This window comes from Phacochoerus africanus, chromosome 9 (assembly GCF_016906955.1).
Source record: "Phacochoerus africanus isolate WHEZ1 chromosome 9, ROS_Pafr_v1, whole genome shotgun sequence".
In the NCBI taxonomy this organism is placed as follows: Eukaryota; Metazoa; Chordata; class Mammalia; order Artiodactyla; family Suidae; genus Phacochoerus; species Phacochoerus africanus.
In genome coordinates this window covers 59521816-59591611 of record NC_062552.1, presented here as the reverse complement: position 1 = coordinate 59591611, position 69796 = coordinate 59521816, and the positions used below count along the sequence as shown (strand labels likewise).

The following is a 69796-nucleotide window of genomic DNA, read 5'->3' as shown; positions in this document are numbered from 1 at the left end:
GATGATCATATGATTTTTGACTTTTCTTTTGCTAATGTGGTGTATGACATTGATTGATTTGCGTATGTTGAACCATCCTTGTGAACCTGGGATGAACCCTACCTGGTCATGGTGTATGATTTTTTTTGATATGTTGTTGGATTCAGTTGGCTAAGATTTTGTTGAGAATTTTTGCATCTATATTCATCAAAGATATTGGCCGATAGTTTTCTTTTTTGGGTGTTATCTCTGTCTGGTTTTGGAATGAGGGTGATGGTGGCATCATAGAATGTCTTTGGGAGTATTCCTTCTTCTTCAACCTTTTGAAAGAGTTTAAGGAGGATGGGCAGCAGTTCCTCTTTGTATGTTTGATAGATTCGCCTGTGAAGCCATCTGGTCCTAGACTTTTATTTGTAGGGAGTGTTTTTATGACCTCCTCAATTTCATTTCTAGTGACTGGTCTGTTCAGTTGGTCTGTTTCTTCTTGATTCAGTTTTGGCAGGCTGTAAGATTCTAGAAAATTGTCCATTTCTTCCAGATTGTCAAATTTGTTGGCATATAGTTGTTCATAGTATTCTCTTATGGTTTTTTGTATTTCTGCTGTATCCATTGTGATTTCTCCTTTTTCATTTATAATTTTGGTTATTTGAGTTCTTTCTCTCCTCTTTTTAGTGAGTCTGGCCAGGGGTTTGTCAATTTTGTTTACCTTTTCAAAGAACCAGCTCTTAGTTTTATTAATTTTCTCTATTGTTTTTCGAATCTCTATTTTATTGATTTCTTCTTTGATCTTTATAATTTCCTTCCTTCTGCTGACTTTAGGTCTTTTTTGTTCTTCTTTTTCTAATCGGTTTAGGTGGAGGGTTAAGTTGTCAATTTGGGATCTTTCTTCTTTTTTTGAGAAAGGCCTGTATCTCTATAAATTTCCCTCTGAGCACTGCTTTTGCAGCATCCCATAGATTTTGAGAGGTTGTGTCTTCATTATCATTTGTTTCAAGGTATTTTTTAATTTATTTCTTGATTTCCTCATTGACCCATTGGTTTTTTAGTAGCATATTGTTTAGTCTCCATGTAGTAGGTTTTTTCTCATTTCTTTTCCCATGGTTGATTTCTAATTTCATGGTGTTGTGGTCAGAAAAGATACTTGAGATAATTTCTATGCTCCTAAATTTGTTGAGGTTAGCTTTGTGTCCCAATATGTGGTCAATTCTTGAGAATGTTCCATGTGCATTTGAGAAGAATGTGTATTCTGCTTTTTTTGGATGTAGTGTCCTGAAGATATCAATTAAGTCTAACTTTTCTATTGTTTCCTTCAAGATTTCTGTTGCTTTATTGGTTTTCTGTCTAGAGGATCTGTCCATTGGTGTGAGTGGGGTATTAAAGACTCCTACTATGATTGTATTCCCATCAATTTCTCCCTTTATGTCTGTTAATATTTGTTGTATGTATCTAGCTGCTCCTGTATTTGGGGCATATATGTTGATGATAGTAACATCCTCTCCTTGGATGGATCCCTTAATCATTAAATAGTGTCCTTCTTTGTCTTTCTTTATGTCTTTTGTTTAAAGTCTATTTTGTCTGATATGAGTATTGCAACTCCTGCTTTCCTGTCATGTCTATTGGTGTGAAATATTTTTTCCCACCCCTTCACTTTCAATCTATATGTATCCTTTGTCCTAAGGTGAGTTTCTTGTAGGCAGCATATTGCCTTTTTATCCACTCAGCCACTCTGGGTTTTTTGATTGGAGCATTCAGTCCATTGACATTTAAAGTGATAATTGATAGATGATTATTTATTGCCATTTTGAACCTCGTGTTCCAGTTGATTCTATGGTTCTCCATTCTTCCTTTCTTTTTTTGATTGGATGGTCTCTGGTTATTATCTGTTTGAGTGGGTTTTTTTTTTCAATTTTTTGCGACTGCAATGTTTGGTTTTGGCTTGTGGTTGCTTGTTTTTTAAGTATGCTAACCCTTTCCTATAATTGTGTGTTTTAGCCTGATGGTCCTGTAGGTTCAAACACTTCATTACTATATTAAAATTAAGAAGAGAAACAAACAAACAAAAAGGGTCTATTTATTTCCTAACATCCCTTGCCCACATTTTATGATTTTGATGACTCTTTTTTTTTCTTTTTAATTTTATTTTGTTTGAAACATGTTCATGATTAAATCTGTATGCTGGCTTATTTGAGTGACTGCTCTCTGATTGTTGTTTCCTCAATTCTAGTTCTTTCTCCTCTTTTTTTTCCCCTTTTTCCTCCCTTTCTTTCCTTCCTTTCTTTTTGGTTTAGAGAAGTCCTTTCAGTATTTCTTTTAGCCTGGATTTTGTATTGCTGTATTCTTTTAGCTTTTGTTTGTTGGAAAAAAATTTTATTTCTCCTTCTATTTTAAATGATATTCTTGCTGGATAGAGTATTCTAGGTTGCATGTTTTTTTCCTTTTAGTACTTTAAATATCTCTTGCCATTCCTTCCTGGCCTGTAGTGTTTCTGTAGAGAAATCAGCTGATAATCTTATGGGGGTCCCCTTGTAGGTAACATTCTGCTTTTCTCTTGCTGCCTTTAAGATCCTCTCTTTATCAGTAACTTTTGCATGGCAGTCTTAATCTGATCAAATTCTCTTTGTAAATTCCCTGTCCAATCTAGTGTTTTCATACCTGATCCATTTAAGGCCTCATGTAATAGTTTTGCCGTGGGAGTTCCCATCATGGCTCAGCAGAAATGAATCTGATTAGTGTCCACGAGGACACAGGTTCGATCCCTGGCCTCACTCAGTGGATTAAAGATCTGGCATTGCAGTGAGTTGTGTATGTCACAGACATGGCTTGGATCTTGTGTGGCTATGGCACAGGCCAGCAGCTGTAGCTCCAATTTGACCCCTAGCCTGGGAACCTCCATATGCCGCAGGTATGGCCTTAAAAAGACACACACACAATTTTTTTTTTTTTGCCATGAGACTAAACCCAAGGATCCAAAGCCTACAAAACCAAGCCATTCCTAAAAAGATTCTAGCTGTTTCTTTGTGTGTGGTGGTTGTAAATGGAGAATTGCTTTCTTATACTGGATCATAAGGGCAGTATTCCTTGGGTTTAGACCATGTCGCAGGTAAGTGACTCTATGGGAGGAAATTTGGGCTTTCTGTGGGGATGCTTTGTATCCTCAGAGCCCAGGAAATTGAGGACCTGTACAGTATTTTGATCTGAAGCTTCCTTTGAGGGGCTGCGGATAAGGAAGTTATCTACATATTGTAGTAATGCCTTGTCTCTAATTTTTGTTCCCTTAGTTCCTTGGCTAGGGCATTGCCAAACAGATATGGGCTGTCCCAGAATTGCTGAAGAAGGACAGTCTAAGTATATTGTTGGGTTTCGTTAGTGTATGACTCAGTCCATTCAAAAGCAAAAAGGTATTGGTGTCCCTGTTGTCTTAGCTTACAAACCCAACAAGCATCCATGAGGATATGGGTTCAATCCCTGGCCTCCCTCATTGGGCTAAGGATTCCACATTGCTCTTGCTGTGGTTGTGGCATAGGCCAGCAGCTGCAGCACCGATTCAACCTTTAGCCTGGGAACTAAGCACCGATTCAACCCTTAGCCTGGAAATTGAGAATCAGGGTAAACAGGTATACAGAAGAAGGCATCTTTAAGACCAAGGACTGTAAACCAGCCTGTGTCCTCAGGGTTCTGAGTAAGAATTGTGTATGTGTTGGGAACAATTGGATGAAGGGGAATTACAGTTTCTTTTACGATTCAGAGATCTTGTACCATTCTGTATTCTCCATTTGGTTTGAAGACAGGTAGGACTGAAGTATTACAGGGAGCCTGGCATGGCACCAAAAGCCCATATTTAATGAATTTTAAATTAGGGGTTGGAGGCCTCACCGAGTCTCTGGTTTTATGGGGTATTGCAACCTGGAAGGAAAGTTATTTAAAGTCTCCTTTAGGGTGGTTTTTATGGGAGTGACAAATTTGCCTTCCCTGGATTTTCCTGATCCCATGTGGATCTATACATTTTTCAGTTTTGAGGGGAATATTTTTGAGCTTGACTGTCCATGTCTTGTATGATACACAGTCCAGCCAAAAACATTCCTTGGCTTTGGTTTTCAAGGAGAGGAAGCATCACCCCCAAGGCTGAGAGAAAAGCCCTTCCCAATAATGGGTTAGGGCATTCAGATGTGACAAGAGACTTGTGAGTTTATGAGTCTTTCCTCAGGTGCAAGTTAGAGGGGTTGTAAAATGTTTTGTCTTTGGCCTTCCTTCTACCCCAATAATAGAGCAGGTTTCAGGGACAAGGGGCCGGGTGTGAGAAGTCTGGATGAGTAAGTGTCTCCTGTATCCACTAGCAACTGGACAAGCTTACCTGCCACATCAGTGGTCACCCATGGTTCTTCCCATGTGATGATGACTCTCTTCTTGGGAGCCTTGGGAGGTCCTGGGCTCTGTCAATCAACCACTGCCTGACTGGCATGGGGAATTGCCTTGTTCCCTTTGGAGCTGGGGGCATTCTCTCTTCCAAGGCCCATCTTCTTGGAGAGTGGGCATGGCATTTTGGGTGTAAGCTAGGACCTGTTTCCTGGGTACTCCTTGCTCAAGTGTTGGAGATTCCCACAGTTATAACAAGCTCCCTTTTCTGGTGGCAGTCCCCTGGGAGTTCTTTCGGAGTGACCAGGAGGTGGGTTAGGGCTTGTCATGATGGCTTCCATGATGGCTGGCTTGCTGTGGTTCCTTCCTTAAGTTACACTGTTCCTTTTTTCCTTCACACTGTTCCTTTTTTTCCTCCTCTGCCTTTTTTACCTCCTTTAGTCCCTGTTGTTAAAGACACTGAAGACGCCATCAATAAGAAGGTTGAGAGGAGTCTGGGGCCCCATGGAAGCTTTTGAGGCTTCCAACACATGTCAGAGACTGATTGGCTAATGAAGTGTTTTGAAAATACAATGTGTTCTTTGAAAGTGGGTCTACATTCATACGCTTTCTGAAGACATCTACCAGTCGGGCCTGAAACAGGGCTGGATTTTCATCTTGGCTTTGGGTGATCTCTTTAACCTTATAGTTAGCAGGTTTAATTATGTATCATTTCATTCCTCCAATAAGGCAAAGGACCATGTGATCCCTTCTAATGATGCCAGGCTGACCTGGCTGATAGTCCCAACTGGGATCCATTAGAGGCACTGCTGTAATGTTCCATGGGGTACTGATGAGATTGGGCCACATGTGATCCATCAGCGTATGTCTGAGCCTGCGCCCAAATACAGGTCTTTTCCTCAGTGGTGCGTGCAGTAGTGGGAAAGGAGAGTATTTAAGTCTTTCCAGGTAATATCAAAGGAGAGAGTCCCTGGAATTCTTCAGTAAACCTGCTAGGGTCCTCAGAGAATCTGCCTAAATGGGTGTGGTGCCTGTTTGAAGTTGGACAAAGAAAAAGGAGGGTGGAGTTCCTGACATGGCTCAGTGGAAACAAACCTAACTAGGATCCACGAGGAAGCAGGTTTGACCCCCAGCCTTGCTCAGTGGGTTAAGGATCCGGCGTTGCCAAGATTTGTGGTGTAGTTTGCAGAAGTGGCTCAGATCTGGTGTGGCTGTGGCTGTGGTGTAGGCCAGTGGCTACAGCTCTGATTAGACCCCTAGCCTGGGAACCTACATATGCCGCCCTAAAAAGCAAAAAATAAAAAAGGGGAGGTGGACTCTAGTAACTCCCTGAGGACTGCCAGCTGCTTCCTGAAGGGGACAAAGAAGGTCTGGTTGCACTTTTGGTAAGAAAGGGTAGAGGCTTATAAGGCGGCAGTGGGGGCAAGAAGCTGAATACGGTGAAGGGAGTGTCCGGATTGGGGTCTCTTGCCTAGGGCTCCTGTTCCTCCAGGGGTGCCACTATAGTGGGCTCTATAGCATGCTTTTGTGTAGCCTGAATGTGTCTCAGCCAGAAAGGTTCCCTAATATAGAGCTCGCATACTTCTGGGTTTTCCTTTAGGGCCATGAAAACTTGAACAAAAGGAATCTCTGTCTATTTTCCCTGCTTTTTGCAAAAGACATCTAACTTCAGGATGGTGTTATAGTGAGGTTTCCATTTTCTGGCCAGGCCTCATTGTCCTCGAGTTTGTACTGGGGCCAGGTTGTATTGCAAAAGGAAATGAGCTTTTTTCTTTTAAAGAATCTGCAGAAAGCTTGCACTCACCCTCAGAATGCACCAGAGGGTGAGTCCTTGGAGACAGAGGAGGTGTTTCCCATTGTTCTTTCAGGGAGAGGATGTTCCTTTTAACAGAGAGGAGCACCAGCATTAGGAGGTCCTGAGGGAGCTCCCTCAGACAGGACTGGTTCTAGGTGTCTCTGTCCATCTAGTCCCCTTGACCCTAGTCTCAAGGGGATTAGCTACTCCCTGATGTGGCAGCCCTGCTGGCCCCTGCATCCTGGGGCCTATGTCCTATCTTGGCATCAGCGATGCCCAGGATGAGTGACCTTCAAGATTTCTCTATAGATTCTATAGATTAATCCCTGTGTTCCGGGGGTATGTTCCCTGGGATGGAAATCCTCATAGACCTATTTCAGTCCCAGCTTTCTTTCTCTAAAGGGGTGGTAATCTCTGAAAAGAGGCACTGGCCAGGAGTTCCCGTAGTGGTTCACCGGAAACGAATCTGACTAGTATCCATGAGATGAGGGTTTGATCCCTGGCCTCGTTCAGTGGGTCAGGGATGTGGCATTGCTGTGAGCTGTGGTGTAGGTTGCAGACATGGCTCAGATCCTGAGTTGCTGTGGCTGTGGTGTAGGCCGGCAGCTGTAGCTCCAATTCAACCCCTAGCCTGGGAATTTCCATATGCCATAGCCGCCGCCCTAAAAAGCAAAAAAAAAAAAAAAAAAAAGAGAGAGAGAGAGAGAGGGAGGCAGAGGCCCTAGCCAGAAAGGGAGATGGCTAGTGGAAAAGCCTCTCCTTGCCCTTCTCTTTTGTGGATTCAGGGTCTCAGCGCCCTCCCCGCTACCCCTTCCCAGGCTCACTCTATCCAGCAGGACCAGGTGCAGGAGGGGTGTGATGGCCAAGGTGGAGGCACCCTGTGAGTACTTGGAGGGACAGAGAGCCCTGTGCCCCTGTGGAAACATTCCCTATTGCATGGGATCCAGAGGAGGCGAGCCCTGTGATGGGGGCGGAGGCACAGTGGTGGGTCCATTTCTTCTAGGTTGTCAAATTTGTTGGCATATAATTGTTCATAATGTTCTCTTATGGTCTTTTTGTATTTCTGCAGTATCTGTTGAGATTTCTCCATTTTTCATTTCTTATTTTGTTTGAGTTCTTTCTTTCCTCTTCTTGGTGAGTCTGGCCAGAGGTTTATCAATTTTGTTTACCCTTTCAAAGAACCAGCTCTTGGTTTTATTGATTTTTTTCATTTGCTTTTTGAATCTCTGTTTTATTGATTTCTTCTCTGACCTTTATGATTTCCTTCCTTCTGCTGGCTTTAGGTTTTGTTTGTTCTTCTTTTTCTAATTCTTTTAGGTGGTAGGTTAAGTTGTTGATTTGAGATTTTTCTTTTTTGAAGAAGGTCTGTGTTGCTATGAACTTCCCTCCAAGAACTGCTTTTGCAGCATCCCATAGATTTTGAATGGCTGTGTTTTCATTATCATTTGTCTCGAGATATTTTTTAATTTCCCTTTTGATTTCCTCATTGACCCATTGGTTTTTTAGTAGCATGTTGTTTAGCCTCCATGTAGTCATTTTTTTCCTCATTTCTTTTCCTGTGGTTGATTTCTAGTTTCATGCCATTGTGGTCAGAAATGATACTTGAAATAATTGCTATACTCTTAATTAAATTTGTTGAGGTTAGATGTGCACCCCAGTATGCAGTCAATCCTTGAGAATGTTCCATGTTTACTTGAAAAGAATATATATTCTGATTTTTTTTGGATGTAATTCCTGAAAATATCAATTAAATCTAATTGTTCTACTGTTTCACTTAGGATCTCTGTTGCCTTATTGATTTTCTATCTAGAGGATCTGTCCATTTATGTGAGTGGGGTCTTGAAGTCTCCTATTTTTGCATTCCCAACAATTTCTCCTTTTATGTCTGTTAGTATTTGTTGTACGTATTTGGGTGTTCCTATATTAGGGGCATATATATTGGTGAGTGTAAAATCCTTTTCTTGATTTGATCCTTTTATCATTAAATATTGTCCTTCTTTGTCTTTCTTTATGACTTTCATTTTAAAGTCTGTTGTTTGATATGAGTATTGCAACTCCTACTTTCCCGTCTTTTCTACTGGCATGAAATATCTGTTTCCATCCCTCACTTTCCATTTATATGTGTCTTTTGCCCTAAGGTGAGTCTCTTGTAGGCAGCATATTGTAGGCTCTTGTTTTTTTTATCCAGTCTGCCACTCTGTCTTTTGATTGGAGCTTTCAGTTCATTGGCATTTAAGGTAATTATTATTATTACTATTTTTGTCTTTTTAGGACATGTGGAGGTTCCTAGGCTAGGGGTCCAATTGGAGCTGTAGCTGCTGGCCTACACCACAGCACAGCAACACCAGATCCAAGCCCCATCTGCAACCTACACCACAGCTCATGGCAACACCGGATCCTTAACCCACTGAGCAAGGCCAGGGATCGAACCTGTATCCTCAGATTGATTTCCACTGAGCCATGACAGGGGAACTTCCATTTAAGATAATTATTGATAACATATTTGTTTTCCAGTTGATTCTGTTTCTCCTTGTTCCTTTCTTTTTTTTTTTTTTTTTTTGGCTGGATATTTTATTTTATGCTTGTGTCCTCTTTTTGGTTTTGGTAAATGTATTGTTTGGTTTTGATTTGTGGTTGCCCTTTTTTTCAAGTATGTTAACCCCTTCCTATATCTGCTTGATTAGCCTGATAGTTATATAGGCTCAAACACATTCTTTAAAAAAAAAAAAAAGTCTAGGAGTTCCCATCATGACTCAGTGGAAAGCAATCTGACTAGGAACCATGAGGTTGTAGGTTCGATCCCTGGCCTTGCTCAGTGGGTTAAGGATCCAGCGTTGCCGTGAGCTGTGGTGAAGGTCACAGACGTGGCTCAGATCTGGCATTGCTGTGGCTCTGGCATAGGCCAGCAGTACGGCTCCGATTGGACCCCTGGCCTGGGAATCTCCATATGCCGCTGGTATGGCTCTTAAAAAAGCAAAAAAAAAAAGTCTAGATTTTCTTACTTTTCTTCCCTACATGTTATGATTTTGATGTACTCTTTTTAACATCTTCACATTTATCCTTTTGCTGTTCCTTGTGTTTATTGTTGCTTTTACAATCTTTTTTCCCCTTTTGGATCCGTATACTGGCTTAAGTTATTATTCTCCAGCTCTGATTTCCTCCATTGTATTTCTTCTTACTTTTTTTTTTTTAGAGGATCTCTTTAAGCATTTTTTGTAAAATGGGTTTTTTTTTAATTACTCAATGAATTTATTACATTTAGAGTTGTACAATGATCATCACAATCCAATTTTATAGGATTTCCATCCCACAACCCCAGCGCATTCCCCCACCCCCTGAACTGTCTCCTTTGGAAACCATAAGTTTTTCAAAGTCTGTGAGTCAGTAGCTCTTCCGCAAAGAAGTTCATTCTGTCCTTTTCTGAGATTTCACATGTCAGTGAAAGCATTTGATGTTGGTGTCTCATTGTATGGCTGACTTCACTTAGCATGATAATTTCTAGGTCCATCCATGTTGTTAAAAATGCTGGTATCTTGTTCCTTTTAATGGCTGAGTAATATTCCATTGTGTATATGTACCACAACTTCTTGATCCACTCCTCTGTCAATGGACATTTAAGTTGTTTCCATGTATTGGCTATTGGACATAGTGCTGCAGTGAACATCGGAGTACATGTGTCTTTGCAAGTCATGGTTTTCTCTGGATAGATGCCCAGGAGTGAGATTGCTGTATCAAATGGTAGTTCTATTTTTAGCTTTCTGAGGCATCTGCATACTGTTTTCCACAGTGGTTGCACCAATTTACAATCCCACCAACAGTGTGATAGGGTTCCTTTTTCTCCACACCCTCTCCAGCACTTATTGTTTGTAAACTTTTTGATGATGGCCAGTCTGGTTGGTGTAAGGTGGTACTTCATGGCGGTTTTGTAAAATGGGTTTAGTTTTGATGTACTCTTTTAGTTTTTGCTTGTTGGAGAAATTCTTTGTTTCTCCTTCTATTTTAAATGATATTCTTGCTGGGTAGAGTATTCTAGGCTGCAAATTTTCCCCTTTTATTTATTTTCTATTGCTTTTTATTTTTTTTTAATTTTTTCGGCCATACTCAAGGCATAAATTTTTCTCTTTTAGAACTTTGACTATATCTTGCCACTCTCTCCTGAACTCTAGCGTTTCTGTAGAGAAATCCGCTGATAGCCTTATGGGGGTTCCCTTATAATTAACTCTTTGTTTTTCTCTTGCTGCTTTTAGAATCCTCTACTTATCTTTGGTTTTTGCCATTTTTATTATGTCTTGGTGTGGGTCTATTAGGGCTCAACTTGTTTGGGGCTCTCTGTGCTTCCTGTATCTGGATATCTGTTTACTTCTTTAGATTTGGAAAGTTTTCATCCATAATTTCTTTTTTTTCTTTTTTCTTTTTTTTTGGCAAGAAATAGATTTATTAGGATAGGATGCTTGTGAAAGATGCAAGCAGGCAGGCATGGAAGTTCTGCTCATAATTTCTTCAAACATATTTTCAATTCCCTTTTCTTTTTCTTCCCTTTCTGGAATCCCTATTATGCATAAATTGGCATGCTTTATATTATCCCATAGATATCTTACATATATATATATTTTGTCTTTTTGTCCTTTTAGGGCCACACCCACAGAATATGGAGGTTTCCAGGCTAGGGGTCTAATCGGAGCTACAGCTGCCAGCCTACACCACAGCCACAGCAATGCCAGACCTGAGCTACATCTGCGACTTACACCACAGCTCACAGCAATGCCAGATCCTTAACCCCTGAGCAATGCCACGGATTGAACCTGCAACCTCATGGTTCCTAGTCGGATTCGTTTCTGCTGCACCACAATGGGAATTCTCCTTATATATATTGCTTTCGGTTTTTTTTCATTTGGTTTTCTGTCTGCTGTCCTGACCGGGTGATCTCCATTATTCTATCTTCTAAGTCACCAATTTATTCCTCTGCATTATTCATTCTTCTCTTCAGTGGCTTTACTTCAGCTTTTGTATCTGCAAATGAATTTTCTATTTTTTCTTGGCTCCTCCTTATAGTTTCTAGTTCCTTTCTAAAGTAATCTGCATTACTGTTCATATCCACTCAATTCCTTCATATTTGCTCTTCATTCCTTCAGTGTTTTCACTATCTCCTTTTTGAGCTCAGTGTCTATTAGATTGCAGAGATCTGTTTCATTGCTCCTTCAGGTGACTTCTCCTATTCCTTTAAGTGGGAATTATTCCTGAGCTGCTTCATTTTGCTTATATGTTTCTTATTCTGTGAGTTTAGGGAAAACAACTACTGTAGTCTTGGAGGGCTACAATGGGTACTTTATGAGGGCTATTTATTTTTGGCATGAGGGCAGCTTTTTTGGGTGCTTGCTGTCTCTTTCTCAGCATGTGTGGGCTGTTATCCCCTTGATAGGGTGCTGTGAGTGTTTCCAGGAAGATGGAGGCAATGGGTAGGGCTAATAGCCAGTGCCTGCTTGCTGGACCCTTGGCAATGGCATGGACCTGCAGGAAGATAGTGCAGGCTGCTCCTAGTTCCAGGGCCCCGGGAAGTGGCAGTGACCCTCAGGCAGTTGTAGATGGTGCCTAGAACATTTGGCAGTGGTAGTGGCAGGGCATGTGCATTGCCAAGGGAGTGAGAACAACAATGGGTGGTGCTTGGTTGCAGCCCCTCCTCTGTGCCAATCTCTGAGGTAACTGGGGTCATGGGTGGTGCCCATTCACAGATCCCTAGTGGTGGCGGGCCATGCCCACCTCTGAAGTCTGAGATGACTGAGTCTGCCCCTGCCACCTGTAGACCATACAAGAGATGCTTAGTCCATGCAGGAGGCACGTCCACCCAAAGCTCGTGCAAGAGTCACTTCGCTGCCTGTAGCCCCACCCTCCAAAAGTCTAAGCATGTGCCCCTCCTCCTCCTTCCCTGCCCAACAATGGTCCTTTGCTTCTCCTATGGGCCCAGACCTCCTTCTGGGTTCCCTTGGCTGTGGCCATTCTGATTCGGCTCCAGTTCATGGTCCCTTTGGTTTCTTTTGGGCATGATTAGGTGCCTGCATTTGGCCACCAGTGCCTCTCCTACCACATTTGCTACTTCAGGCCCATGTGAGGCACCTGTGGTTCCACTCAGAAGCCCATGTACAGAGCCAGGCCCTGCAGATGGTCTCCAGCTGTTAATAGCCTTGGTCAACTTCCCATGGACCTGAGCCCTCTCACTTTGGCTGGTGACACCCCTCCCCCAGGCTTTTGTCCCTCCAGGGACCAGGACTGGACCCAGCTGAACTTTGTCTGCTTCTGCCCACCCCCCATGCCTGCCAGGCTCTCACTGAACATGACTGTCTTGCCCATCTTCTCAACTGTCCTTAACAGGAAGTTTATAGAACCATCCAGGGACTTTGCATCTATTGTCTACCAGACTCTCACTGGAGACATGGCCACCCTTGGTAGGTCTGGGCTGGCTCTTGAAGTAGCCAGGGGGTTGTGCTTTCCTTCTAGGATACAGCCCCAGTGGCTCCCACAGGCTCTTCTCCATCTGAGCAGTGGCCTAGGGGGCAAATGCCCCTTCTCCCCTGCAGGCACCTTGGGGCAGGGGGAAAAGGCAGGGAAGAGATCTGTTCCTATCTCACCCATGTGAGGTTGCTTTGGGGCAGAGTGCCACCTCCAACTCCTGCAGGTGCAGCAGGAGCTGAGCCCCTGCCCTTCCCTCTGGCAGGTGCTGATTGAAGGTTCCCTGTGAGTGTCATGGGAGGCAGGGCTCACAGTTCTCCCTGGCCTCCAGGCCCTAGGAACCACTGGCCCAACGGGCTGGCTTGTTTCCTGAACTGCCACCCTCCCAAACCTGAGGCTGCATGCCCTGTTTCCTGGGTGGGCAGAAGAAAGCAGAAGAGTTCCCACCTTTGGGTGCAGATGCTAGCACGGCCCCTGCCATGGGGCTGGGGTGGTCAAGAATGCAGGCTCTGGGAGTTCCCAATGTAGCTCAGCAGAAACGAATCTGACTAGCATCCATGAGGACGCAGGTTCAATCTCTGGCTTCGCTCAGTGGGTTAAGGATCCAGTGTTGCATGAGCTGTAGTGTAGGTCGCAGACGCAGCTCGGATCTGGCTGTGGTGTAGGCTGGTGGCTATAGCTCTGATTAGACACCTAGCCTGGGAACTTCCATATGCCACCAGTGCAGCCCTAAAAAGACAACCAAAACAAAACAAAAGGAATGCAGGTTCTGGAGTCAGGTGGCTGGGGTTTGAGCTCAGCCCTGTGACCCTAGGCAGATATTTAGCTTCTCTGCCTCCCTTTCCTCAGCTGTGCCATGGGGATAATAGCACCTGTTTCACAGGTCATCGAGTGCTGTGTTGTTAGAATGAACTGGTGCTGGAGGAGGTGGCAGGCAGAGTGATCAAGGCAGTGTTGCCTGTTTATCTCTGAGCCTCTGTTTATTCATCTGGAAAGTGGGCTCCAGAGTTGCTGAGAATTGAACAAGTCTGCATAATGATGGGAAGCGTCCTGCAGGAAAGACTCACTTGTCCTTGTGAGGGAGCTAGTTTGTCAGGCCCCTCAGTCATCCTGCAGTCCCTGATGGTGCCCGTCCAGCCTGATGGCCAACTGGCTGGTGCACCTTGCCAGGGAGACCCTTTTCTTACACTTTGCAGCTATAGTCACATCACCTTCAGAGAGACCGTGCTTGGACTGCAGGTTTCCGTCCCTGTCCCCTCTCCTTTAAACCCACAGGGTTCCCTGGGTGTGTCTAAGACTGTTTTGTTTTGTTTTGTTTTTTGCTGCACCTGCAGTATGTGGAAGTTCCCAGGCCAGGGATTGAATGTGCACCACAGTTGCGGCAACACCAGATCCTTAACCCTCCGCACCACAAGGGAACTTCCTGTCTGAACTGTATCTTCATGCAAGGCCTCCCATGATGATGCTCACCCAGCTTGGTTTGTGGAGGGCCGGGATACCACGGCCTGAAGAGCAGAGGGTCTCCGCCTTCACTGGCCAGCCTCAGCCCTCAGGCTTTTCCTGCTTATCCAACCCCCTTCTCTCCTGTATCACCTACAGAAAGTGGCAGCAGCTCAGGAGAACGTGGTAAGTATAACCCTCCTCCCCAAGAAAAGCCCTAGCAGGGATGGTTTTAGGCATCCTGACAGTCTGGGGAATACCTTCCAGGGTCCCCTCTGGCCCTTGAGCCAGAAGTTGTGGAGAGTGAGGTCTGACCTAAGTTAGGTGCAGATATCAGGCTGGTCTTTGCAGTGTGGGGGCTACAGCCTTGGGGGGCAGGGTCCCATCATGGGTATGAATGAAAGGGGGCATATTCCATAAGTACAAAGGAAGAGGCCACCAGCTATCATCAGCCTCGTCATGGTGACCTTCCTGTTGACCCCGTATGGCATCTTGGTGCTGGCTGCTGTCTTTGGTCCGGTAAGGCTATGGTCTGGCACTGGGTCTGCCCTCCGGGCCTGCCAGCTCTTCTATAGTGGAGGGAGCCTTTAGGGTAGACCATACTTGAGTCCTTTCTAGGTCATGGCTTCAAAGACCACTCCCTCATGCTCCCACATCTCTCAGGTGCTGGTGGGCCTAGATGTTGGAGTTTTGAGGATCAAGGCCATCACCTACCTGGGTGTCCTCTAGGAAAGCTGCCTCCCCCTCCAAGCCCCACCCTCAGGCTGCTTGGCCTCCATCTTCGACCTCCCCAGCCCAGCAGCCTGTTCCCTGAAACTGGCTTGTCCAGCACTCCGGCCGTCCCTGGCACATACTCAGGGCTCTGCTTTGCTGTGCAGCAGCCAGGCCTCACCTCGGCCACCAGCACCTTAAGCCCTTTGGTCTTAGAGTGACTGGCCCTAAGATGGGGGTGGGGCTGGGACCAGGCCTTCACCCCACAGAGCTCCCATCCCCACCCCTGACCTTCAGTCCACTGCCTGTACCTCCTCCTCCCGTGGGCTCCACTCTGAACCTCCCCTATGTCCTCATGTTGGATGACCACCTAGAAACAAATGCAAAAGCAAACTCTCTCTCTTTTTTTTTTGTCTTTTGTCTTTTTAGGGCCACACCCATGGCATATGGAGGTTCCTAGGCTAGGGGTCCAATCGGAGCTGTAGCCATCAGCCTACACCACAGCCACAGCAATGCCAGATCTGAGCCGCATCTGCGACCTACACCACAGCTCACAGCAACGCCAGATCTTTAACCCACTGAGCAAGGCCAGGGATCGAACCCGCAACCTCATGGTTCCTAGTCAGATTCCTTTCTGCTGTGCCACGATGGGAACTCCCAAATCAACCTCTTACACCAACTTCTGATAGCTCCTTGTCATTTAATTTTCCATACCCCAAAGGACAGGAGTTTGTCTTGAGACCCATATACCTCGAGCCCGACCACGAAGCCAGGCCAGGCAGGAGGGAGCCAGCTTTGTTCCCCTTCCTGCATCTTCCACAGGCCATCATCTTGCCACGTTTGTCTCTTCAGGGCCTGACCTGAGTGAACATGACAATGGTAATGTGTGTTTTCTGAGACTTGTGGCGGGGAGATTGTGGGCGTAGGTAAAGCTCAGCTGCTCTCCTTGGTGCGGGGGCAAAGGCACTGCTCCCCACCCTCCATCTGCCCCAGCCCGGGGAATCCAGTCCTTGGGCAACCCGGGAGAGAAGCACCCGCTGCCCCCCAGCCCTTGCTGGCATCTTGCTGCTCTGGCTCTACTTCTCAGGGTTGAGGCCCTGACTATGGGATGCTGGGGGCAAGGCTGGGGGAGAAGGAGACTTTTGGAATTTGGTTTCAGTGGAGGGAGCGGCAGCTGAAGGGGCACTTGGTGGGGGGAGACAGATGCTCAGAGCCGGGAATAACGATGTACCCCAGAAAGGTGCTACCTGCCCCCATCCACGTGACCTTGGGATCAGAGAGGAAACTGAGCTGGGACACATGCATCCCTATGTTCAGAGCCTGGAGGCACCACTGCCTGGAGCTCCAGTGCTAGAGGCAACTCCCCTCCCCAATTCTCGTGGCCACATGGGGCCTTGGGTCCTGTTTCTGTCCACTCCCCTTCTGCATCATTTCTGGGGGCTTGTGGAGGATGGCTGGGATAAGTGGAGCCTGTTTAGAGGATTTTGCTTGACCACCCCTGGGTCACCCCCATGAAAGGGGATGCGCTATTGGGGCGCAGTGACTGTACCACCGGCTCTGTCAACACCCACTGGGAAATGTCTGCATGAGACCTTGGCACTGGGGGAGCAGACCCCACCCAGAAAAAACCCCCAGGGGGAGCAGGGAGGACTGACCTCTGTACCTCACTGTGTATGGCTGAACTGTCGGAAGCAGGTCTTCCTCTTCAGCACCTGGGGTGGGAAGGAGGGGCTCAGGCCCAGCTCCCTGGCTGGCAGCCCCTCAGCTCAGCTTTATTCAGGGGGTCAAGGGCCCAGCCTGCCTCCCAAGAAGGAGCCCCAGGCCCAGTCAGCTACTCACCAGGACAAGGGCGAGTGCGGTGAGCAGGAAGCCCAGAACGAGGAGAACCACAGCATAGCTGGGGAGGGTGATGCCAGGCTGACCTGAGGTTCAGAACAAAACAGGGAGTTGATGGCTGGGGTGGCTCCCCACCCCTCTAGACCACAAACCCCTGAGAAGGCAAAGTCAGGCCTGCAGAACTGTCTTGGGCGAGGGATCCTGGCCCACAATCTACTGTAGGAGCAGAGCTCTGGAGCTGGGGCCACCTTGGGGGGCTTCCTGGAAGAGGCAGCATTGTCAGAGGACAGAGATGGAGGGAAGCAGGGAGAGGGGCACTGACCAAGGTCTGGGTTGATCACCTCCAGCAAGAGGCCCTCAGCTTCCTGCAGGGCGGGCAGAGCCTGGAGCACGCAGTCCTGCACGAGGGCTCGGACCGGCGCGGCCCTGAAGAAGGTGGCACCCACCCAGGCAGTCAGGGTGTTGGGCCTGGCAGGAGGATCACAATGGATGTCAGGGGGGCTAACCGGCCAGGGGGGCTCTCAGAAGGTCATTTCTCTGAGCCTCTGGCCTCACCCCAGAGTCCATCCCTGAGCTACCCCGGACTTACTGGAATTTCACCACCACTTGGCCAAAGTTCTGCAGTGGTCTGAGGACAGCAGTCAGCTAGGGGTCAGGAGAGGACAAAGAGGGTCACAGCTCCACTGAAGCCTCATCGGGTCCCCTCCACGACTCCTTCTGCTCCTCCCTTCCCTTCCTCCCCAACCCTCACTTCACCCATCTCGTCAGGTTCCCCTGAAGGTTCCAGAACTTAGGGCTGGTTTTGTCCTTCCAGGCCTTGTTGAAGGGCTGGTCCACAATCTGCAGCCACACCTCATACAGCACCAGCTCTGCCTTCTCCCCTAGAGTGATGGGGAGGGGCCATCAGCCTAAGCCTCCCTCCTGGGACCCTTGGGATAAGGCTGAGCCCCGACCCAGGGCTGCACGCCCCAAGCTTGAATGCTCTTGGCCAGCAGTCAGCCAAATCCAGTCTGAGGTTCAATCCAGCCCCAGCGCCTGTTTATGGACAGCCCAGGAGGTAAGAATAGATTTCTTTCTTTCTTTTTTTTTTAATTATAGGGCCGCACCCGCGGCATATGGAAGTTCCCAGGCGAGGGGTTGAATCAGAGCTATAGCTGCCAGCCTACACCACAGCCACAGCAATGCAGGATCTGAGCCGTGTCTGTGACCTACACCACAGTTCATGGCAACACTGGATCCTTAACCCACTGAGTGAGGCCAGGGATCAAACCTGCATCCTCATGGATGTTAGTTGGGTTCTTAACCCACTGAGCCATGCTGGGAACTCCAGATTTCACATTTTTAAATAGTTGAAAAACATCAAAGGGATGCGATTTTGTGGCACATCAAAGCTATGTGATACAAATCTCTATATCTACCAAGTTGTACTGGCACACAGCCATGCCCGCCTATCTAAGGCTGTGTGCAGCTGCCTTCTCGCTATAAGGGAGCAATGGAGTAACTATGACAGAGAGCTGATGGCCCCGAGAGCTTAAAATACACAGAAAGCTTGCAGTCTCTGCTTCAATCTAACTATGCTGCTCACTCCCAGAATCGATGTGAGTGAAGCAGGAAGTCCTGCTGGTACTTGAGCTGATGCTGAAGTAGTTTCTATTAACCTTGCTCTGTTCTGCTGAGAGAAGTGGAAGAAAGCCACTCCTGATGGAAAGGGCTCATGGACATAAACAGTGCCGCCCTCCTCCAGAGAGTGGGGGGAGCTCTAGTGTCTGCCCTCTGTGCTTGGAGGGTTGAAGAGGGAACAGGCCCCATCGCTGGCAACTGGCTCCCTGAGGAGGGGGAGGGATGGTGCTTCCAGCCTGCAGAGTGTGGATGCCAAACCACCAATCCTGCTGCACCCCAGGCTGCGGGCACCTGGGGACAGCTGTGGATGGGGTGTGAGGCAAAGCCTAAAAGAAGGCAGCACCGGGCCTCCTCAGGAGGCTGCGGGGATAGGGCGGGGCTGGGAGCCAGCCAGGTAGGTGGGTCAGCCCCTTCTGTGGCCAAAAAGGTTCCTCAGAGCAGCCCTAGGCTGTGCAGCTGGAGTGACTAACCAGACCTAGAAATCCCCTACCGTGGGTGTTGAACTGATGGCCTGTGAGGGGTTGCACTGCTCTGCAGATCTGGCACTGGGGGGAGAGCTGGGTACTTTATCAGTGGGACAAATCTTTATGTGAGGGCTCCCTGAGGGCCCCGACCGTAAGAGAGGTAACTGGACCATCCTGTCTCTCTGATCCCGACTTCTCATCTCCGTCCCGCTCTCTCTCCAAGGCTCTACATCCAGTTCCTCTCTGTAGCCCCAGCACACAAGAATTTGTGGTTGATATGAAATTCTGTCCATTCTCCAGAGGAGGAACACTGAGACCCAGAGAGTGTAAGAGGCTGCAGGCCAAAGACACACAGGGATCCCGGCCCTGACTCACCATTGGCCGTGATGCTGGATTTCTGGACTGCAGGATCCATTATGTTCTGGGCCAGGTGATTGGCCAAGCCTTGGAGGTGGGTACTGATGGGGGCCTGGAACTTGTATTCAATGTAAACACCCACCCATTGGTCCACATTGCTAGGGTGAGGACAAGGGGAGAGGGAAGGGGTTACAGGCTCCAGCAGCACATGTTCTGGAAGCAGGTGTCCAGCCTCTCCCCCCCAGCACACCTGGAGGCATGGGGCTCCCTAGCTCCTAAGGCAGAGCTTTACAGGACTAGCCGGAGCTACTTGAAACAAAGCCCTCCCCTGGGTGGCCCCCATGGACTGGCTAGGAGTCATGAGATGGAACTGCCCCTTGGCCCCCAAGAGAGGAGCAGGGCAGGCTGGGTGGCAGGGGGAGAGCCCACCTGAAGAGGAGCAGGGGGCCTTGCTGAGGATGCACCGGGAAGAATCCTGACGCCACGGGCGTGACCTGTGGGGAATCCTGGAGGTCAGGGCGAGCCAGGGGTGTCTCTCCTGAGATCCGGTGTGCAGTGGAGCAGGACCAGGGTGAGGTGAGTGAGGATCTCAATTTTTTTTTTTTTAGGGCCACCCCCACAGCATATGGAGGTTCCAAGGCTAGGGGCTGAATTGGAGCTACTGCTGCCAGTCTACACCACAGCCACAGCAACACCAGACCCGAGCTGTGTCTGCAACCTACACCACAGCTCACGGCAACGCCAGATCCTTAACCCACTGAGTGAGGCCCCGGATCAAACCTGCAACCTCATGGTTCCTAGTCAGATTCATCTGCACTGCACCATGACGGGAACTCTGAGGATCTCTTTAAACATGGTGTCCTGGGTGCCTCACTCACGTACCCTTGTGCTGGCCCTGGGTAGGGGTGTCTGGTTACAGGGTCTAGCCCCTGGGACAGAGCTGTCACCTCCCTCAGACAAACTTTCACCCCTGGGGAAGGGCATAACCCCTCAAACGGGGGCCTCTGGGGCAGGGCTGTGTGCCCTCTACATGTGCCTCCCCTACCCCTCATTGCTGAGTCCCAGAGGCCTGCAGTCAAGGCAAGCAAAGCCAGTGTCCCAGGCCTTGGAGGGAGGGCGAGAGGCCACCTCACCTGTCTGAGGATCTTCTCTTCCAGAAGGACAAAGGGGGCAGAGCCGGGCAGGAGGAGCAGGGGCTGGAAGGGCCTCATGGCAGTGAATTGGATGGTGATGGTCTCCAGGGCCAGGTCACTCAGGTTGGATCCTGTGGAACCACAGGTGGGCGTTCAGGAGGGCTCGGGAGCCTCCTCACCCACCACACCCCGTCTCATGGTGGGGCCGGAGCTGGGCCCCTCTAGGAGAACCCCCAGCCTTCCCCGGGGGTGGGGGAAGAGGCACTGAGGTGGGTGTGGGGGCAGGCGGGGCAGAGACTCACCGTCAGAGGCCAGGCTGCTCCCATCCAGGGACAGGTTCCCCAACATCTGCCCTGCGGCCTTGACCTTGCGGTATAGAGTCCATAGGACGTCACGGGCTGAGGGCCCCGGGGCCTGGCCCCCAAACACAAGGGAGGCATTCACGGCCACAGTTCCAGGCCTATGGACAGACACACATCCTCACCGTGGCACGCCCTGGGGGCTGGAAGGGGACCTGGCTGCTACACAAGTTGGCCAGTGTCCCGAGGGGAGTCCACCGGGGAAGCCACCGACTGATTCCCCGTGTGATGTCACCCCTGAGCCTCAGCTGCCCCCTCGATAAAATGGGGATAACGACTGTCTTGTTGTAGGGGTGGCATGAGGACTAATGGTGCAGCCAGCAGAACAGGAGCCAGGTGCTCGGGGAAAGCAAAGTCCCTCGGTCACCCCTGCAAACTGGCATTAATGTGAACACAGGGAATGCCAGCCAGGAAGACCATAGCTGTGAGCAATCACGAAGTTGCCTGAGCCACACTGAGAAAAACCTCTTTGGTGGCATCACAAGAAGCAGGGGGTCTGGCAAGAGGGAGGTGACAGGCCTAAGGAGTTTCTGAACGCCTGGGGGAGGGAGACCGATGGGCCATGTCCTGTGGCGGCAGCCTGGCCTGAGCACAGGGTTGAAGGAGTTTGCGGGGAGAAACCTGAAAACAAGCAGGCTTAGGATCCAGAATCACTTTCCTGTATCCTTTCCCAGAGTACCTGTTCTGTGCTATGCCATCCTGGGGCTGGGGAGCCAAAGCTTCTGTTCAGACTCAGGGCAGGGAATTCAGAGAGGGAGATTTCAGTTCCTTATAAGGGGAAACTTCCTGGGAGTTTCCTGGTAAAACGGTGGGTTAAGGATCAGGCGTTCTCATGGCTGTGGCTCAGGTCATTGCTATGAAAAAGGCTGGGTTGGGGCAGGGAGGCCTTTCTAACAAGCTGGGATCAAGGCCTGGAAAGATCGTGGTGGTGAACTTCCCATCACTAGGCATAATCAAGCTTCTAAATTTCTGCACTGGGAGGGATCTGCCGATAGGACTCAAAGTCTACACTGAGTTCAACTCAAGCGGGGCTGTGATGATTTGGGCCTTTTGACCTTTTATCTGAGACTGCAGGGCTAGCAGTGCCAGCACATCTGGCTTTAGGTCCCCACCCCCCAACATCCCCAGAGGCTCAGAACCAGAAAGGGCCCCACCCCCAGCAGATTTGCATCAGTTTACATGTCATTTCTGGGCTCCTGGCCCAGGGAAGTGTCCCCTTCTTTCCCCATCACACCCAGACAATGCCTAGCATCCCTGCTCAAATTCTGCAGCTGGAATTGGAGCTCAGAGCAGGCAAGAGGTCACCTGAGGTCACACAGCCAGGGGCAGAAGCAGAAGTGGGCCTCCTGCCTGCCCATGCAGGGATCTTCCTGACTCCCACAGAGTTTCTGGCCATGGTGGGGCTGGGCAGGGCTGGGTGACTGGTCTTGTGGCCTGAGAAGGCACAGAACGGCTGGCAGGCAGGGGCTGGACCCTGAGAGATGCACTCACTCACCTTAAGAGCAGGACGCTGACGCCCTCAAAACTGGAGAAGGCCTCGTGATAGATGGATTGGAGCTGAGGACAGACAGACGTACTTGAGAGTCAGCAGGTGCCGCCCCTCACTTCTCAGTATCAGCTCACTCTCGTCATCATCTCTCCTCTGGCCCCTGCTTTGGTTTTCTCAGTGACACCGTGGGCTTCCCAGGGCCACCCACACCTTCCCAGCATGGCTGCCGGAAACTACCTGCCAGTCGCCCTCTACTGAAAACCGCAGGGCAGCTCCAACTGTCCAGGAAACAGCCTTCCTAGGCCTTTCCTTCTCTGCAGTTTTACTGCTAATTGCTCTCCAGTCCAGTTGTCCTGCTGACTGCCATCTCCCCTGGACGACAGCCCCTCCTCTTGTCTCTCTGCAGTCCCCCTCCTACCCTGCGCCTCAGCCTCTGCCCACCTTTTCCTCGCACGTGCTGTTCCCACTGTCTAGAAAGCCCTTCCCTGTTTCATCGACTACCTTCTCTCCATCCCCGTTAAAATTCCCCTATCTCAGAAAGGCGTGCTCTGGGGAGTTCCTGCTGTGGCTCAGCAGTAATTAACCCAACTAGTATCCATGAGGATGTGTGTTCGATCCCAGCTTTGCTCAGTGGATTAAAGATCTGGCATTGCCGTGAGCTGTGGTGTAGGTCACAGACATGGCTTGGATCCTGCATTGCAGTGGCTGTGGTGTGCACCAGCAGCTGCAGCTCCCATTTGATCCCTAGCCTGGGAACTTCCACATGCCATGGGTGCAGCGCTAAAGACAAAAAAAAAAAAAAAAAAAAAAAGGTGTTCTCTGGGCACCCGCTAGCCCCCAGGATCTTAGTCACCCTGTCTGTCACAGCTCTTTTACAGAGCTTACTTTATGATTAGAGTTACAACCAGATTTGCTTGAACATTCACTTGATGTCTGTCCGCCCTGGAAGCAGGGGCCGTGCTTGGTTTTGCTGTTGTTCCCCGCAGCCCTTAGCATTGTAGCTGGTGCAGCAGGCCCTCTGTGAGGTGTACGAATAAACGAACGAGTGAACATATGGAAGAGAATCAGAGTGGCCCCCTGGAATGACAGATGACAGGCAGGAGGCCAGTGCACATTCTCTCCCTGGTGCTGAGGGCGGAGGTGGGTTGGGTTTGGGCCGTGGGAACTCTGCCTCACTCTGCCGGGGGGTGGGTGGCAGTTGAGGGCCTGTTGCTTCCTGATGGTGCTTTACACAGAGAAGTGCCACACGCTGCATCCTCTGTTTCCCCAGATTCCAAGGCTCCACCCCTGGGGAGTCCTCCCTGCATGCTCACTCTGGAACAGTCCCTGCCTGGCTCCCCTTCCTGCTGGAGCCACTCAAGGGACAGGGGTGGTTTTCTACTTGCTGGGCTGCCACCTTGCTCCCCACGTGCTCCTCCCCACCCTACGGAGAGGCACAGGGTAGAGTTCACTCATTCCACACTCCAAGGCCTCTGTGGGTGCCCAGCCCTGGGCCTGGCCACCCTCAGGGGGCTGTGGTCTGCAAGGAGCAGCAGGCTGGGGTAGGACAGTGTGGGAAGGGCAGGCCACAGAGGGCGGGCTGGAGACTCTGCGGGGCAGGGGGTTTGAGTCACCAGGTGAGGGCCCTCCAACGAGACAGCCATCTCCAGGCGGCAAGGGCAGTGGAGGGTGCGAGGTGGTCCCAGATGGAGAATAGTACGTGCCAACGCACAGAGGTAAGGGGGCGGGGGCCACACTCCTGAGTGGAAGAAGGAAGAAGCCCATACCTGGTGGCGGATGTTTTTGCTCAGCAGCTGGTACGCTGGGGAGGCAGGGTTCCCAAGCGCTGCTGAGAAGTCTTCACTGGTGATCCTGAAAGTCACCGAACGGGTCACACGACTGCGTCCTGGGGAGGAGAATCCCGAGTCCTGCAAGGAGACAGCCTGCCCGGGATGAGGCGAGGATGATGACTTGGGGGAGGCAGCGTCTTCAGGGACACTTGCACAGCCAGAAGGAAGGCCAGGGGCACATCTGAGGGAGAGGGTGGCCCAGGGGGCTGGGCCAGCTGCGACCGGCCCAGGCTGGACTGTCCACTGAAGCGCAGCCTCTGTATCCACCAGGGGCGGCAGGGCAGCTGGGACACTAGAAACCTTGAAGAGAAGGCCTGTGGCCATGGGTGGGCGTGCAGACACAGGAGTGTCTGGAGAGATCCTGGCTCTGGTGGTGAAGGCGGAAACAGGGGCCAGGACTGGTGACAGTGATGTTGACAGAGGCAGAAGTGCAGGGGCTGGGGATGACAGGGGCAGTGACGGTGATGATGACCGTGAAGAAGGTGCCGGCAACACCGAAGGACCCCTGGGTCCTGGGCCCAGACGGGATGCCAGACCACTTCCGGGTGACCTTGAGCCCACTGTGAGGGCTGCGGCGGCCGTGTCCAGCTTTGACCACACAGCTGCTCCAGGGAGACGAGGCTTTGTGGCAGCTGACGTGTTACTGATGGATGTAAACGAGGCAAGTGAGCCATGGGATGCGGAGGACACAGCCTTCTCTGGGGTCCCTGGAGCCAGTGTTGGAGGTGGGGAGGGCCCTGGCCTGGAGTTGCTGGCCTCTGTTGCCGACAGTCCCTGGGCACTGGGGCTGGAGGTGGGCCTGTCCACGGGCCAGGCCAGCCACTGTGGAGATCCAGATGTGGATACAGGAGTGGTGGGGGGAGGCAGTGTTCCAGCCGGCTGCTTGGTTGATCCAGAGGTGATGAAGATCCTCAGAGCAGGAGCATGGACTGGATCAGACAACCCGGAGAGCTCACTGGACTTTGGCTCACCGGCAAGATGCCTTGGGCCAGGAGAAGCATGCAGTGGTGCAGTGGAGGCTGTCCCTGGAGACCCAGGGGCCAAGATCTCCTCTGCAGATCCAGTCACATAGGATGCTGGCTGGGACTTGGGAACCCCATGCGCTGTGGGCGCAGCTACTGCTGATGGAGCTGAGGTGGGTGTGGCCCTGCCTGAGGCCTCAGCAGCTCCCAAAGGATCAGCCTGCTCTGAGAGGACATACAAGCCCAGGGGCAAGCCTAGAAGAGCTTGCTGCTTCATAGATGCCTCTGGAAATAGGGCTCTTGCCCGCCTACCTGAAGCTTCCTCTGCCCTCTTGGCTGAGGGAGAGACTCCAGCAAGGACCGTCACCAAGGAGTTTAACGATGGGGGTGTCTTCTTGCTGCCACCTTGCAAAGCAGATGTGCTAGAGGCCACAGGAAACCAGCCCAGGACTTTGTGAGCAGGAAGAAGGGGAAGAGCAGAAGCTGAAACCACCAGGACTGCTGCAAAACAAAAGAGCAGTTCTGCCCACCATGCAATGGGGTGCAATTGGCCCAGAGCCCCTCAGAGGCTCTGCCTTCCCTGCTGCTGCCGCCTCCCTCTAGGGGTTCTAAGGAGACCTGACCCCTGACGCCGGCTGTGCCCCAAACCACTCGGCTATCTGGGGAGAAACCTCCCCTCTCTGATCCTAGCCCACGAGAGACCCGGGAACCCTGCCCTGCCGCCAGAAAGGGGGACCTTGAGGGAAAAGGGCCTGCTCCCATCCCAGCAGGATCCCTCCCCAAGGGAAGCCTTCTCTGCCGAGACCCAGACTGCTGGATGCTGGGAAGGGCTGTGCAACCCTCCACCAAGGGAAAAAGACGGCTACCTTATCACAGTCCCAGAACTCAGGATGGTTGAGCGCTGAAGGGGCAGGAGGTAGGGGATGGGGAGGGGTCCATTTCTGAAAACCGTAATACCACACTTGGCTACAAGTGTGCACCGAGCCCCATGGGGGGGGGCAACCCCGTGCCAGGTTCCCCCAAGTGGGTGATTCCTAGTGCCCTCAGGGAGCCCAAGCCTGGGGGATGAAGGAAGGGCTCCTGACCCTGTCTTAGGATCCTCTGAGGAGTTCCTGTCGTGGCTCAGTGGTTAACGAACCCGACTAGCATTCATGAGGATGCGGGATTGGTCCCTGGCCTCACTCAGTAGGTTAAGGATCCAGTGTTGCTGTGAGCTGTGGTATAGGTCGCAGGCTGGGCTCGAATCCCTCATTGCTGTGGCTGTGGTGTAGGCCGGCAGCTGTAGCTCCGATTCAACCCTTAGCCTGGGAACTTCCATATGCCGCGGGTGCAGCCCTAAAAGGACAAAAAAAAAAAAAAAATCCTCTGAGCTGACCAAACCCAGGCTGACATGAAGACAGGGTAGGTCAGCCCTGATGTGGGAGTCCCAGGTGAGCAGGTGGGGTCTGGGATGGGCCCCCCACCCCCAAGTCAGCCTGCCCTAGCTCTACTCACCAGCCAGGAGAATTCCAGGGGCTGAAAGCCATTGCCTGCCCATGCCGAAGGCTCCTGCTCAGGCTTCTATGCCTCCAGAACCAGATGGAAGACGTCCACTCAGATCCCCCTTCAGGAAAGGAATGTTGCCCAGCTGTGAGCTCTGGTTAGTTGATGTCTCCAGCTACCCCCTGAGCGGCATCGCTGCCCTGTAGCTCAGGGTCAAATACTGCTGCCTGAGCCTCCAGCACAGCTCTTCTCCACGGGGCTGCAGACCCTGTTGAATGGGGACCTTATGTGCCAGCCTCACAGCCCAAGAGGTTATAGACCTGAAAACCTATTGAAGAAGAGTGAAGGAGTTCCCGATGTGGTGCAGCAGGAATGAACCCAACTACTATCCCTGAGGATGAGGGTTCGATCCCTGGCCTTGCAGTGGGTCGGGGGTCCAGTATTGCCATGAGCTGTGGTGCAGGTCATCCATGGTTTGGATCCCGCATGGCTATGGCTGTGGCTGTGGCGTAAGCCAGCAGGTGCAGCTCCAATTTAACCCCTAGTCTGGGAACTTCCATATGCCACAGGTGCAGCCCTAAAAAGAAAAAAGAAAAAAAGGAAGAAGAGTGGGAAGTTCTGTCCAATCTTTAAATGTGAGGTGGGGTGCTCTTCCTAGAGGTGGGGAGGGTCTCAATGGTATACTCTGGGTGGAGTGGGGGGTGTTAGTGGTGCTGATGCCTGTGGCCATGGTGGCAGTCCTGGTAGAGTTGTGACAATGGCAGAGATGCTAAATACACTGGGACCTCTGCTTGTGTCCTGGGGGGCAGGGCTTAACAGAGGGCAGTGACACTAACAGAGACCCTCTATATCCTGCCCCAACTCCCAGCCCATCAGGCGGGGGGAGACGGGGCATCTGGAGGAGAGCACACCAGTCCCTGACTGGGCCCACGTGGAATCCCGGTCAGAGACCTGAAATGGGGACACTGGGGTGGAGGTGAATGGGCTTTATAGGTCTAGGGGTCCTTCCCGGGTCCCCCTGCAGACCTAGCATTTGAGGCAGACCCAGAATGGTGTGGGGTCTCAAGCAAGGCTTCCTCTGGTCTTTGCTGCAGCCATTCTCTCCACGCCCCTGCAGACACAGGAGAAGGGCCTGGGCGCCCTAAGGAGCTTTACGCAGGGAGGGTGGGGGTCTGGTGCCTTCAAGGGAGCAGACTCAACTGGGGCTCAGACCGTGCTCCATCGCCCCTCCCCCTTCCCCGCCACCACCACAGCCGCTATAGGAGATTTTCAGCTCTTTCAAAGCCTCTCCCACCAGGCTCCTGGCCTGTGTGTGACCTCCGAGAAGCGCAGTGACTCGTCCCAGATCCCTCAGGACAAGAAACCCTGCTTAAAGGGACATAATCCCCAGAACCCTTCACAGCAGGGGATCAGACAGGAGACTCCTGCCCTTCTCACTTGCCCTTTGCCACCACCCAGCAACTCCTACCTGGATGCAGCCTTTCCAGGACCTAATCCCCTAAGGGAAAAAGTTCCTCCATGATCCAACTCCATCCAAACACATGTACCATCCCAGGTTCAGACAAACCCCTCAGGCCAGCCTGTTCCCACCCTCCAATCACAGCTCTACTGCTCTGTAAACCTGCACAGCTCTGTGTGCACAGCTGGAGGCTGCCATCTGCACCCAGCCCCTTCTGGTCTAGGCCTGGCCAGCTTGGGTGGATGCCTCCCCAGAGCAGGGAGGAGGTTTTGGTTTTTGACAACCTCTACCAACAGTCCTGGTTTCACTGCCCCCACTCGCCCACCTGCCCTTCCACAAGCCCCCTCCCCTGGCCCGTGACTCCATCCACCAGGCCAGCCCATTCACTCTGCACCCCCACACCATCTCCTTCACTGTGCCCCCAGGACACCCGAGTCTTACCTGGTGATGTTGGGAAGCCTGCCTCTGGAGGTGTCAGTGCTCCACAGAGGAGGTGGTAAACTCAGGACCAGCGCCCTCTACCTAATGCCCGCCCTGCCTGGCAGGGCCACCCCCTTCCCAGGCACCCTTGGGGTGAGGAAGATTTGGTTGCTGATGGCTCCAGTCCAAGAGCAAAGGCCACTCACATCCCAGGACACTGAGTCCTCATCTCCTGGCCCCTTCAGGCCAGACCAGGCGGGGGCCAAAGCTGGGGGCAGGGCTGAACATTCTCTCAGCACGGAGGCCAGCCTGGCAGCGACGCTCAAAGCAGGAGCTGCCAGGGACAGGAAGAGGGATGGATAAGGGACAGAAACACGTCTGAAGGCCACCCACACAACCAGGCAAAGGCTTTGAGTCCAGGCTCCAGGGGTGGGAGCTGGGCACACGCTCGCACTCCCCACCAAGCCCTGATTCTACAGAGAAAGCTCAGTCCAGAACTAGAGAGCAGTGGAGTCCCTGCTGTGGTGCAGAGGGATCAGTGGCGTCTTGGGAGCACTGGGGCATACATTTTATCCCCATTCCAGCACAGTGGGTTAAGGATCTGGTGCTGCCACACTTGTGGCTTAGGTCGCAGCTTTGGCTGGGATCTGATCCTTGGCCTGGCAACTCCATATGCTGAGGGGCGACCAAAAAACAAACAAACAAACAAAAAAAAAACAAAAAACTAGACATTAGGGCTCAGCCTATGTCTAAGGTCAGGACTCAGGTTATGCACAGGGGTGGAGCTCAGTCTACTACAGCGTTGCCGCTAGAATTTGCATTTGAGCCAGGCTAGACCTGGGCTCTCTGCTCCATCCCAACACCTGAAATAACCTGCCCTCATACCTGAAATGAGTTGAATGGGAATTCTAGCCTCAGGTCAAGGATCTCAATAAAGGCACTTTTAGAAGATTGACACCCCCTGGGGCAGGATGGGGATCTGGCACAGAGGGTTGGGTACTATTCCTCCTCTCCCAGACCAGCTCAGGTCCCTCAACCAGGACCTTCCCTGGCACTGCAGCCTGGGGCAGGCAGTGCCTCACTCCTCCCCTGAGTTCTGATGCCTGAAAGGACCACAGTCTAGCCCAGTAATACAGCCCCTCCACGCCCTACTCCCTAACCCAGCTGAGTGCAGGGGACCCCCACACTCTGTGATAATCTTTCCTCGTGCTCAGCTCCCTGGGGCAGGAGGAGGGGCAGCACAGGAGGTCATCCTATGTCCTTAGTCCCACACCCAAAGAGTCCTGGAGGGCTCGACAGCAGCGGACAAGGTGGGACCCCAAAGGAAGGAACAGGACAGGTCGTCCCAGGGTTGACCAGCAGACATTTGCCTAGATACACGGGCAGCGGGACAGGCAGATGCTTGGCTTTGCCTAGGTACCTTCCAGAGGAAAGGTTCCTCCAGCTTCAAAGATGAGTACAGGGCTGGGCCTCCCCTTCCTGGCTCTCTCTTCCAGGCTCCCAACCCTCTGTTGAAGGAGTGGGGGTAGGGGGCCAGCTTACAGTCCCCACGTGTCCCTTGGCAAGTGCCTGCCGCATCCAGACCTCGACCCCCCGTCGGTTACCTTCTCCTCAGAGAAAGGTGACTATGATGGTTGGAGGGCTCCGGCCACTTGACTGGCACAGAATGGGGGGCTCACAGGAGGAACAGAGAGAAGACTGTGGGGAAGCCTCTCCACCCTCTGCCGAATTCTCAATTCTACCCCCGCACTGGAAGCCTCCTCCTCTGGCTTCAGCCTGCTTGGCGGACCTTAGTCCCGGCCCCTCCCACCTTCTGCCATGATCGCGGAGGTGGCCATGTGCCACCTCTGAGGAGGGACAGAAGAGGCAACAGCACCTTCCCAGCTAGCTGTGCTTCCAGGGAGGGTGTTCTGGCGGAGACAACAGACTTAGCTGAGTCAGCTCATGCACCAGAAGGAGGACAGAACCCTCCCGCACTGTCCAGCCACCCCCATCGTCCAGCCACATCCTAGAGCCTCCAGTTCCCTCACTCGGGGACACAGCCAGGGTCTGGGAAGGGTCTCAGTTTACAGCCCTGCCGGCTGCCACATCACCCAGAGATCTGGGACATCCCCCCACCGCTTTCAAGCAGGTTGGCAGGGTCAGAATCATTCTGTGAGCCCCTGTGAGGGCAAGCACAAGCAGGTGTCCCTGCTGACTCAGACTGGCCACCTCCCTGCCTCTGCCTGCGTCTCTCCCACCCACTTTTGTCCCATCTGCTGTCTGTCCCTCCTACCTGGGGATATTGGTGCCCACGTAGGATACCTGGCCCCAGACCTGCCCTTTTATCTACCGAGGCGTGTTTTTCCAGGTCAGGGATCTGACACCCAATGCCACATTTTCTCAGATTTTTCTGTCGGGTTTGACATCTATCCTGTGGGAACCTCTGGCTGGATTCCCCTTGGTCACCAAGTCAAGCAGTGTTTGCTGCTGAAAAATGAAAAAAACAAAACAAAACAACAACAAAAAAGGAAAATCATGGCTCTCATACCGATGAAAAATGAACACACAGTAAAGACTATTTAACTCAGTATTAAGGAGGCACCCAGGCAGATGTTAACAACCAGTTCAAAGGTGAATTCAGTGAAGCCTTACATTATATGGAATACAGGAACATTGAAATACATTTACAGATAGATGTAAAATTAGCTTTTTCCAGTAGTTGGGGGAGAGTCAATCAAATCTTCAGGGGACAATCAATTTGCATGATTATAAACAAGAATTATTTTGCATTGCTATCCATCATCCACAATGTACAAACTGAAAAAAAAAGGTGTTTGTTTTTAAAAAGTGTACAGAGCACCAGAAGAGTGTGTCTAATCAAAACATCGCATAGTTTACCCTTTGAAAATATCCAGACATTTTTTTTTTCCTATTCAAAATGTCCTTGCAGTGGTCAGACTCTCTGAGTTGTGGCGCCGAGGAAGTGGGACTTGGTACTGAGATGTCGGGGAAGGGTCCTGGGAGGAGAGGAGGACAGGATAGGAAAGAGGAGGGCACGAGCAGAGACCACTAGTTGTCACTGAGTTGTCACTTCATACGCCTCCCATTCTTTATTACTACTATTATCCCTTATTATTAGCTGGCCATGGGGTGGTCCAGAATTAAGACTATTTCCTTTGTAGAGGGGTGTGACCATGTGACTCAGGTCTGGCCAATCAGATAAGAGTGCCATGAGGCATGTAGGGGAAGTGGCCCCAAAAGGAAAAGGTGCTACTCTTTGCCCTTCTCTTTCTTGCTAAAATGTGGAACTCAAGCTCTAGGATCACAAAGTACAGGCTATAAGTGGATAATAGAGCAAAGTGGAAGGTCCTGGACATCCTTCTTAAGTCACCTGACCAACTGTGGACTGCTCACCGCCAATTTGCTTGGTATGAGGGAAAAAAAGTTTATCTTATTGAAACCACTGTTTTTGGGGGGTTTTCTGTTTTTATTGCCCTAGACCTGACTTTACGCCTGTGTTGGGTGGCGTCTCTGCTTGACCTCCTCTCTCTGACTTGGCAGCGCCCAGTTCAGCGGATATGTGCGGGACTCACTCAGTAAAGGCGGTGGGAGGTGACAGGCGCATGCATCGCTTTCAGGGAACCCGCATTTTCAGGCGCATTAGCCTTTCACAGTTTTCTGTTCTTCACCCCTCTCCGTGCCTCCCCAACACACACCCTCCACTAGAGTTACATGGAACCTTCATTTTTTCCACACTCATCCCCACCTTTATGCTTCTGCTCCTGACTTGAGAAGGAGTGGGTGGTATGACTTGCCCATTAACCAAGGAAGAAATTGGAAAAGCTGCACAATTATCACCTTTAATAAAAACTCTGGGGACTCCCTGTTGTGGTGCAATGGAAACAAATCCGACTAGTATCCATGAGAATGTGGGTTCGATCCCTGGCCTCGCTCAATGGGTCAGGGATCTGGAGTTGCCATGAGCTGTGGTGTAGGTTTTGGATGAGGCTCCGATCCCACGTTGCTGTGGATGTGGCATAGGCTGGTGGCTGTAGCTCTGATTGACCCCCTAGCCTGAGAACTTCCACATGCCTCAGGTGCGGCCCTAAAAACAAATTAAAAAAACCCTCAGGCTGCAGAAAAACAAAAATCTGGTTGAATTGGCGCAATAGTAAAGAATTCCTAGACCAACAAGATACAGGAGGAGACAAAACTTCAGAGGGAGGTGCACCATTGGAGCTGCTTTTCCCATGGGGTGTCTGCAACCCTAAAAAGGCAGCTGGGAAGCTGATCAGTACTTTCAACAGCTTCTAGGTTACTACAGAGACAAAAATTGGAAGTCCAGGGCCTGCCAAAGTTTGGGGCAGGGTTTGTGTATGGCTCTTATAAACCTACAGGCCATTGGGTCAGGACACTCAGTGTCCTTGGGAGTGAGTGACGTGGCAGCAAGCCAGACCTCATGTAGACTGAAGCCTAGCTTTGAGTGTCAATCCCTAAAACTAGATTTAAATGATCTTTTTTTTTGTCTTTTTTTTTCCCCCCCTAGGGCCACATCCACAGCATATGGAGGATCCCAGGCTAGGGGTTTAATCAGAGCTATAGCTGCCGGCCTACACTACAGCCACAGCAAAGCCAGATCAAAGCCACATCTGCGACCTACACCACAGCTCATGGCAACACCAGATACTTAACCCACTGAGCAAGGCCAGGGACCGAACCCACAACCTCCTAGTCAGATTCATTAACCACTGAGCCACAATAGGAACTCCAATTTAAATGATCTTTTAATGAATTCAAGTATCTGGGATAGGAAAACAAAACTGTCTGCGGAGGAAGATAACTTAATCTTAAGCCTCAAAACATTCCACAAACTAATTTTTAAAAATTGTTTGGCATACAACTAAGGCAACCAGGCACAGGAGGAAACAAGACAACATGAACCAGCAACCCTGCAGGAACAACCGACAATTAAAGCCACCCTCAGAGGATGGTGGCAAAAGTCTCCAAGCCTGACTGGGGCAAGGGCTATTCATGAAGAGCGGAAGCTCTTGAGTTCTTAAACCAAAGCCAAGTGAACCTGTGAGGAGGGTTTTTTGGTTTTTTCTCTTTTAAAATCTAACCACCTCTTTTATTCCTTAGGTCGCCACAATTCTGTGTCAACCTGTGAGAAGTTAAAATCAGTGAAGAGTTGTCATGAGAAGAGAACCAATGGCTGTCAAGTCGGTCATGTGTGAGCCAGTGGCAGCTGACACCTGTGCACCCAGAATGAGCCTCCTTAGTCCTGAGACAGGCCTGGAGAACACAGCACTGGGGGTGAGCGTCTGGGGCTGTGGCCTGGCCCTGGCCATGCTCATAGCCCATGACCGGGGCACTGGCTTTTCCCCACAGCCTGGTTCTCTGGAGAGGGTTGCTGCTGCATTGGCTCTCACCCTGCAGCTGGTGACATGTCAGTGGCTGGGCTGGACCACGTCTGCTCCTTGTTCCCACACAGGGTTTAAAACACAAAGCAAACAATCCTCAGCTCAAAGATAAGTTTATGGAATATGGAGGCCTGGTTTGCAGAGAGGAAATTCATGAAGCCTTTCATCATGCCCAGTCTGTACCAGAAGCTGGAGAGTGACCCCAGGACAAAGATGTGGCTCGCTGATCCTACCTACCGGGAAACTGACAGAGCAACTGTGAAACAAGCCATTGGACCTGGGCATGAAACTGCAAAATCCCTGATCAGGACAACTTTCAGTGTCCTCCTCGGAGTGAGTATGAATGAGAAGGAAGAAGGTGCAACATCTCCACTACCACCTCCTCCCAAAGAGGAGACCAAGCCAGAGCTAATGGAAGAAGATCTTACAGAAAATAAGAAGCAGGCACTGAGAGAAAAAGAATTGGAGAATGATGCCTATAAAAAGAAAGAATTTGGGAGTTCCCGTCGTGGCGCAGTGGTTAACGAATCCGACTAGGAACCATGAGGTTGTGGGTTCGATCCCTGGCCTTGCTCAGCGGGTTAAAGATCTGGCATTGCCGTGAGCTGTGGTGTAGGTTGCAGACGAGGCTCGGATCCCGTGTTGCTGTGGCTCTGGCGTAGGCCGGTGGCTACAGCTCCGATTAGACCCCTAGCCTGGGAACCTCCATATGCCTCGGGAGCGGCCCAAGAAATAGCAAAAAGACAAAAAAAAAAAAAAAGAAAAGAAAAGAAAAGAAAAGAAAGAATTTGGAGTTCCTGCTGTGGCACAGTGGGTTAAGAGTTCAATTGCAGTGGCTCAGGTCATTGCAGAGGGGCAGGTTCGATCCCTTGCCTGGTGCAGTGCATTAAAGGATCCAACTTTGCCCCAGCGGTGGCACAGATTGCAGCTATGGCTTGGATTCAATCCCTGGCCGGAGAACTTTCATATGCCATGGGTGTGGCCATTAAAAAAAAGAAGAAAGACTTCGACACAACCTTGAAGCTCTACGAATGGATCCAGCTAGATGAGACCTTCACAAGGGTTATACATTGGAAGCAGCTGCCCTAGATGCAATTAAAGACTACACAAAAACCATGAATGTCCACCAGAAGGCCCTAGACCTAAACTTCAACTCCAAGGAGGGAGCAGACAGTTACAACACTACATGATGACCCAGTACAACCAACATGACACCTGAAGATGTTAAGTGATGGACCATGACCGCTTTGAGGTGCAGCAGATAAGGAGTGACTTGGCCCTGCGGCTCTTCTCAGAAACAGAAGTACCCCCAGGCACTCAGCAAATATGAAAGGATCCTGTAATAGCACAAAAGATCCAGAAGCTGATGGATAGGTATCTGATCACCACTGGGTGGTCATTTGCTCATCATCCCCCTTCCTTTCACCTTCATGTGCAAAAAGGAACCAGGTTGGCAGCAAGCATCATGGAGCAGAAGGAGGAGAAGGCGGGGGGAGTGGCAGCTTATCTCTGAATATCTATACCGACCTGTGTGGAAGATACAGAGCCTTGTATTCATGTCATTCATGCAGCTGCTGCCTTTGGGCCCTCCCAGCACAGGCATGGCCTTTTTTGTTGCCCTTGAATTACACATCTCCCTCCCTGACCCCCTGTTGCTGTCTCAGCTGCTCCCAGAGTTGGTTATTTTTTATTTGGGGGCAGTGGGCGTGTATGGAGAGGGGAAGACAGTCTTCCCAACCTCGTCCCAACTGTCTCCACACTGTTCTCCAATAAAACAAGGCAGCTGGGCATGGCGGAAAGAAGCAAGGAAGGGAGGGAGGGGAGAAGGGAGGAACGGGGGCAGCCAGGACAGCAGGAAGACCCTCAGAGAGTCCAGATGTTGGAATCATCAGATAGACTAAAAAATAACTATGCTTGGAGTTCCCGTCGTGGTGTAGTGGTTAATGAATCTGACTAGGAATCATGAAGTTGCAGGTTCGATCCTTGCCTTGTTCAGTGGGTTAAGGATCCGGCGTTGCCGTGAGCTGTGGTGTAGGTCACAGACGCAGCTCGGATCCCATGTTGCTGTAGCTGTGGCATGGACCGGTGGCTACAGCTCTGATTAGAACCCTAGCCTGGGAACCTCCATGTGCCATGGGAGCGGCCCTAGAAAAGGCAAAAAGATTTTTTAAAAAATTAAAACATAAAGTAACTATGCTTACTATGTTCCAGGAAATAAAAGACAGAAAATTTTAGAAACTACAAAACTACCCCCAAAATGGCACAGACTTCTCTTTAATTCTTTTTTTTTTTTTAAGGGCTGCACCTGTGACACATGGAAGTTCCCAGGCTAAGGATCAAATCAGAGCTGCAGCTGCTGGCCTACGCCACAGCCACACCACATCCAAACACATCTGCAACCTATGCCACAGCTTGCGGCAATGCCAGATCTTTAGCCAACTGAGTGAGGCCAAGGATTGAACCTGCATCCTCACGAACACTGTCAGGTGTTTTTTGTTTTTTTTTTCTTTTTTCTTTTTTAGGGCCATACCTGTGGCATATGGAAGTTCCCAGACTGGGGTCAAATTGGAGCTGCAGCTGCCAGCCTACACCACAACCACAGCAATGCCAGATCCAAGCCACCTCTGTGACCTATACTGCAGCTTGTGGCAATGCGAGATCCTTAACCCACTGAGTGAGGCCAGGGATTGAACCCATAGACTTACGGATACTGATCCGGTTCTTAACCTGCTGAGCCACAACAGAAACCCCTAAAAATTCTAAATAGAAAAATACAATAACTAATAACCCTATGGATGGCTTTCATAGTCAATTAGGCAAAACGAAGAGGATATTAGTCAACTAGAAGGGAGGTCAGAAGAAAAAATTCAGAATTAAACAAAGAGAAGAATAAAACATTCAGGAGAGAGAGCAGGAGGTACAGAGGATATACTGAGTATGTCAAATATGCCTTTAATTGGAGTCAAAGAGGAGAATGAAGCTGAAGCAATATTTTTAAAAATAATGACTGAGGAGTTCCCGCTGTGGCTCAGTGGTTAACGAATCCGACTAGGAACGATGAGGTTACGGGTTCGATCCCTGGCCTTGCTCAGTGGGTTAAGGATCCGGCATTGCCAGGAGCTGTGGTATAGGTCACAGATGCGGCTTGGATCTGGTGTTGCTGTGACTGTGGTGTAGGCCAGCAGCTACGCTCCAATTTGACCCCTAGCCTGGGAACCTCCATATGCCGCAGGTGCAGCCCTGGAAAAAGACAAAAAGACTAAAAAATAATGACTGAGAATTGGGTTTGTTTGTTTGTTTGTTTTGCTTTTTAGGGTCAAACCTGTGGCATATAGAAATTCCCACACCAGGGGTCAAATCAGAGCTGCAGCTGCCAGCCTACACCAAAGCCACAGCAGTGCTGGATCCAAGCTGCATCCGTGACCTACACCACAGCTCACAGTAACATGGGATCCTTAACTCACTGAGGGAGGCCAGGGATTGAACCCCCATCCTCATGGATACTAGTCAGGTTCATAACCAGCTGGGCCACAATGGGAACTCCAAGAACGCTTTTAAAATAATGAAACCTGATCAATTTCAAGCAGGATAAATGAACGTAATTATACAACTAGATACATATGGTAAAACATCAAAAAACTAAAGATGCTTTTTTTTCTGACTTTTTGTCTTTTTAGGGCTGCACCCACAGCATATAGAGGTTCCAAGGCTAGGGGTCGAATCAGAGATCAGAGCTGTAGCTGCCAGCCTACACCAAAGCCACAGCAACTCGGGATCTGAGCTGCATCTGCAACCTACACCATAGCTCACCACAACGCCGGATCCTTAACCCACTGACCAGAGCCAGGGACTGAACCCGAATCCTCATGGATACTAGTCAGGTTCATTAACCATTGAGCCATGACAAGAACTTCAAATTTTTTTTAACCTTAAAAGAGTTTGAGGAAAAGAGTCAACTTGCCTTCCAAGGAGCAAGAATTAGGTTTACAGCTGACTTCTCAACACAAACAACAGGAACCAGAAGACCAAGAATGACACCTCAAATGGGCTAAAAGAAAATGACTGCAGCTCCAAGTCAAAGACATCAAAAAATACGTGTAGAAAAGAAATCAAGATGAAGATATTTGCAGACATCTAAAAAGAGATAATTTGTCATTAGCAGGCCTAAAAGGTATTCTCAGGCCAAATAAAATCTATCCAAGTTAGAAGGTCAGATATGCAAAAGGCAATAAACAGATAGATGTATTTAAATAGATGTAGATGGATGGACAGATTTAGATGGCTACAGAAAAGATTTTATTTATAAGTTCATACATGCGGGGAGCCGAGAAGATACAAGAAGCCGAGGAAGGGAGCTTGCCTGAATGGTGCAATTCCAAGGGCAGGCTCCTAATCAGAAAAAGAGGCCTGCCTGAACGGTGCAGTTCCGAGGACAAGCTCCTAATCAGGAAAAGGGGCCTGTCTGAACGGTACAATTCTGAGGGCAGGTTCCTAAACAAGGGGATGCCTGCCTGTACGGCACAATTCCAAGGACAGGCCCCAGAAGACAATAAGGCTTGCCCACTGACATAGGTGGAAAACTAAATTTTCAAGGAAATAATTTCCATTTTGTGTTGCTGAGTGGGGATTGTTCCATGGATAACTTAGTCTTTTCTGTTATTCACTTGCTATTCAGTTTTCCTCAGTCTTTCCTGATTATTTACTTATTATTCTTATTTCCCATTCCTATTTTCCTGTGCTGATTTGTGATTTAACAAAATTACAACAATAATATAATAAGAATTTCATCCTGAAGGACTTTCCCCTATTTAAATCCAACTTAGTTAAAACATAGTGTTTATCTATTAACTAGTTATAAAGTAAACTTTAGAGTTAGGATTTTAATGAGGTTCATAAAAGTTAGACATATATTATCCAAGAAACCTAGCTGTGAGTTTTGTCCTTGATTTTAAAAGCTTTTAAGTGATAGCTAGTTTAGTTAAGTTGGTTTATATTTACTTACACTGTCTCCCTGCCATAACGCTTTGAAGATAAGCACCAGTCTACAAACAAGGTTTGTGAATGCCAAATTCTTGTGTCTGTGAACTCTTCAAATTGTAAAGACTGGCTGGCCATGGGATGATTTGTACTGTCTCCTCCTTTCCACACGATGTATTGTACCTAATTGCCCTTAAATTGTACTCACTTAGTTGAGATAGAGATCTTAAAACATGATGTACTGTACCTAATTGCCCCTAAATTGTACCCACTAAGTTTAGTTAAGACAAAGACCTTAGAACATTATGCATAGCTGCTATACCATGTAACAGTTAACCAAAGTACTTTTAACACTGTGATGTAATCTGTAGTGGAAAACTGTCTATATAATCAACCACTTATGCCAATAAAATTTGAGCAGTCCAGCGCCCTGAAAGAAGGGACAAAGAGGCTGTCTCCATATGTACATTCGCCAATGCTGCGTCCCTCTCTGATCGGGAAAAAGTGTACACTCCCTGGCCACTGCAGCTGGCCTCCGGCACATACACATACATCTAAATGAATATTTTTATCCCTTTTAATGGAAATTTTCTATCCTTTTATAAAGAAAATAATATAACAGTTCTATTATTCATCTTCAATAATTAGCAACATATAGACAATCTTTTTCTTTCTTTTTTTTTTTCTTTTTTGGCCATCCCAAGGCACATGGAGTTCCTGGGTCAGGGCTCAGATCTGAGCCACAGTTGTGACCTAAGCTGCAGCTGTAGCAACGCTGGATCCTTAACCCACTGTACTGAGCCCGGGATCAAACCTGCATCTCAGCACTCCCAAGATGCCGCCAATCCCATTGCACTACAGCAGGAACTCCTCGACAATCTTGCTTCCTCTATATTCCCTTCACTCTGCTTACACTGGATTATTTTAATCAAACCCCAAGCTTCATATAAAATCATCTCTAGATATTTCAGTTTATATCTCTTCAAGATAAGGACTTTTCAAACAAAAGCCCTGGACTGTTATGAGACCTAAACAGTAAAATAAGTAATTCATTAAAACATCAAATGTCCTATCAGACAATCATTCTAAGTCCAATTTTTCTATTTCCTTTCAGATGGATGTTCAAATGAAGATTCTTAAAATGTCCTTTTATTGAATTTGGCTAATGTGTTTCTTGTGTCTGTTTTTTGAAAATTAATTTTAAAATATAAAAAACCTTTTGTTGTGAAATTTTCCAATGTAAACAAAAGGAGAGAAAATAGTATAGCGGACCTCGTGGGAGCTAGAGCGGGCAAAAGGACCCTGGATTTTAAATTCTGGAGATCTGCTATGATTGCTGATCGCTGCTTCTAATCACAATCAGAGGTGCAGAAAGAGAGGTGCACAGCCACTGTTGCTGCACCTCTCCCCCCTGTTGCAACCCTGCCCCATCTGATGAACTAACTTCCAAGGTATTCTGAGTGCTGAAATCATTTTCACCCCCTGCATTTTTCATTTTTTCCCTTTTAGGAGTCAGATGTTCAAAAACCACTATAAAACTAGGATGTTTCAAAATGACTGCATTTATAGGGGAAAATCAAAAGTTCCATGCTCAAGGAAAGTCTCAGAAAAGACCTAAGACATTATGTTTATACCTCAGGCTGATCCTCAGCATAGAGACAGCCTACAACAATAAACACACACACACACACACACACACGAAAATCAGTAACAGAAAATACCCCTGACGAAGAGAGAGAATAAGATTTCCAGAGTTACCACATTACTAAGTTTTAAATGTCCAGTCACAATATTATGCATTGTGATTTTTCAACAACAAAAAAGTCACAATGCATAAAAAGAAAGAGGAAAGTATAACTCAAAGGGAAAAAGAAACAGAAACTATTCCTAAAAAAGACATATTGGCAAATATATTATACAAAGACCTTAAAACAACTGTCTTAAAGATGCTCAAAGAACTAAAGGAATATAGAACAAAGTCAAAAAAATAATGTATGAACCAAATGAAAATATCAGTAAAGAGATAGAAAACCTAAAAAGGAACCAAAAAGAAATTCTGGAGCTGTAAAGTACAATAACTGAAGTGAAAAATTCACTATAAGAATTCAAAGGCAGATTTCAGCAGGCACAGGAAATAATTTGTGAACCTAAAGAAAGGACTATGTAAATTATTGAGGCTGAGGACAGAAAGAAAAAAGTATGAATAAAACTGAACATAGCCCAAGGGACCCTCGAGACACCATCAAGTGGACCTAATACACACTGTGGGATCCCAGAAGGAGAAGAGGGAGAGGAAGGGCCAGAGAGACCATCTGGAGAAATGATGATTGAAAACTTCACGAATTTAATGAAAGATGTGACTATAAATATCCAAGAATCTCAGTGAACTCCAAGATGATCCACATGGAGATGTATTACAACCAAACACTCAAAAGACAAAGAGTGAATCTGTTTTTTTGTTTGTTCATTTGTTTGTTTTGTGTTTTTAGGGCCGCACCCGAGGCATATGGAGGTTCCTAGGCTAGAGGTGGAAGCGGAGCTGCAGCTGCTGGCCTACACCACAGTCACAGCAACATGGGATCTGAGCCTCGTCTAACGACCTACACCACAGTCCACAGCAACGCCAGATCCTTAACCCACTGAGCGAGGGCAGGGATTAAACCCACACCCTCATGGGTACTGGTCGGGCTTGCCAACCACATAGCAATGATGGGAACTCCCAAAGAGTGAGTCTTGAAAGCTGCAAAAGAGAGAAAGAAATAGACAAGATCCTCAATAATAGCATCTGTAGATTTCTCATCAGAAAAAAAAAAAAAAAAATGGAGCCAAAGATGACAGTGGACCAATACAATCAGAGTGTGAAAAGGAGAAAAAATTTGTCGATGAAAATTCCTACTGGCTATAATGGAAAAAAATAAAAATCATGATACAAATTAAACAAAGAAAAAAGAAAAGAAAATTCCTATATCCACAAAAATAGTCCTTCAAGAATTTCCATTGTAGCTCAGTGGAAACGAATCTGACTAATATCCAAGAGCATGTGGGTTTGATCTCTGGCCTTGCTCAGTGGGTTAAGGATCCGGTGTTGCCGTGAACTGTGGTGTAGGTCGCAGATGGGCTCAGGTCTGGTGTTGCTGAAGCTGTGGTGTAGGCCAGCAGCTACAGCTCCTATTTGACCCCTAGCCTGGGAATCTACATGTACCCCAGGTACAGCCCTAAAAGACAAAAAAAAAAAAAAAAATCCTTCAAAAGGGAGGGAGATGGAGTTTTCCAGTGGTCTAGCAGTCAGTTAAGGGTTAAGCCACTGCTGTGGCTCAGGTTATTGTTGTGGCTTGGATTTGATTCCTGGCCCGAGAACTTCCTCATGCTGCAGGCATGGCCAAAAAAAAAGTGTGGTGGGGTGGAAGGAGAAATCAAGACATTAAAAAAAAAAAAAAAGAGTTCCCATCATGGTTCAGCAGAAAGGAATCCAACTAAGAACCATGAGGTTGCGGGTTTGATCCCTGGCCTCACTCAGTGGGTTAAGGATCCAGCGTTGCTGTGAGCTGTGGTGTAGGTCACAGACATGGCTCATATCTGGTGTTGCTGTGGCTGTGTTGTAGGCTTGCGGCTATGACTCCAATTAGACCTCTAGCCTGGGAACCTCCATATGCCATGGGTGCAGCCCCAAAAAGACAAAAGACAAAAAACCAAAAAACCAAAAGAAAGAAAGAAAGAAAGAAAGAAAGAAAGAAAGAAAGAAAGAAAGAAAGAAAGAAAGAAAGAGAAAGAAAGAAATCAAGACATTCCCAGATAAATAAAACTGAGAGAGTTCATGACCTCTAGACCTGGCCAGCAAGAAATGCTCAAGAGAGTCCTGCAAAGAGAAATGAAAGGACACTAGACAGTAACTCAAAGCCATATGGAAAAATAAAGATCACAATATAAGTAAATACTTAGGCAATTAGAAAAGCTAGTATTATTGTAACCAGAGCTTGGAACTGCACTTTTTTTTTTTTAACATAATTTAAGAGACTAACACGTTTAGGAGTTCCCACTGTGGCTCATCAGTAAAGAAACCTGACTAGTATCCATGACAACACAGGTTCAATCCCCAGCCCTGCTTGGTGGTTTAAGGATCTGGTGATGCTGTGAGCTGTAGTGTAGGTCACAGATGCAGCTCAGATCCCACATTGCTGTGGATATGGTGTAGGCCAGCAGCTGCCAGCTCCAATTAAACCCCTAGCCTGGGAACTTCCAAATGCTGCAGGTGTAATCCTAAAAAGACAAAAAAAAAAAAAAAGAGAGAGAGAGAGACTAATACATTTTAAAGAACTCTTAGTTTATGTCTGGGGCACACAATGTATTCAGATGTCACTTTGTGACATCAACCACCAAAGAGGTAGGCACAGAGATATAAAAGAACAGAGATTTTGCATGTTATTGAGGTTAAACTGGTATAAATCCAAATTAGAGTGCTATAATGTTAAGATATTAAATTAATCTCCATGGTAGCCACAAAGAAAATAGCTGAAGAATACGCACGAAATGAAATGAGAAAGGAATTTAAACATTTCATTACAAAAAATAAATTAAATAGCAAGATACAGAAATGCAGGAAGTGAGAGACAAAAAAAAAAGCCTAGAGGAAACAACACAATGACAGAAGTAAGTCTCTCCTTAGAGTTCCCATTGTGGCTTAATGGGTTAAGAACCTGACTAGTATCCATACAGATACAGGTTTGATCCCTGGCCTCGCTCAGTGGGTTAAGGATCTGGCATTGCTGTGAACCATGGTGTAGGTCAAAGACACAGCTAGGCTCTGGTGTTGCTGTGGCTGTGGTGTAGGCTGGCATCTGCAGGTCTGATTCGACCGAAAGTGCAGGAACTTCCATATGCTGCAGGTACAGCCCTAGGAAGGAAGGAAGGAAGGAAGAAAGGAAGAAAGAGAAAGTCTTCCTTATCAGTAATTATTTTAAATGTAACTAAATTTACCAATCAAAAGACAGATTGGAAGAATGAATAAAAACACATGGTCCAACTATACACTGTCTACGAAGACTCATTTGAGATCCAAAGACACAAACAGGTTGAAAGTTAAAGGATAGAAAAAGATATTCTGTGCAAACAGTAAACAAAAGAGAGCAGGAATGGCTAAACTAGTATCAGACCAAATAAACTTTATTATTATTTTTTTTTGTCTTTTTGCCATTTCTTGGGCCGCTCCGGTGGCATATGGAGGTTCCCAGGCTAGGGGTCTAATCAGAGGTGTAGCCGCCGGCCTACGCCACAGCCACACACCAACTTGGGATCCAAGTCACATCTGCAACCTACACCACAGCGAGGGACCAAACCCGCAACTTCATGGTTCCTAGTTGGATTCGTTAACCACTGAGCCACAACAGGAACTCCCAAATAGACTTTAAATCAAAAAAGTTTATCAGAGACAAAGAAGGACATTATATACTAATAAAATGTTCAACACAGCAAAAAGATATAACAATTATAAAAATTTATGCATAGAATGACAGCCAAATATATGAAGTAAAACTTACAGAACTGAAGGGCAAAATAGAAAGTTTTACAATAATAGTTGTAGACTATTCAATAATAGTTGAAGACTGTAGAGACTTCAGTACCCCTCTCTCAATAATAGATAGAACAGGATGGAGAAAACAGATGATAAGTATGGAAATTGAGGATTAAACAACACAATAAACAAAGCAGATCTAATAGAATACTCCAATCAATAACAACAGCATATGTATTCTTTCCAAGTGCACATGGGACATTTTCCAGGATAGACTATATGTTAGTCCACAAATTAAGTCTCAACAGATTTTTTAAAGATATCATGCAATGCATCTTCTCTGACCAAAATGGGATGAAGTTAGAAATCAATAACATAAAGAAAAGTGGAAAGATCAAATGTCTAGAAATGAAACAACAAATTTTTAAGCAATCAATGGACCAAAGAATAAATCAGAAGAAAAATGAGAAAATACTTCAAGCCAAATGAAAATGAAAACACAATAACCAACACTTAAGGAACTCAGCAAAGTGGTACAAAAGGGGAAAATTTATAGCTATAAATGCTTACATTAAAAAACAAAGATATCATTACACTCTTGGTGGGATTGTACATTTGTGCAACCTCTGTGGAAAACAGTATGCAGATGCCTCAGAAAACTAAAAATAGAACTACCATTTGATCCAGCAATCTCACTCCTGGGCATCTATCCAGAGAAAACCATGACTCGCAAAGACACATGTACTCTGATGTTCACTGCAGCACTATGTTCAATAGCCAAGACATGGAAACAACCTAAATGTCCATTGACAGAGGAGTGGATCAAGAAGATGTGGTACATATACACAATGGAATATTACTCAGCCATTAAAAGGAATGAGATACCAGCATTTTTAGCAACTTGGATTATCATGCTAAGTGAAGTCAGCCATACAATGAGACACCAACATCAAATGCTTTCACTGACATGTGAAATCTCAGAAAAGGACAGAATGAACTTCTTTGCAGAAGAGATACTGACTCACAGACTTTGAAAAACTTATGGTTTCCAAAGGAGACAGTTCAGGGGGTGGGGGAATGCGCTGGGGTTGTGGGATGGAAATCCTATAAAGTTGGATTATGATGATCATTGCACAACTATAAATGTAATAAATTCATTGAGTATATAAAAATTTTTTTAAAAACAAAGATATAAAACCAATAACATAACTTTACAATGTAAGAATCTAGAAAAAGAACAAACTAAACAGAAGAAAGGAAAGGAAGGGAAAGAAAAGGAAAGGAAATAAAAATAGAGATCGAGCAGAGATAACTGGAAACAGTTTAGAAAAACAATATAGGCACATCAATGAAGACAAAAAGTTGATTCTTCAAAATAATCAACAAAATTGACATTTAACAATGGTACCAAGATTATTCAATGGATAAAAGATAGTCTTTTCAACAAATGGTGCTGGGAACAATTTTCTAATTGATATCCATATGCAAAAGAATGAATATCAAATAAAAAATTACTCAAAATGGATCAAGGACATGAATGTAAGGCCTAAAGCAATATACTCATAGAAGAAAACCTAGAAGCTTCACAACACTGGATTTGGCAATGATATCTTAGATATGACACCAAAGATATAAGTAACAAAAGAAAAAATAGACAAGTTGGACTCATGAAAATTAAAAGCACCAGAAGATACTATTCACAGAGCTAAAAAGGCAAACCACAGAATGGGAGAAAATATTTGCTAATCATATATCTGATAAGGGATTAATATCCAGAGTATATAGAAAACTCCACAAACTCAGCAACAAACAACCAGATTCAGAAGTGGGCAAAGAGGGAGTTCCCGTCGTGGCGCAGTGGTTAACGAATCTGACTGGGAACCATGGGGTGGTGGGTTCTATCCCTGGCCTTGCTCAGTGGGTTAAGGATCCAGCGTTGCCGTGAGCTGTGGTGTGGGTCGCAGACGTGGCTCGGATCCTGCATTGCTGTGGTTCTGGCGTAGGCAGGCGGCTACAGCTCTGATTAGACCCCTAGCCTGGGAACCTCCATATCCCGAGAGAGCAGCCCAAGAAATGGCAAAAAAAAAAAAAAAGTGGGCAAAGAAATTGAATAGACATTTCTCCAAAGAAAATATATAATTGGCCAAAAAGCTTATGAAAAGATGTTCAACCTCACTAATCATTAGTGAAATGCAAATCAAAACTATAATGAGATACTACCTCACACCTATTATTAAGATGGCTATTATTTAAAAAAAATAGAATACAGCAAGTGTTGGCAAGGATGTAGAGAATTTGAGGGGTTTTTCAAAGTATAGTTGATTTACAATGTTCGTTTCTGGTATACAGCAAAAATGATTCAGTTATACACACACACTGTATGTGTGTGTGTGTGTGTGTGTGTGTGTGTGTTTTCATATTCTTTTCCATTATAGTGTTTACAGGATATAGCTCCCCGTGCTATACAGCCGGGCCCTGTTGTTTATGTGTTTTATATGTAGTAGCGTGTATCTGCTCATCCCAAACTCTTAATTTATCCCTCCCCCCTCCTTTTCCCTTTAATAATCTTAAATTTATTTTCTATGTCTGTGAGTCTGTTTCACTTTTCTAAGTAAGTTCAATTGTATCATCATTTATTTTTTTCTTTTTAGGACTGCACCTGTGGCATATGGAAGTTCCCAGGCTAAGGGTCAAATCAGAGCTGCAGCTGCCAGCCTACACCGCAGCCACAGCAACACAGGATCCAAGCTGCATCTGCCACCTACACCACAGCTCACAACAATGCCGGATCCTTAGCCGGCTGATCGAGGCCAGAGATCGAACCTGCAATCTCATGGATACTAGTTGGGTTTGTTACTGCTAAGCCACAATGGGTACTCCTACACGAAATAACTTAAAGCAGGGTCTCAAAGAGATATTTGCACATCCATGTTTATAACAGCATTATTCACAATAGCTAAAATGTGGACATAACCCCAGTGTTCGTTGATGGATGAATGAATAAGAAAAATGTGGTATACACATGCAATGGAATATTATTCACCCATAAAAAGGAAGAAAATTCTGCATTATGCTATAGCATGGATAAACCTTGAGGACATTATGTTATGTGAAAAAAGCCAGTCACAAAAAGATAAATACTGTATGACTCCACTTATATGAGATACTTATGTAAGAGGAAATAACCAGTCTGACCCCTTATTAGATCTGTTTTTTTTTCTTTAATCTTTGTATTCTTGCCTTTGCTATAAGTTAATCACTAAAGGGATGTTGCTTATAGCCTAAAGTACACAGTATGGACCATATCTGGGAACCCTGCCTCCCATGCAATAAAGATGAAGCTAAAATACCTTTCTTTAGCTCACAGAAGACATCTTGACCAGGCCCACCTGTGAATGGCTGCAGGAAAGAAGAAATTAACACTGGCCAGAACCAGAAAAGAACTGCAACAACTTAACTGCCATTTTTACTTTACCTCCTCATCTCCCTCTCTGTTCTACCAAAGAAACTAGCTTTCAAACGCAGGTAAAATGATTCTTTGCAACATTAGTCCACCTTTTCTCGGCTTTCTGAACAGTTTCTATTCCTTCCCCCAACAAGTCATCTCTTGATTTATTGGCCTGTCATGTGACAAGTAGCAGAAGCTTGGACTTGGAAACAGCAGTAAAAATTATAAAGTAGAATGGCAGTTGCCGAGAGAATGGGGAGATTTTGTTTAATGGCTATAGATTTCATTTTCTAAGATGAAAATGCGGATGGATGGAGGGGATAGGTGCACAAAAATGGGAATGTAAAGAACTATATATATACATATATATATATATTTTTTTTTAACAGTTAAATTGGAGTTCCCACTGTGGCAAAATGGGATTGGTGGCATCTTGGGAGCACTGGGAAGCGGGTTCAATCCCCAGCTGGGACAATGGCCAGCATGGCACAGTGGGTTACAGATCCAGCATTGCCTCAGCTGGGACTGAGGTTACCACCACAGCTTGGATCTGATCCCTAGCCCGGAAGCTCCATATACCATGGGGCAGCCAAAAATAAAAATAAATAAAATGGTCAAAATGCTAAATGGTGAATTTTATGTTACTATATTTTACCACAGTAAAAAAAAAAAAAAAAAAAGAACTTTTCCTCATCAATTCTTATGTTTGGTAACCTCATAGTTTGTGTAAAAAAGGCAGAGGGAGTTCCCATCGTGGCTCAGTGGAAACAAATCCAACTAGTATCCATGAGGACGCAGGTTTGATCCCTGGCCTCGCTCAGTGGGTTAAGGATCTGGCATTTCCATGAGCTGTGGTGTAGGTCACAGACGAGGCTTGAATCGTGCATTGCTGTGGCTGTGGTGTAGGCTGGCAGCTACAGCTCTGACCTGACCCCTTGCCTGGGAACCTCCATATGCTGCAGGTACAGCCCTAAAAAAAGACAATAAATAAATAAACAAACAAATAAAGAAGGCAGATGAAATACTTGATTCTTTCCCTTATCAGTTTTTAGAATAAACAATGATTCACCAGCATCCTCCAAAGGTGATCAACTTATTTCTTCTAAATAAACAGGATGACAGACTAGACCTAGCTATCAACTCACGGCACTTACAGATTAACATATTTGTGTCTCAATTCATTGCAGTTCTTTTCGATGTTTGAAATAATATATTTTAACTAGTGAGAGGCTCTTCAAAGTCCAAGACAGGATTTACAGAAAACTTCTCCTGTCCTTAGAAAGTAGAATAGGCATAAAAATCAGACACAGAACTGAATCATAAGGATGGCAGAACTGCAAAGGAGACAGCATGAGCAACCACGATCAAGCTCCTATCCTACATGCAGGGCCCCCTCACAGATAAGTAGTAGTCAGGATACCTGGTATGGGGAAATTTGAATGGATACACCTGAGAATCTTGAACCTCCAGTTTCCCCTGAATGCTCTGGGCTAGAAGTGAGATAGGCTGAGACCTGGGAAGTAGGACCCTTTGGCTGCAGTGCCTGCACCTAGACAAACATCACCTAGAGCAACGAAATACAATGAAACTATAAGGGACCAAAAATAACTACATGTATGCACAATTGGGGCAGATCACGGGCAATAAGATACCAAAAAAAAAAAAAAAGGCTGAAAAAGACCAACTACCCACCCAGAACAAAAGCAGGGTACTATGCACAGCCCCTGCATACAGTACCACCAAAGAGGTAGGCAGACCACCTAAGCCACCCCTCTGGCCCAATCCCTGGATCCATCCCTACCTTCACACCATAAAAGGAACCAGCTCGCCCCTTTTCCTTGGGGATTGAGTGAGCAAAGGAAACAGTTGCTTGTTTTCACTCTCCCTGTGCTGCAGCAGGAACCCCCAATAAAACCTTGCCTGAATTTCTTGCCTGGCCTTTTATCAATTTCCATTGGTTAAGGAAGGCCAAGAATCCAGGTCAGTAACAGAAGCAGCACTCCCCCACCCCCACCCCCACCCCAGTCCGCCGAGCAGCCTCCTGCTGCCTGGAGACTAGGCGAGGAACTTCCCTGAGTGCTTTACAGAATGATGCTCTGTGTCCTTCTCACTGCTGCCCACACTGCCACCAGACCAATAACTAGGGTCAGTCATCCTCAGGACCCAAGATCACACATGTTAGGTGCTAACTGTACAAAATGAAACACAAAGCTGCAAGACAAGAATAGCTGGAGAAACTGAAATTTTAACAACAAAACTTGTACCTTCCCTGTTTCTTATTCCATCACGAAGCTATGCTAAAAACAGAATGTGCTTAAAAAATAGAAACTACCCCTTTGCCTACATAACCAGCTGCTCACTAAGCTGAGGGGAGCCTGAGTTCTCCCTGCTCAGTGCTCCTGACCACTGTCCATCGATAAACCTGCTTTAGATCTCATTGTTCCCATCTCTGTATCCTTCTTCCCTCACCGTTTCTAACAACAAGTACAGTCACGCTCTGGATAATACAATTTATTCACCAAAAGAGCTGCAGGAACTAATATGTACTAGAAGAATCTGGGAGAGGAGGTTTAACAGAAGACAAGGCTGTTGGATCGAGAGTAGAATAAAAGGCTCTACATATGAGAACTTATTTTTTTAATTTAATTTATTTATTTTTCCACTGTACAGTGGGGACCAAGTTACACATACACGTATACATACTTTTTCCTCCTATTGTTGTGCTGCCGTGTAAGTATCTAGACATAGTTCTCAATGCTACACAGCAGGATCTCATTGTAAATCCATTCCAAGAGCAATAGTTTGCATCCGTTAACCCCAAGCTCCCAATCCCTCCCACTCCCTCCCTCTCCCCCGCTCCTGGGCAGCCACAAGTCTATTTTCCAAGTCTATTATTTTCTTTTCTGTAGAAATGTTCATTTGTGCTTTATATTAGATTCCAGTTATAAGTGTTATCATATGGTATTTATCTTTCTCTTTCTGACTTATTTCACTCAGTATGAGAGTCTCTAGTTACATCCATGTTGCTGCAAATGGCATTATGTCGTTCTTTTTTATGGCTGAGTAGTATTCCATTGTGTATATATACCACTTCTTCCTAATCCAATCATCTGTCGATGGACATTTGGGTTGTTTCCATGTCTTGGCTATTGTGAATAGTCCTGCAATGAACATGAGGGTGCATGTGTCTTTTTTAAGGAAAGTTTTGTCCGGATATATGCCCAAGAGTGGAATTGCTGGGTCATATGGTAGTTCTATGTATAGATTTCTAAGGTACCTCCATACTGTTCTCCATAGTGGCTGTACCAGCTTACCTTCCCACCAACAGTGCAGGAGGGTTCCCTTTTCTCCACACCCCCTCCAGCACTTGTTATCTGTGGACTTATTAATGATGGCCATTCTGACTGGCGTGAGGTGGTATCTCGTGGTAGTTTTGATTTGCATTTCTCTAATAATTAGGGATGTTGAGCATTTTTTCATGTGCTTGTTGCCCATCTGTATATCTTCCTTGGAGAATGGTCTATTCAGGTCTTTTGCCCATTTTTCCATTGGGTGGTTGGCTTTTTTGTTGTTAAGTTATATAAGTTGCTTGTATATCCTAGAGATTAAGCCCTTGTCAGTTGCATCATTTGAAACTATTTACTCCCATTCTGTAAGTTGTCTTTTTGTTTTCTTTTTGGTTTCCTTTGCTGTGCAAAAGCTTGTCAGTTTGATTAGGTCCCATTGGTTTATTTTTGCTCTTATTTCTGTTGCCTTGGGAGAATGACCTGAGAAAATATCCATGAGGCTGATGTCAGAGAATGTTTTGCCTATATTCCCTTTTAGGAGTTTGATGGTGTCCTGTCTTATATTTAAGTCTTTCAGCCATTTTGAGTTTATTTTTGTGCATGGTGTGAGGGTGTGTTCTAGTTTCATTGCTTTGCATGCAGCTGTCCAGTTTTCCCAGCAATTCTTGCTGAATAGACTTTCTTTTTCCCATTTTATGCTTTTGCCTCCTTTGTCAAAGATTAATTGACCATAGGTGTCAGGGTCTATACATGAGAACTTATTCACCTGGGGGCACTCTTCTGTGCTCAGAATTTATTTATTTATTTATTTGTCTTTTTTTTTTTTCAGGGCTGCACCCTTGGCATATAGAGGTTCCTAGGCTAGGAGTCGAATTGGAGCTACAGCTGCCGACTGCAGCCACATCAACACCAGATCTGAGCCGTGTCTGCAACCTATACCACAGCTCATGGCAACACTGGATAGTTAACCCACTGAGCAAGGCCAGGGATCAAACCCACAACCTCATGGTTCTTAGTCAGATTTGTTTCCGCTGGGCCACGATGAAAACTCCTGTCTTTTTATGTCTTTTTAGGGCCACATCTGTGGCATATGGAGGTTCCCAGGCTAGGCGTCCAATTGGAGCTACAGCTGCTAGCCTACACCACAGCCACAGCAATGCAGGATCCAAGCCGAGTCTGCAACCTACACCACAGCTCATGGCAATGCCAGATCCTTAACCCAGTGAGCGAGGCCAGGAATCAAACCTGCGTCGGGTTCATTAACTGCTGAGCCACAGAAGGGAACTCCCTGTGCTCAGAATTTAATGTTCTGCAATGACACCTAGAGCTCTAACATGCTGCTGGACTAGCTGCTTTAAGCCTGGACATGACATTTACTACAGTAAATTAGGTGGAGAGCATATCACTGCTTTCCCAAAGTATCAGGAAGGACATCCCCAGAAACTGACTGAGAGCTGTGAAGGCTATGCTTTGGGAGTAAGGAAGATTCCCTAGGAATAATGACAAAATGGAAAGACATACCCTAGTAAAACCTAAAGCCAAGCCTTGATGTACACAATCAAATTAATCCATTAGTAATTTAATTGCTGGCCAGAACAAAATTCAACACCATTTAGAGTAAAGTAACACAACCCAAATCTCTACAACATATGTTCACAATGTCCAGCACATCAAAAAATATTTACTAGACATGTGAAGCAGCAAGAAAAGGTATCCTAAAGTTAAGAGAAAAACCAGTCAACACAAGCATACCCATAAATGGCTGAGATAGTACAATTAGCTGACAAGGGCTTTAAAAATACCTACATTAAATACATCAAAGAATTTAGGACCCCTAGCCTGGGAATTTCCATATGACATGGGTGTGGCCCTAAACAGCAAAAAAAAAAAAAAAAAAAAAAAGGATTCAGAAAAATATTTTTCTTTTTCGTTTTTTGAGCCATGCTCACAGCATGTGGAAGTTCCCAGACCAGGGACTGAACCCAAGCTGCAACAATGACAACACTGGATCCCTAAAGTGCTATGTCACCAGGGAACTTCAGAATATTTTTTTTTATTTCAGAATGTTCCAAATAATGCATGGGACATATTTATACTAAAAAAATTCTGTTTGTGATGAATATATATTTCAGTGTAATTCTGATTTTTTTTTTAGGGCCACACCCATAGCATATGGAGGTTCCCAGGCCATGGGTCCAATCAGAGCTGCAGCCACTGGCCTACACCACAGCCACAGCAGTGCTAGGTCTGAGCCACATCCACGACCTACACACCACAGCTCATGGCCACACTGGATCCTTAACCCACTGAGCAAGGCCAGGAATCAAACCCGCATCCTCATGGATACTAGTCAGGTTTGGACCGCCAAGCCATGACCCGAACTCCCTCACTGTCATTCTGTATTTATCTAGCAACCCACTCCAATGCTGAGTGGGAGGAGAGGTCCAAAGCTCCAGCTTCCTGCAGGTGGCCTGGCCAAGGGCAGGACCTGGTGGGGGCAATTGTACTTTGGATGGATTAGAGAGGCTCAGTCATTTATTACATCAATTCTTTTTTTTTTGGTTGCACCCACAGTATATGGAAGTTCCTGGGCCAGGGATCAAATCTGAGCCACAGCTGCAGCAACGCTGGATCCTTAACCATCTGTGCCACAACAGGAATTCCAATTTATTATGTCAATTTTTGCCAGACCCGTATACTGTCAATTTTTTTTACTTGGTATTTTTATTTAAATCAACATTTTTCATTTTTTAACTTAACTCAAAATTCAGAGATTTTAAAGAGAGTGCAGAAAGGTTCTGTGCACCCTTCACTGTTTCCTCCAATGCTTATATATTACACAAGGGTAGGACAAAACAATGCCAAATATATAGCTGCATGTCATTTTGTCCCATGTAGATTCGAGTCACTACCTTTGACCAAGATTCAGAACTATTCCATCACTACAAAGACTTCCCTCCACTACTTCTTTGTAGTCACACCTTACCTCCCCACCCCCATCCCTATCCCCTGGCAACCACTGATTTCCATCATTTTGTCATTTCAAGACAGTTATAGAAATGGAATTATATAGTATGTGACTTTCTGATGTTGGCTTTTTTTCTCACCCAGCATAATACATTTGAGACCCGTCTAAGTTATTGCATGGATCCACAGCTTGTTCCTTTTTACTGCTGAATAGTGTGAAAAATAAAGGGAAATCTCATTAAAATGGAGCCAGGAGGCCAGAAGGGGGAGCTCTCACACAGTACCACTCCATGTCAATTGCAGAAAGATCACCCAACAGGAAAAGGGATTGCATTTTCTACAAGAAATTGACTACCTCAGCAACTCAGCCAAAGAGAGATTATCATCACATTCAACTCTCACTTTTCTCCAATGGACCTTCATTCAAAAAAATTTTTTAAAAACCCATCTTCCTCCTCTCTCTATAAAATAATGTTCCTCTCCTTTGTCCAACTTGCTATGCCTTCTGCTATAATATGCTTATCACAAATTGCAATTCCTCTGCCTTTTCCAAATAACACCATTTTTTGCTAGTAAAATAAATTTTATTTATTTATTTGTTTGTTTATTTATGGCTATAACCATTATGTAGACGTTCCCAGACCAGGGATCAAGCCCATACCACAGCAGTGAAAACTTAACCACTTGGCCAGCAGGGAACTCCATAACTGACTTTTATTTTTAAAATCAACATTGTATGTTGTAGTATGGCTGTACAACAGTTTGCTTAAACATCACTTGAGGCATGTTTTACTGTTTTCAGTTAGGAGCTCCTACCAATAAATCTGTCATGAACAATCATATGCAGGTTTTTGTCTTTATCTTTCTGGGATATGTGCCTAGGAGTGCAATTGCTAGGTCGTGTAGAAAGCATATGTTTAATTTTTTTGGTTTTTGGTTTGTGTTTTTTTGTTTTTTTTTGTGTGTGTTTTTGTTTGTTTGTTTGTTTTTTGCTTTTTAGGGCTGCATTTAGTGGCACATGGAGGTTCCCAGGGTAGGGGTCTAATCTGAGCTACAGCTGCCGCCCACAGCCACAGCCATGCCAGATCCAAGCCACGTCTGCCACCTACACCACAGCTCACAGCAACAACAGATCCTTAACCCACTGAGCAAGTCCAGGGATTGAACCTGAAACCTTATGTTTCCTAGTTGGATTCGTTTCTGCTGTGCCACGACAGGAACTCCACCTACGTTTTTTGTTTTGTTTTGTTTGCCATCTCTAGGGCTGCTCCCAAGGCATGTGGAGGTTCCCAGACTAGGGGTCCAATCGGAGCTGCAGCCGCCGACCTACACCAGAGCCACAGTAACTCGGGATCTGAGCTGCATCTGCGACCTACACCACAGCTCACGCAACACCAGATCCTTAACCTGCTGAGCAAGGCCAAGGATCGAACTTGCAACCTCATGGTTCCTAGTTGGATTCATTAACCACTGAGCCACGACGGGAACTCCTGTTTAGTTTTTTTAAAGAAACTACCAAACTACTTTCCAGAGTATTTGTACCATTTTATATTCCCACCAGCAACATAAGAGAGACTTAGTTTTATCTGTATTCCCACCGGGATCTGATATTGTCACTACTTTTTCCTTCTTTCTTTCCTTCTCTCTTTTTTTGGCTGCACCTGCAGCATGTGGAAGTTCCCTGGCCCAGGACTGAACCCGTGCCACAGCATCAACCTGAGCCACTACAGTGACAAAGATGGATCCTTAACTCACTGTGCCAAAAGGGAACTCTGTCACTACTTTTTAGTTCAGCTGTTTTAATAGGTATGTAGTGATCGCTTGCCATGGTCTTAATTTGCATTTCCCTAATGGTTAGTGATGTTGAACATCTACCCATTTTTAAAACCCAATCAAATACATTTTAAAAGGCAAACAACCCTGGAGTTCTCATCGTGGCTCAGTGGTAATGAACCTGACTAGTATCCATCATGGCATGTGTTTGATCCCTGGCCTTGCCTAGTGCCTAGTTAAGGATCCAGTGTTGCTATGAGCTGTGGTTCGGGTCGCAGATGTGGCTCAGATCCCGAGTTGCTGTGGCTGTGGTGTAGGCCAGCATCTACAGCTCTGATTCAGCCCCTAACCTGGAACTTTCATATGCCTCGGGTGCAGCTCCAAAAAGATTTTAAAAAAAAAAGGGCAAACAATCCAATCAAAAACTGGGCAGAAGACATTTCTCCAAAGGAGAAATAAAGGTGGCCAAAGGCCCATGAAAATACGTTCAACATTGCTAATTATTAGAGAAATACAAATCACAACTACAACGAGTTCTCACCATGGCACAAGGGGATTAGTGGCATCTTGGGAGCTCTGTAAGGCAGGTTCAATCCCTGGCCGGCCCGGCACAGTGGGTTAAGAATCTGCCAATGCCTCAGCTGCAGCTTAGGTGGTTGCAACTGTTGCTTGGATATGATCCCAGGCTTGGGAATTCTACATGCCGAAAAAAAGGGGAAAAAAAAAAAAACCTACCATGAGGTACCGCCTCACGCTAGTCAGAATGACCATCATCAAAAAGTATACAAAAAACAAATGCTGGAGAGGATGTGGAGAAAAAGGAACTTTTCCCACTGTTGATCAGAGTGTAAGTTGGTACAGCCAATATGAAAACAATATGAAGGTTAAAACAGAATTACTTTATGAACCAGCAATCCCACTCCTGGGTATATATCCAGACAAAGCCATAATTCAAAAAGATAGCTTCAGAATTCCCATCATGGTTCAGTGCTTAACGAACCCAACTAGTATCTGTGAGGACTGGCCTCACTCAGTGGGTTCAGGATCTCACTCAGTGGGTTCAGGATCTGGCATTGCTGTAAGCTGTGGTGTAGGTCGCAGACACAGCTCAGATCCCAAGTTGCTGTGACTATGGTGTAGGCCAGCAGCTACAGCTCCAATTGGACCCCTAGCCTAGGAACTTCCATATGCCATGGGTATGGCCCTAAAAAGACTAAAACAAAACAAAACACCAAAAAGATACCTACACCCCCATGTTCACTGCAGCACTATTCACAATAACCAAGACATGGAAACAACCTAAATGTCTATTGACAGGTGAATGAATAAAGATATGATACATATGTTCAATGGAATACCACTCAGCCACAAAAAAGACCAAATAACGCCCTTTGCAGCAACATGGATGGAACGACCAATTATCATATTAAATAATTCAGAAAGAAAAAGACAATCATCGCATGGTACCACTTATATGTGGAATCTAGACTATGATACAAATGTATCTATGAAACAGAAGCAGACTCACAGACATAGAGAACAGACTTGTGGTTGCCAAGAGGGAAGGGACTGGGGAGGGATGGAGTGGGAAGTTGGGGTTAGTAGATCTAAGATATTATATATAGAATTGATAAAACAGTGGGTCCTGTTGTATAGCACAGGGAATTATATTCAATATTCTATAATAAACTATAATGGAAATGAGTATTTTTTAAAGTGTGTATGTGTGTGTGTGTGTGTATATATATATATATATATATATATATATATATATATATATATATATATATATATAAAGGCAATGTGGTAAGCATCTCGCAACAGCCTCACCTGGGAACTTGCTCGAAATGCAAATTCTCAGGCTTCACCTCACAACTATTGAATCAGAAACTGGGGTGTGGGACTCAGAAATCTGTGGTTTAACAAGCCCTTCAGGGGATTCTGATATACTGTAAATGGAAAGTCAGTATTATTTACTATAAATAGAAGGTAACTGCAAGAATGAATGCATTTGCATACCATTTAAAGTCATCTTGTATACCAAAAGGTTCACATTTCAGGCAGGGCCCATTTATTGCTCAGCTCTGGGGGCTCCATTCACACCAATTATGAGAGAAACACTCCCTCTACCCTGGAGTTGTGCAGTGCACAGCCTGCCCAGCTTTATGTGGCAGTTCTGACTTTCCAGACACTAATCAAGTACTTGACAGTCCTTTCCTCAGCCTTAATTTTTTTTTTTGTCTTTTTGTCTTTTCTGGGGCTGCACCTGTAGCACATGGAGGTTCCCAGGCTAGGGGTCTAATCGGAGCTGTAGCCACCGGCCTACGCCAGAGCCACAGCAACGCAGGATCCAAGCTGCATCTGCAACCTACACCACAGCTCACGGCAACGCTGGATCCTTAACCCACTGAGTGAGGTTAGGGATCGAACCCACAACCTCATGGCTCCTAGTCAGATTCGTTAACCACTGAGCCACAACAGGAACTTCTCACCCTTAATTTGATCAAGAAAAATCAAGGCTCTGAGGAAGCAAAAACTTACCCAGCGTCACCCAGCAACATGCTGAGACTCCTCTGCTGGGACCCAGGGTAGGGCCTGCACAATTCCTAGCCTGAACAAAGCCTGCCACTAGCTACCTCTGAGTGAAAAATCAGGTACCAAAACAGAATACAGGGTAGGACGCCATTTTATGAAGTTTATTATTATTATTGTTTTTGGCTGTGCCTGTGGCATGCGGAAGTTCCCGGCAGGGATCGAACCCATGCCATAACAGTGACCTGAGCCATTGCATTGAAAATCCCAGATCCTTGACGAACTAGGCCACCAGGGGATTCCCAATTTATTAAGTTTGTAATTAACAATATCTTTTTTTTTTTTTTTTTTTGGTCTTTTTAGGGCAGCACCTGCGGCATATGGAGGCTAGGGATCCAACTGGAGCTATAGCCTCTGGCCTACGCCACAGACACAGCAACGCAGGATCCGAGCTGTGTCTGCAACCTACACCATAGCTCACGGCAACGCCGGATCCTTAACCCACTGAGCAAGGCCAGGGATCGAACCTGTGTCCTCACGGATGCTGGTCAGATTCGTTTCCACTGAGCCACGATGGAAATTCCTGTACTTAACAGTATCTAAAAGGAAAAACTATTCCTCTACACCATGACATCCAATGTCAACCAATTCTCCAACAGAGCCTCCTACAATTCAGTTCTCACAATGTCTGTCTGAAGACAGCATCAGAGCACACCCAAGGGCTCAGTCCCACAAGACTGCCCTCTACTACAGACACCAATGGCAAGGGGTCGGTTTCTCAGTTGTCCACACTTCTCTCCAACCTGGCTACAAATCAGGGTTCTCACAACCCCCTCCTCAGGTTAGATAATTTACTATAACTGCTCACAGAGGTTAGGCAAACACTCCCACTCACCAATTTACTATATAATAAAGGACAACGACAAACAGCCAGATGAAGAGATACAAAGGGCAAGGTCTAACAGAGTCCTAAGCATAGGAACTTCTATCCCTATGGAGCTGGGACTGGGGGCCGGGGGTGTGCCACCTTCCAGCACATGGATATGGTCCCCAGCTCTGTGGTTCATGGACAATTGTGGAGAATTCATCATGTATTCAAGAATCAATGGTTAACTCATCAAGAATCATTCATGGATTTTTTTTTTTTTCCTAGGGACATACCCAAGGCATATGGAGGTTCCCAGGCTAGGGGTCAAATCAGAGCTATAGCTGCTGGCTCTCACCACAACCACAGAAACCCCAGATCTGAGCTGCATCTGTGACCTACACCACAGCTCAATGCCAGATCCTTAACCCACTGAGCAAGGCCAGGGATTGAGCCTGCATCCTCATGGATACCAGTCAGATTCATTTCTGCGGAGCCATGACAGGAACTTCAAGAATCATTCATGAATTCATGATCAAAGGTGAACTCAATCTGTGGTCCCTCTTCAAGCGTCTAATCCTGGCTTGGTCTTCCTGGTGACCAGACCTCATCCCACAGCATCCAGGAGCCCACCCAAAGGCACCTCATTAGAACAGAGGTGAAGGAATGAATGAAGGAAGGAATGAATGAAGGTGGACCCAGGTCCCCCCAAAAGATGATTTCCTAAGATCTTTCTCAAGCAGGTGAGACCAGTTTCCCTTTCAGCAGCCCCCCTGGGCAGAGAACCCTGTGTGAAGAGTTAGGGGCACAAAGCCCAGTGTTTTCAAAGCCTGGGGAGCCAGACTGGATAGGCGCAGGGCTTGTGGTGGGGCTTGTGGAGCCAGTGCTGCTCTGGGGGCTACAGGAGGTGGCCAGCCTCAGTGAGGGCTCATCCCTGGGGTCCTCCCTTGCCCACAGTCGTGACTGGCCTGGCTGGTGGTGAAGGTGAACAGGACTTGCTTAGGACTGGCCACCTGGTCCAGCTCCAGGAACTGACCCTGACCCTGGGCCTTCAGCCCAGCCCCTCAGACCCCACCAGGGAGATACTCACCTCCAACGCGGGGCTGCACAAGCGTGGTGGGTGAGAGGAGACAAAGATGAGGTGGGCCTTGGCGTTAGAAGCCAAAAAAATCACATCCTGGCCAGAGGCTTCCCTGAACTCCCACTGCGATCTGTGTCTGGGGGCCAAAAAATAGGGTCTTCAGATCATCTCCAAGCCTCCTGGGTTCTGGTCAGGGCCCCGCCATTGGACTGACTCGCCCACAGTAAAACCTGGGACACAGCTGGGTCAGGGCTCCCAAGACCTCCCATCTCTGACCTCCGGCTTTCTCTTAGGCTGGCAGGAGGTCAGATCGACGAGGCCTGAGCTCTCCACCTCCTTATGAAGCCTTCCCCTCTTCCCTCTCTTCACTGAGACGAGCCCAGGCTCACCTGTGGGCCTCTGACTTCTCCGCCCCAGGTGGGCCTGGAGAGCCTGGTCTACACCCAATACCCAGCACACTCCACCCGCCACCTGGCCTTTTGTGATTTTCAATTGTTCTTCAGGTGTTTCTCGTAGCTTTTCTAAACAGTCTGTCATCTGCAAATACTAGTTTATTCTTTTCCAATATTTATGCTAATGGATTTCCCATCTCTTATTTAACTACACAGGTTCTCAGTAGCAGCACTATTGACATTTTTTGGCCAAATTAACTCTTTGTGACCAGGGTCTGTCCTATGCCTTGGAGGACGTTTAGCAGTATCTCTGGCCTCTGCGTTCCAGATGCTAGAAACACTTCCTAGTTGTGACGCCTAAAAATATTTCCAGACATTGCCAAATATCCACCAAGAGGCAAAATCAACCCAGTTGAGAACCCCTGGCCTGAGTACCTCTAGAACAATGCTGGATCATAGTAATGGGAGTGCATTACTGCTCCTGATTTTAACAGGAACAGGTCTAGTATTAAAGTATACACTAGTAGGTGTATACTCCAGTCCAGGACTAGTACGCAAGTGTACTGTGTCTAAGTTTACTTTGCAAAAAGAAAAAAAAAGAAAAACATGACTTCCATACAAGTGAAGGAATGTGTATCAAATATTTAATGAATGAGGGAACAGTAAAATGGTAAAGCTAATTCCAGGAGCATTTTGAGAAGTATTTCTAGTTCCCAGAAAGGTATTTTGAAGTGTGTGCTGAGTTAAGAGACAAAACCTGACAATATCCTATGGGGCAATAAAACTGTAATCTTGGAGTTCCCGTCGTGGCGCAGTGGTTGGCAAATCCGACTAGGAGCCATGAGGTTGCGGGTTCGATCCCTGCCCTTGCTCAGTGGGTTAATGATCCGGCGTTGCCGTGAGCTGTGGTGTAGGTTGCAGGCACGGCTCGGATCCCGGGTTGCTGTGGCTCTGGCATAGGCTGGCAGCTACAGCTCCGATTGGACTCCTAGCCTGGGAACCTCCATATGCCACGGGAGCGGCCCAAGAAATGGCAAAAAGACAAAAAAAAAAACCCTGTAATCTTTGGGGTTTTCTACTGGAGAGAAATCTATGAGTTAACATATAACTTCTCAGGTATATTTTCCTACATTAGTGATTTTCAAAGTATAGTCCCCAAATTGGAAATATCAGCATCCTAGGAACTTGTTAGAAATGCAAAATTTCAGGTCCTATCCCAGACCTATTTAATTAGAAACCCTGGGGATGAGGCCAACACTGTTTTAATAAGCCCTGCAGGTGATTCTGATACACTCTAAAATTTGAGAACCATGGCTCTAAATAGTCAAATAATCTTTATTTGTAAAACAAATCTATGAGACAATGTTCCAGTATGACATTAAAAGGACATGCCACCCACCTTATTTCCAAATTTAAATAATTTGTTTGCTGTTTGCTGTTTTGGTTTTCAAATACTCTATCAACTTAAGGCAGTTTTCGTGCATTACCAATTTTTTTCTCCTTTTTAATAAAATAAATGCTGCCCCAAATCTATCCATACTCTTCCTCTTTAAGCTATTGCGAGGATAAAATATAAGTGGAACCTTTCTTATACCCTTAAAATTCTTCTTTAACATGATGTGTTGTAACACACCATTGACTTCAACATGATGTCTATGATTTTTAAAAAGCTCTTTATAAGTGAGATCAATTTTAGCACTACTTAGGAAGCTTTCCATCTTTTTCTATTTATGGAGCAGTCTGACACCAAGTGAACAGTTTCAATTAAAAGGCAGTGGGTCCAAGTCTCCTCCTAAGTCAGGGATCACTGGTTCGCGTTACAATCCGAGTTTTGGCTGGGTTGAGGGTCACCTAAGAAGGAGTTTAGGAAAATTCATTATGCTTTGTCCTTACACTATGTACAATTTCTTGGGTGTATATTTTAGTCCAATGAAGTTTTAGAAATATGTCCTGCCACAGCGCACCGCTATATATAATGGCATTGCTTACTGACTCAAACCGTGGAAACGACCGGAATAGCCCAGCAGAAGGGATCGATTCTAAGTGTCACACCCGGCTCTGGGCTCCCGCTCCCTTAAGACGAACAAATTTAAGGGCTTCCACTCCCTCTTCCTACAGTTTTGGTTCTCTTCTCAGCCTGGGGGTTGGAGCCAGTTCTTTCCGGGGAAAGGTTCTGGGGGACTAGGTCGCCCCCGCGCTCCGCCCGGGGAGGCCAGGTCAGGGCGAGTCGCCCCCGCCCCTTCGGAGAAAGCCCCGCCCCGGCGTCACGTGACCGCAGCATCAGCTGACCAGGAGCGACAGGAAGGAGACCGTCCCCGGCGCGGGCTTCCTGGAGCGATGGTGAGGGATGAGGGGTAATGCGAGGCAGCGGGTGCTGGGGTTGGACAGGGCAGGAGCCTCCAAATCTCACCGCTGTGGGGATGGTGGCGCGCCGGGTGCGAGGAGCTGGACAGTCTGTCCAGGCCCTGCAGCGGGCGCTTGGGTGCAGTCCTGAGGGCCGGGGGTCTGATAGAGAAAAGCCCCCCTCCACCCTCTCCCCATCAGGATGGGTAGGACAGGGCAGGCAGGCCGGCTTGGAGTGCCTCCGCGGTAAGGAAAGGCCCACACCCGCCGGGGCAGGGACAGGGGCTGGGGCTTGTCCCTTCAAGCCTTCCGCTGCCCCAGTAGGACCTCCCAAAGGTGCCCGCTTACCAGCCCTCCTGTGGGACTTGGAGAAAAACTTGCTTGGAATTAGGCGCGGTCTTCTGCATTATTAGAAAAACCCTTCATTCTTCCCAGAGCCAGAAAGGAGTAGGTTTGGGGTCGGGACTTCCCAACTCATCCATCCATTCATTCCTTCAGCAGATTGTGAGTGCCTGTTTTATACCATGCACTGTGCCAGGCACTGGGTCTTCAACTGCAGGAGAGAAGGGCAAAGTTGGCAGCTTGAATGGGCAGTCATAGTTAAGACTTGAGAGGAAGGGGCCTAACTTGCCTTGTGCAAAGTTCAGGAAGGCTTCCAGAGGATGACGTCACCCAAGGACCCAGGAGTAGGGAAGAAAGCTAGCTGAGTGCAGTACAGATTGTGTAGGGGGGTTGTCAGGAGGCTGTATCTTCAGACAGGGAACAGCAGTCAAAGAATTTAGGTGAGAGAGAGCATGATTCCCTAGGAATGAATGCAGTTCACCACCTGGAAGAGTAGAAACTGGAGGCTATTAGTGAAAGATGAGGCTGGACAGGTAGGCAAAGACGGAAGCTTGCTGGGTCTTGAGAGTCACAGAAGAGTCTGGACTTTAAGAAGAGGACACTGGGAAGTTAGGAAGAGCCTTTAAGCTGATTTGTGGAGGGAGCAAGAGGGGAACAGGGAGCCCAGCCTGGGGCAGCAGACCCCTCAGAAGATGGTGATGGCTTCAGACAGGGTGGAGAGAGGGGGGAGGGAATCAGCAGGACTCATGGACTAAATGCATGAGGAAAAAGGGAAAGGGAGAGGTCTGGGCTTGGTTCCCAGGTAGTCGTGCTGGGTGGGGTGGCAGGGGGCAGATTTCAGCACGAAGAGCACCAGTTATTTTGATTCATGCTGAGTGAGGTTTCTGAGCTCCAGGTGCAGCTGGCTCGTCCTGATTTAAGGGTTTGGGAGTTCCCTGGTGGCTCAGCAGGTTAAGGATCTGGTGCTGTCACTGCTGTGGTTTTGGTTACTGCTGTGGCACAGGTTCACTCGCTAGCCTGGGAACTTCCACATGATGCAGGTGAGGCCAAAAAATTAAAAATGTAATAATTGAACTTAAGGGTCTGGAGCTCAGAAGAATATCTACAATGGCAGTTATGCTCTGGGGAGTTCTCAGCACAAAGATGATCATTGAACCCTAAAAATATGTAACCTGTCTCAGTGAGAATGTGAGTAGGGAAGAGAGGGCCTACAACATAAGCTAGAGAAACACCAGCATTTTAAGAAACTGCAGGAGTTCCCATCGTGGCGCAGCGGAAACGAATCCGACTAGGATCCATGAGGTTGTGGGTTCGATCCCTGGCCTCGCTCAGTGGGTTAAGGATCCGGTGTTGCCGTGAGCTGTGGTGTAGGTTGCAGACGCAGCTCGGATCTGGCGTTGCTGTGGCTGTGGTGTAGGCCGGCAGCTGTAGCTCCAATTCAACCCCTAGCCTGGGAACCTCCATATGCTTCCAGTGCGGCCCTAACAAGCAAAAAAAAAAGGAAAGAAAGAACCTGCACAAGGAACATGTACTTATGGTAAAAATGTAAATAGTACATTGTAATGTCAATAATGGTAGAAGTCAGAAAAAATACAGGGATGGTAGAAGACAGCTACGGGTAGAAGTCAGGGGCCCTTGAACTTAGGAAAAATATTACATCTTAATTTTCACTAACTTCAAACTGAAATTTAGTATTTCTTTTGGTTTTGTGTGTTGGCAGCAAACCCACTATTATCAGCAGCACCTCTGACTTTGTCACTAATAATAAATAGATATTTTTGTATCACACTACAGCTGTTGGCATTGTTTACATATTGTTTATGCTTATTTCTAAATTACTATGGTAATTAGACTTGAAACATATGTCACATCACCAATTTGTTTTGAATATCTTGATAGCTTAGTTTCTTTTACTGTGTAGGTTTTTTCTATGTATTTTATACATTTAAAAACACTGTTGGAGTTCCCTGGTGGTGAAGTAGGCTAAGGATCCAGTGTTCACACACACCACTGTGGTGTGGTTCGATCCCTGGCCCTAGAATTTTGTATGCTGCAGGTGCAGCCAAAAAAAAAAAGGAACCAAAATACCTTTTTTTGTGTGTTGGAGTGATACAGAGTAGATTAGCATGGCCCTTGCATGAGGATGGCATGCAAATTCATGAAGCATTCCATATTTTAAAAATAACGACGAAATATTGTTTTGAAAAGGGCCTACAGACTTCACCAGATGCCAGGTGCGTCCATGGCACAAAAAGGTTAAAAACCACTGAAATAGAGAAAGAAGTGCTGGACTGCCCTTAACATTCTTCATCTCACCTTCGGTTCCAGACCCCTGCCCCAGGGTAATGACAGCAGGCATTCTGCTGAGATCACCATTTGGTGGCTGGGGAACAGAGGGTGAGCCAGCACATGAGCCAGAGGCCAGGCCAGAGGGAAAAATCCAGGAAAGCATGCTGCTTCAGGAGAGGTGGGTTTGTGTCACATGCTGCCAAGGCGTTAAGGAAGAAGACTGGATTTGGTGGCAGAAGTCATTTGTGACCCTGGCTAGAGGACCTCATTGGAGGCCCATGTAGAAGCCCCAGCATAGTGGGGTCAGGTGTCATCGTGGGCCGTAGGGTGGCAGGTGAAAAGGAGTAGGAGGGTTGGTAGTTGAAGGGTCGTGGAGCATGTCTGAAGTGACTGATAAGGTGAACGGTGGGGCTAGGCAGAGGACGTGGAGTTCCGGGGCTGCACTGGGCCCAGCAGAATCGAGAGAACATAGATTCACAGTGTCACATCTGCAGGGGTTTGTTCCCATCATCTGTAAGCAGCCCAGGTGGAGGCGTGGAAAGATGAGCGTGTGTATTGCTGAGCATTAGAGCTTTGCCAGGCAAACAGGATGAAGCACAGTTGATTGAGGGTGGGCGGCAGGGTGGAGGATATTGTCAAGATGTGGTTGCCCAGCTGTGCACATTCTAACAGAGGAGCTGGACCTTAAGTAAGTAATAACAGCCTCAGGTCCAGGACCCTGGGTGATATATGCTGTGGTAGATGCTGTGGAGATCAAGAAAGCAAGCCTTGAGCAGAAGAGCTGTTTTATTTAACAGCTTCCTTGAGATGAAAATGACATGAAACAAACCATACATATGTAATCATACAGTTCCGTAAGCATTGACATGTATATGAAAATATGAGCATGCTCAAGATAATGAACGCATCCCCTGGCCCCCACCCCCACCCCCGCACATTTCCTTGTGTGAGGGTCTAGAAAGCGTCATTAGAAAAAATCCATAGAAAGAGGTGTCTTGAGCAGAGACCCGAGTGAAGCAGGAGAGACAGGAGCAGCAGGGCAGTCCGTGCGGCTGCAGGGGGAGAGAGGAAAGAGGAGACACGAGTGGTCACTGGCCTCCTGAGGACTTTGCATTGTTCCAGCTGTGCCCCAGCGCTGCCCCCTCCCGCAGAGGTGCCCAGTGTTTGCTGAGCAGATGAATATCTAGGACAGGCATTAGAACGAGGCCTGGAGGCCGAGAGAGTAAAGGAGGGTTTTCCAAACAGCCTGCCAGTGGGGGGAGAGCCAATGGCCAGAGGGCATCCATCTTGGACAGGGAGCAGGGACTCTGAGGACCAGTAGTGAGGGCCACCTGGCTATGCCTCAGCCCCCCCCTCCTCACTCCTCACCTGACCACCTGCCTCACTCCCTCACAGAGGTTCCGGTTCTGTGGTGATCTGGACTGTCCTGACTGGGTCCTGGCAGAGATCAGCACGCTGGCCAAGATTGTTGAGTGCACGGGGTCTGGGGGGCAGGGGAGGGAAGGACTGCCGATGGGGCTCAGGGTGGAGGGTGGCGAGGTCACTCTGGGGTTGGGGCCTCCTCGCTCTTGGGCTGTCCTCACACGTTGAGTGACTGCTCACATGCCAGCCCTCTTGGAACCAGCCGCCCAGCGTGGAGGGGCGAGGAGGGTCGGTCTGGCTGATGCAAGGCCTTTCCCTTCAGTCCTCCGTGAAGCTGAGGCTGCTGTGTAGCCAGGTGCTGAAGGACCTTCTGGGACAGGGAATCGATGTGAGTGCAGCGCCCCACTATCCCCATGACCCTGTGATCCCCCCCCTCCGCTGCCCTGAAAGTGTGCCAGACACGGGGAGGTGGGTGACCCCCTCCCGCCCTCCCTGGATACCTGGCATCCTCACCACAGGATGCGGGCCAGGGGCGGAGCTGGTGCACAGGTGTCCGGCGCTCCCTGAGGGCCTCCTTTCTCCGTAGTACGAGAAGATCCTGAAGCTCACTGCTGATGCCAGGTTTGGTGAGTACCCCCGAAGTTCACAGACCTTCGGGCGACCCGGGGTACTTGGCCTGGGGCCTGGAACAGAGGCATGTCCTCCCAGCAGCCAGCCCTGACCCACTGCCTCAGAGGAACATGAGGGAAGAAAGACATGGCCACCCTCAGCGCCCTCGGCCAACTCCTGGCGAGGCAGTAGTGGTGCTCGTGGCTCAAGGAGGCCTGGGGGCTCTGAGCTGAAGAGAGTAGGGCCACAAGGAGGTGGCTGAGGCCACAGTGACACCCTCCACTCCACCCACGCGTCCCCTCAGAGTCGGGCGATGTGAAGGCCACAGTGGCAGTGCTGAGTTTCATCCTCTCCAGCGCGGCCAAGCACAGTGTGGATGGCGAGTCCTTGTCCAGTGAGCTGCAGCAGCTGGGGCTGCCCAAAGGTACAGGGACGAGGGCGGGCAGGTGGGTGACCCGAGGGCCAAGGCGTGCTGGGCAGAGGTTAGGCTGTGTGACTCTGAGATGCACCTCACCCTCTCTGGGCCAGGAGTCTGAGAGCTGCCCTCTGAGCAGCTTAAGTCCCAGCACCCCTCTGCTAGCTCAGGGCACCTCCCTTCCACCCCAGAGCATGCGGCCAGCCTGTGTCGCTGTTACGAGGAGAAGCAAAGCCCCCTGCAGGAGCACCTTCGGGCCTGCAGCTTGCGAGGTGAGTGTTGGGTGGGCCAGAGTGGGGGCTGGGCTCCATTCTAGAAGGTGCACATGGCTCCAGAGGTCCTTGTCTCCAGAAAGATTTCTCACATGTCGAGCCATGTGATTCCTGAGAGCTGAGATTCCTGATTGCAGCCCAGCTTTCTTTCCTCTGAGATCTGCAGTGGGTAATCTGAGCTCCCGCATCAGAGGGATGAGAGCCTCTCAAAGCCCGCAGGCCAGGGCTGAGCCAGGGTGTGGGCCAAGGGCTGCCTGTGGCCCTGAGCCCCACTCCATCTCACAGTGAACAGGCTGGCAGGCGTGGGCTGGAGGGTGGACTACACCGTGAGCTCTAGCCTGCTGCACTCCGTGGAAGAGCCCATGGTGCACCTGCGGCTGGAGGTGGCAGCGGCTGCGGGTGCCCCAGCCCAGCCTGTTGCCATGTCCCTCTCAGCAGACAAGTTCCAGGTCCTCCTGGCAGGTGAGCCTCAACTGTACCTGGAGGGTAAGGGCCCCTCCCAGTGCCTGCCTAACTGCCGCCACCTGCCCACCTCTTCCCCTGCAGAACTGAAGCAGGCCCAGGCCCTGATGAGCTCCCTGGGCTGAGGAGGAGAGCGTTTTGGGGCCCATGTGGAGCTGCCCTCTGAACTCCTCTTTATGGGGTGGCCTCAGGTCCAGGACCCTGGGCACCTGGCCTCCTAGATCTCTGGCTTCCTTGGTTATCACCTGAGAGTTCAGCATAGGGATCCGGGGAAGCTTTCCAGCATCGCCTTCCCTCCCCCTTGAACAGCACTTGTCAGTGCTTTTCATAAGCAGGAAGAATAAAAGAAGTGTGAGACGTGTAAAGGAGTGTGTGCATGGTTTCTTCTGGGTTCAGAGTAAAGGTTTTTCATGAGAAAGACCAAGTGATATGTGGACCTCCTGGATCCGTCGTACATCTTCTTAACTGCTGATTGAGGCAGGTCAGGGGGAGGCAGATGATGACCAAAATGAAACAGCTTGTCTCTAGGTAGGAAAATCCCGGTTCTAGCTCCCAGTCCTATGATGCTTTTGGCTCTACCCTCTCTGGGCTGGCCTCGTCCTTAGGCTGGCAGCAGGTGTGGCCCTAGCACTAGCCATCCCAAGCAGAGAAAGGAGAGAGCCCTTGCCTCACGGGCACAGGCCTCAATCAGGGGTAACGGGCTGAATGTTTGTGGCCCCTTCTCCCACAAATTCCTATGTCAAAGCCCTAACCCCCAGTGAGATGGTTTTAGGAGATGGTGTTTCCTTTGGGAAGTCATTTGGTTTAGGTGAGTTCATGAGAGGGGGACCCTCAGGATGGGATTAGCGCCTTCTAAGGAAAGGAAGGCAGATTCTCTCTCCCTACAAGCTGGTACCAAGGAAAGTCCACATGAGAACAGAGCAAGAAGACAGCTGTCTAACATGGCAGGAGAGAGCCCTGACCAAGAACTGATTCTGCCTCTAACTTGGACCTCACAGCCTCTGGAACTGTGAGAAATACATGTCTGTTGTTGAAGCACCCAGTCCATGGCATTTTCTTACAGCCACCTGAACAGACTGAGACAGTGGCCTCCCAGGACAGGCTTAGGCCAGCCAGGAGCCCTTGTGGAAGAGACTGATTGCAGGGCTGGGGCACGGAGAGTACAAGATGAGACTAGAACATTTGGGGGTATGAGGAAGCTATCAAAGAAGTCCTACTGGCTAAAGATAGAACTGAAGCATCAAAGAGATCAGGACTGAGTCCCCTTCAGGCTTTTGTTTCTGAAAAAGTAGACCAAATGGGCTTCTCTATATTCTTCCCACTAAATACAACTAAAA

At 47.6% G+C, this 69796-nt stretch overlaps 2 protein-coding genes, 1 long non-coding RNA gene and 1 other non-coding gene across 18 annotated transcripts; 3 read left to right on the top strand and 1 right to left on the bottom strand.

The window, feature by feature from the left end:
• Nucleotides 1-13307: 13307 nt before the first annotated feature.
• LOC125135468 (uncharacterized) lies at nt 13308-34030 on the top strand. 3 transcript variants are annotated; one of them, XR_007136964.1, is made up of 4 exons: nt 13308-14197; nt 17373-17615; nt 18866-19093; nt 33254-34030. It is a non-coding gene; the product is annotated as an uncharacterized LOC125135468 (long non-coding RNA). The 3 variants fall into 3 exon arrangements; XR_007136963.1 differs by lacking the exon at nt 13308-14197 and having other exon boundaries at nt 15376-17615; XR_007136965.1 differs by lacking the exons at nt 13308-14197; nt 33254-34030 and adding an exon at nt 20157-22574 and having other exon boundaries at nt 15376-17615.
• On the bottom strand, nt 15403-66773 carry LOC125135464 (taste receptor cell protein 1-like). Of its 12 annotated transcripts, XM_047795648.1 has the most exons (17): nt 66708-66773; nt 63057-63261; nt 59983-60109; nt 30408-30601; nt 26266-26374; nt 23747-25272; nt 21987-22048; nt 20435-20592; nt 20133-20263; nt 19429-19493; nt 19018-19157; nt 17315-17439; nt 17148-17203; nt 16881-17026; nt 16562-16644; nt 16378-16434; nt 15521-15582 (listed from the first exon to the last, which is right to left on the bottom strand). In XM_047795648.1, exons 5-16 carry the CDS (start codon nt 26306-26308, stop codon nt 16387-16389), a joined length of 2583 nt encoding a protein of 860 aa, XP_047651604.1. In that variant the 5' UTR covers nt 26309-26374; nt 30408-30601; nt 59983-60109; nt 63057-63261; nt 66708-66773; the 3' UTR covers nt 15521-15582; nt 16378-16386. The 12 variants fall into 12 exon arrangements, with proteins under 12 accessions (XP_047651606.1, XP_047651602.1, XP_047651607.1 ...); XM_047795650.1 differs by lacking the exon at nt 16378-16434 and having other exon boundaries at nt 15403-15582; XM_047795646.1 differs by lacking the exon at nt 16881-17026 and having other exon boundaries at nt 15403-15582.
• COMMD4 (COMM domain containing 4) lies at nt 62624-68824 on the top strand. 2 transcript variants are annotated; one of them, XM_047795667.1, is made up of 8 exons: nt 62624-62705; nt 66735-66806; nt 67024-67089; nt 67288-67327; nt 67615-67734; nt 67917-67997; nt 68283-68459; nt 68544-68824. In XM_047795667.1, the coding sequence occupies exons 1-8, from the start codon at nt 62703-62705 to the stop codon at nt 68582-68584; spliced, it is 600 nt and encodes a 199-aa protein (XP_047651623.1). In that variant the 5' UTR covers nt 62624-62702; the 3' UTR covers nt 68585-68824. The 2 variants fall into 2 exon arrangements, with proteins under 2 accessions (XP_047651623.1, XP_047651622.1); XM_047795666.1 differs by lacking the exons at nt 62624-62705; nt 66735-66806 and having other exon boundaries at nt 67003-67089; nt 68283-68824.
• On the top strand, nt 65125-65228 carry LOC125136939 (U6 spliceosomal RNA). Its single transcript, XR_007137267.1, has one exon. It is a non-coding gene; the product is annotated as a U6 spliceosomal RNA (small nuclear RNA).
• Nucleotides 68825-69796: the final 972 nt, after the last annotated feature.

Excerpts from the sequence above, each read along its gene's own strand:
- LOC125135464 (XM_047795643.1), bottom strand. The coding sequence starts at position 26,308 with ATGGGCAGGCAATGGCTTTCAGCCCCTGGAATTCTCCTGGCTG. Across the intron at positions 25,273-26,265 it reads CCCTGGAATTCTCCTGGCTG|CAGTCCTGGTGGTTTCAGCT; the intron begins GTGAGTAGAGCT and ends TTTGTTTTGCAG. Across the intron at positions 17,204-17,314 it reads AGGGGAACCTGACGAGATGG|CTGACTGCTGTCCTCAGACC; the intron begins GTGAAGTGAGGG and ends CCTGACCCCTAG.
- COMMD4 (XM_047795666.1), top strand. The coding sequence starts at position 67,003 with ATGCAAGGCCTTTCCCTTCAGTCCTCCGTGAAGCTGAGGCTGCTGTGT. Across the intron at positions 67,090-67,287 it reads TTCTGGGACAGGGAATCGAT|TACGAGAAGATCCTGAAGCT; the intron begins GTGAGTGCAGCG and ends CTTTCTCCGTAG. Across the intron at positions 67,735-67,916 it reads GCAGCTGGGGCTGCCCAAAG|AGCATGCGGCCAGCCTGTGT; the intron begins GTACAGGGACGA and ends CTTCCACCCCAG.